Source organism: Cajanus cajan, chromosome 5, assembly GCF_000230855.2.
Source record: "Cajanus cajan strain Asha chromosome 5, NIPB_CcT2T_4, whole genome shotgun sequence".
Classification (NCBI taxonomy): Eukaryota; Viridiplantae; Streptophyta; class Magnoliopsida; order Fabales; family Fabaceae; genus Cajanus; species Cajanus cajan.
In genome coordinates, this window is record NC_138521.1 from 31,604,645 (window position 1) to 31,676,733 (window position 72,089).

General features: G+C 37.1%; 2 protein-coding genes and 1 long non-coding RNA gene across 5 annotated transcripts; 2 read left to right on the forward strand and 1 right to left on the reverse strand.

Annotated features, from left to right (window-relative positions):
• Window positions 1-10,803: 10,803 nt before the first annotated feature.
• LOC145958298 (uncharacterized) lies at window positions 10,804-12,436 on the forward strand (the record flags this gene model as incomplete). Its single annotated transcript, XM_083075208.1, has 3 exons — window positions 10,804-11,065; window positions 11,177-11,340; window positions 12,008-12,436. Coding segments are annotated over 3 exons (678 nt in total), but the record flags the coding sequence as incomplete, so codon positions are not given.
• A 3,155-nt stretch (window positions 12,437-15,591) lies between these two features.
• LOC109794149 (GDSL esterase/lipase At5g55050) lies at window positions 15,592-19,382 on the forward strand. Its single transcript, XM_020353627.3, has 5 exons — window positions 15,592-15,900; window positions 16,025-16,170; window positions 17,443-17,676; window positions 18,213-18,459; window positions 18,573-19,382. The coding sequence occupies exons 1-5, from the start codon at window positions 15,639-15,641 to the stop codon at window positions 18,797-18,799; spliced, it is 1,116 nt and encodes a 371-aa protein (XP_020209216.1). The 5' UTR covers window positions 15,592-15,638; the 3' UTR covers window positions 18,800-19,382.
• Window positions 19,383-22,166: 2,784 nt separating this feature from the next.
• Window positions 22,167-47,925, reverse strand: LOC109794183 (uncharacterized). Of its 3 annotated transcripts, none has more exons than XR_014434046.1 (6): window positions 47,555-47,925; window positions 47,382-47,452; window positions 46,580-46,630; window positions 45,188-45,359; window positions 43,855-44,417; window positions 22,167-25,691 (listed from the first exon to the last, which is right to left on the reverse strand). It is a non-coding gene; the product is annotated as an uncharacterized LOC109794183 (long non-coding RNA). The 3 variants fall into 3 exon arrangements; XR_014434047.1 differs by lacking the exon at window positions 22,167-25,691 and having other exon boundaries at window positions 43,664-44,140; window positions 44,297-44,417; window positions 47,555-47,924; XR_002239431.3 differs by lacking the exon at window positions 22,167-25,691 and having other exon boundaries at window positions 43,664-44,417; window positions 47,555-47,922.
• Between the last annotated feature and the right edge of the window lie 24,164 nt (window positions 47,926-72,089).

A 72,089-nucleotide genomic window follows, 5' to 3' on the forward strand; every position in this document is an offset into this window, starting at 1 on the left:
GAGTTTTTCACTGAAATATGCAATAGGGTGCCCACCCTGTAACAAAACCGCACCTATGCCAACTCCAGAAGCATCACATTCTAACTCAAAAGTTTTTGAAAAATCTGGTAGAGCTAGAAGTGGTGCATGAGTAAGCTTATGCTTTAAAGTTATGAAGGCATTTTCTTGTTTCTCTCCCCATATAAATTCCACATTTTTCTTGACTAAATCATTTAATGGGGAGGCAAGTGTGGAGAAATTAGGGACAAACCTCCTATAGAAGCTTGCCAAACCATGGAAGCTCCTAATATCTCCAACACTTTTTGGAGTGGGCCATTCTTGGATGGCCTTGATTTTCTCGGGGTCCACATGAACCCCTTTTTTACTAATTATAAAACCTAGGAAAACAACACTATCTACACAAAAAGTACATTTTTCTAAATTTCCAAAAAGTTGATTTTTTCTAAGAATATCAAAAACTTGCCTTAAGTGTCCTATGTGATCACTTAGGCTCCTACTATATATGAGGATGTCATCAAAATAAACTACAACAAATCTACCTATACAATCCCTAAGGACATGATTCATGAGACGCATGAATGTACTAGGAGCATTGGTGAGCCCAAAGGGCATCACTAACCACTCATATAATCCAAACTTTGTCTTGAAAGCGGTTTTCCATTCATCTCCTTCTTTGATTCTAATTTGATTGTATCCGCTTTTAAGATCAACTTTAGAAAATATGATGGCTCCATGAAGCTCATCTAACATGTCATCAAGCCTAGGGATGGGGTGTCTATATTTCACAGTGATGTTGTTGATGGCTCTACTATCACAACACATTCTCCACTTGCCATCTTTTTTTGGAACCAACAACACTGGAACAGCACAAGGACTTAAGCTCTTTCGAACCCAGCCCTTCTCCAACAAATCTTGGACCTGAGACTCAATTTCTTTAGTTTCTTGGGGGTTGGTCCTATAGGCAGGCCTATTAGGTAGGCTAGCTCCAGGCACCAAATCAATTTGATGTTCTATTCCTCTAGAAGGAGGAAGGCCCATTGGACCCTCGGGAGGAAATAGATCATCAAATTCTTTTAAAAGTGTTTTTACCCCCTTAGGTAAAGTCTCATGTCCACTAGATGTGGCAGTGCAAGAAAGAGTTCCTTTACAGAGAAGGAAATAAGAGGGTTGTTGAATCAAGAGGGTTTGTTTGGAAATTTTATTCTCTTGATTAACGACCTCTAGGGAGGGAACTCCTTTCTCCCTAGATTCCTCTCTATCCTTAAGTTTCACAGACTTTTTTTTTTTCTCTCTTTTCTTCTTTTTTTATAAATCTCTTTTCACTATCTCTTTTGAGTTTCATTTGTGCTTGATCCTCAGCCACCTGTTGAGGAGAAAGAGGATGAAGCACAAACTTTCTTTCCTTATGAGTAAAGGTAATCTCGTTAGTAAGGCCATTGTGCATGGTTTTCTTATCAAATTGCCATGGCCTTCCTAATAAGATGTGACAAGCTTCCATTGGTACTACATCACATAGCACCTCATCTTCATAGTTCCCAATGGAAATTTTGACCTTTACTTGTTGGTCAACTGCTAAATCACCATCCTCATTAATCCAATGGAGTTGATAAGGTTTAGGATGGGAATTAGTAGTTAAACCCAACTTCTCAACCAGCCTAGTGCTACAACAATTACACCATGAGCCACTATCAACAATGAGAGAACATGCACTGTTTGAAACTTTGCATCTAGTATGAAATATGTTCTCTCTTTGTGATAGAGTATCACTAGGTTGGTTGTTGAGGAGTCTCCTAATCATTAAGAGCTCCCCTTCATAAGGAAAAGTAGACTCTACACCTTTCTCTTAATCACTTGCTTCTTCCTCACTATTACTAGAAGAAGTAGTAGCCTCATCTTGGCTACTATAAATGTCATGCCCCCTCATGATCATTACCTTCTTTGTGGGGCATCGGGAGGCAATGTGGCCTCTCCCTAGACATTTAAAGCACTTAATATCACTAGTCCTAGAACTAGTGTGTGTAGTGTCCTTTCCCTTTCCCTTATCTTTTTCTGTGGCTAGATTTTTGGAGGGTTCAAAAGTTTTCTTCTTTTCAAAATTTTTTCCCTCCTTCTTGGAATCTTTCTTTAGAAATGAAGAGTTGGAGCTATTTTTGTAAGATTTCCTCATTCTTTGTTGTTCTACCCTTACACAAAGTTGGACCAAGTCATTTAGGTCCCTGTAGGGTAGTAGCTCCACTTGGTCTCTTATTTCTAAATTAAGACCACTCAAAAATCTAGCTACAGTAGTAGCTTCCTCTTCCCTAATACAAGCCCTTATCATTAATAGCTCCATTTGTTGCCTGTACTGTTCTACAAACATGTCTCTTTGTTGGAGCCTTTGGAGCTTATTCATAAGCTCCCTCCCATAGTAGGTGGGAATGTGCCTCCTCCTCATTGCACTTTTAAGATCATTCCAATATTGAATTGGAGGATCATTGTGGAGGCGTCTCTCTCTCTCTAGGGCTGTCCACCAATACATGGCATGCCCTTGGAAGCTAAGGGCAGCCAAAGGTACTTTCCTCTCTTCACTTACCCTATGGCAAGCAAAGAGTTGCTCAACCTTCATTTCCCAATCTAAATAAGACTCCACATCATCTTTGCCAAAGAATTGTGGGAGGTCAACCTTGACTTCCCTTGGCCTAGTAATTCTCCTAGGAGTATGTTGGTAGTGATCCCCTTGATTCATGCTTTCATTAGGGGATGTGTATTGGGAATGTGAGCTCCTACTCTTTTTCTTATGTTTCTTCATATCTTCTTTCAATTTTTCCTCCTCTTGTCTTAAAATTCTCAACTCTTCCTCAAGATAAGCAAGTTGTCCTTCTCTTTCAATTCTTTCCTTCTCTCTTTGAATGGACTCTTGCTTTTTCCATAGTTTAAGTGATTTGAGCTCTTTAGTAATGTAAGAAAGACTTTTTGGAGAGCCATCACTTTCACTAGGGGAGGAATCTTGAGACATTTTAATTCAAGAGATATTTTTCACACAAAAATAGTTTTTATGAAAATAAGGTTTTGGAGTGCTTTAGACTTGGCACTTAGAGGTCTAAGAGTACAAATTGAACTTTGGAGGGAGGTGAGCTACTAAAGAGCCACTTAATAACCAAGCCTCTTCAAGTAAAAATCTCTAAACCCCCTTGTACTTTTGTCTTGCACAAAACAATTTTCACAAAAACTTTTCTAAAGAAAATAACAAGCAAGTGCCTATGTGTACAATTTATAAGATGCTTGAAAACATAAAGAGCAAGAAAACTTAAATTGCTTGAAAACTTAAATGACTGAAAACATAAATTGCTTAAAACATAAATTGCTTGAAAACTTAAACTAGACGTTGAAAGCAATTAAACCTAAGTGAGAGCTTTAAAGGCACCAAAGACCTTCAAGGACCACTCTCACAAGTACTACACGTGATTAGCTATTAAAAGTTCTTAAGGAGAGATGGAGATACACCAAAGGCACTCCAAGACACTCCTTAATAAAGGCCTTGTACAAAAATTTAGAAAACAAAAATTACAAGGTAAATGAAATTCAAATTTGCTTCAAATGAAATGTAAATTTACACTCCAAATGAAATGTAAATTCACTCTCAAATGAATTTAGTGGCTGCACCTAATTTCAAGGAAAAACAAATTAGCCACTAATTTAGAACAAATTTAGAGACGGATTTTGTAATGAAAAACTAGGTTTTAGAAACCAAAATTTCCGTCACTAAATTTAGTTCTAAATTTTCACAAAAATTTTCACAATTGGTTTAGTTTCTTGTTGCTCCAAATCAGCCACCAACTGCAGCCTCACAAGGTGTTTCACTCCTCTCTTTAGAAGCAACTTTGATATTAGTCACTTCTAGGTGTTTCCAAGAGCCTAGCCACCAAGAGAGAACAAACTCCCTAAGCAACCACCAAAGCCTTCAAGTGGATGTCCTTTGCCTTGGCCTCCTACACCTTTCAAGAAGCACTCAACCACCTTCAAGACTGAATATTAGTGCTAAAACTGAAAATGAACAATTTAGAATGGCTACACCAAGTGGTAGAAGAAAATGAGACAAAACTAGAAAGAATTCCACAAATTGACAAGCAAAAATTAAGGCAAATTTGGAAGCTAGTACACACAAGAGTAACCTAGGAAAGGCACTAGAATGGATTACAAAATTAAAAGCTAAGATTATGAACAAAAACAAGACACAATGTGTGGCTGGACTAACATAAAAATGTCACACAAAATAGATCAAAACCGAGAGCAATATTTTCTCAAATTTTCACTCCTTTGGCTTTTCTTTTGCTATTTTCTTTCTTTTTCTTTTGCAAATTATTTTTCACTTATTTTTCTTTGTATGTTCAGGAGTTTCAATGCCTTTTAAGCATTTATATGTCTCGGTTTCAATATAGAAAAAACTGCAGCAAAATTATGACACAAAACAAGAGGTGTTCACAAGTATGTTTTCACTAGTGCTTCACTATTTTGTAGTATTTTTTTAGGTCAAATTTTTAAGCACTTTGTTTCTTTGTTTTTCTCAAGCAATTAGGACACTCACACCTCTGTTTTGGTTCTGTTTTAAGGTCCAAAAAATTTCAATAAGTTTCAGCCACAACACAAGACACAAGGAAACCTAATAGGAGAGTGTTTAACAATTTAATTTGACAAAACTTTTAATATGACATAATAGAAACCTAACTCTAGGAAATTTGCTAGAACTAATAGCAAATTAAGAACTCAAACATGTAAAGCAAAAGCACATATAGGAAGGTTCAGATTTAATAAGAAAATACACAACAAATTTCGGACTCAAGAACACAAAACAAAAATTAGGTTAAAACAAGCTAGTCTAGGATTCAATGACATTCAAAGGACTACACATGACTCTAGACAAAACATATGATTCAAAAACAAAATCTAACTCAAAGTATGTTGTCCAATCACGGACACATGTGAATGAATGGAGAAGACTCAAGCAAATACAAAAATGCACAAGTTCAAGAGTACCTAAAAGCACAAAACCGAAAATGATTCATAAGAATAGGAACAAGCAAACATGAATCATTTACTTCATACTTGACATATAGGATCCATCAAAAATTGTATTAGAACTAGATCCATGCAGCAAACACAATTTTAAGACATAGAAAAGGAAGAATAGACAACACGGATTCAAGTAAGAAAAGTTAGAAACAAAAACCTCAAGAGCACTAGGCTCTAGATACCAAAAATGATGGAACTAGGTGAGGAGAATGATGATCCTTCACTTGATTCCATGCAAGGACCGAATGCAACTTGAGGTTAATCCCTTGGATGAATCTTGAATCTCCATTGAAGAAGCTTCAAAGGAGGTGAAGTCTATGGAGGAGGTTCGGTTACTTCTCTTGGATGGAGAAAGTTGATGAACCAAAGCAAGGTTGAAGGAACCTTGATGAAAACCTAGGAGGAATAGGTTCTCACGGATTTTGGTGACTCTTGATGGAGAGAAAATTCAGAAGTTGATTTCTCATATATCTCAAAAGTGAGTACAAGTGTAGGAAAATCAAATATATAGGGAATAGTAGCTTGTAGGAGAAGTTATCCCTAACCATGGTTCATTAAGAACCATGGTAGGATTAACTTAAACTCCTACGGTTTAGCTAGCTTCTAGGAGAAGCTAAACCTTGACCATGGTTCTTTTAGGAACCAAGGTAAGGTTAAGCTAACCTTGCTTGAGTTTAGAAGCTTGCAAGACAAGCTTCAAACTCAAGCAAGAATGCTTGAAAAAAATTCGGCCAAGGAGAAGGAAGTAAGCTAGGCGGCCCATGGTTCAAATTGCCCCTTGATTTAATTTGAAATTCTTTGATTTGGTTTAGTTAGGTTCATCATATGATGATGAAACCTAGCTAAATCAAATCTATGAAAAATTAGGAGCAAAATGAGTCCAATATGTAAAATTTTGCCTAGGCCCAACTCTGGCCCAATTTCTAAGCACACTCCCTAACTTTGCTAAATGTCACCCCCTTTTTCCTACTGAAAAAATAAAGAATGAGTGTGTCAACTAGGGAGGTTAAATGGAGTTAAACTCTCCAAGTAACCTACCTCAAAATCAATATACAAACACTAGAAAAAGCTAGTAAAGTGCCTCACAAATACAAAGGCAAAAATAACCTATACACAAGACTATGTATAAACTGTACAATATAAACAAGTAGAACTAAGGCCTTCTCTTCATGATAGAGCATTCCAAGTGAAGATTATCTTGGGCCTGACAAGCCCATTAGTCTTCTCTAGATCCAGCTCTTCCTGTATCCTCCTAGCCATAGCTCTGGTCACTGGGCCCTTGGCCCATGGTCTATCAGGCCCCCTCCGCGAGCCTCAAAGGAGGCAGAAACCGACGTCCCCTGCTCGGCATCCAGGGAGTCCACAATCGGAACCTCCGACCTCGCCTGCGAAAACCAACCCCATGTCAGAAAATAAACAAGGTGGCATACGGGGAATCACAAAAACAAGTTAACATTGTTTACCTCAGCAGCATGGGTGGCCCGCTCGGTGGCTAGGACCACTTCTTCGACGGCGGGAGCAACTGGCTCAGCGCCGGAGGTCGCCATCCCGGCAGCATTTCCTGCCTGCGAAAAATGACCCCAGGTCAAAAGACAAGAAAGCATAATAAAAGGCAACGAAAAGCCGAAGAAACAATACTCACCACCTCGGCAACTCGAGCAACTCGCTCAGCCGCCCATACTCCTACCTCAGTGACGGCCACCTCGGCCTACAAGAAAACTCATATCACCACAATAAACCAAGCAAAGTCTAACACAGAAGAAATGTATAAGGAAGTACGACACTCACATCGGCGACCTGCGTGGTAGGCTCAGCAGCCTGGGCCGCCTCCCCAGCCCCCACTAGGGGAGCCTCTTTAGACGGTGGACTCTCAGTGAAATCCACCGCATCAGCATCAACGGCCTTGGAGGTCACCTCCTTGGCACCTGGAGGGGCGGAGGTTCCCCCGACCTCTTTTCCCCCCCTCTTTCTCTTCCGGCTAACCTTCAGGGGGGCAACTTCCTCCTCCAGAGGCTCGGGAACCTCGAGCTCAGTAACGTTGTAGTGGTGCTTAAGCTCGCGCCACAAGTTCTTCCCCATAATGCCTGCAGACAAAAACGGAAACACATCAACAAAAGGAAATTACACGAGCCCTAGCAAACCACCAAAACACGAAATACTCACTCTCTAGGCCCCTTTCGCTGTAGGACGAATTCGCAAGCGACAGAACGAGCTTGCAATCCAATGGGCGAGGGAGCGCAGCAAGGTTTTCAATGGTGGCTACCTCCGAGGCCGTCACCTTCAGGTTACCCAAACCGTGAAACCTAGACGGTTTGGGACACCAGTAAAAAGGAAATTTCGGCAAGCCGCCAAAGTGGAACACCTCGTCCTCCAGGGGGTCAATACCCACAAGGGCAACCCGGAAGAACTCCTGTTTGAAGTTTTTATATGATTGGGAGTAGAGAGTAAACAAACCCCCATCCCTACTCCCATTCAAGGACAAAATACCATAAGGCGGAGTGCCCGCCTTCAGTTGATAAAAATGAAGAAAGACGCGAAGGCACACCTCTATCCCCAGAACCGCACACAGGACCTGAAAAGCCCTCAAAAAACCCCAACTGTTGGGATGCAACTGGCAAGGAGCCGCGTTGATAAAATTCAAAAAATTGCACTCGAACTGAGTGAAGGGAAGACAGACACCTAAATCCCTAAAAAAGCTTTGATACATATAGAAATGGGGAGAGTCTGTAGGCTTCCCCATATACACGCCCTCATCGGCCTGACAAGGCTCAAGCCGAATCATATGGGAGATAGAAGGGTCACAAACCCTACATGACCTGGAGATCCTATTGACCTCTAGAAAGGTCTGAAACACGCTTTGGACCCCCGCCATCTCGCTCTTGACCCAGTCGTAGCCAGGAATGCCTGGCTCCGGGCCCCGGGGCAGATCCCTCTTTTCGGCGGTGGCCTTCCCGGTGGCCACCGCCTTGCCACGCGCCTTGCCCCGAGAAGGCGCAGAAGGGCCGACACCACTTCCCCCAGCCATTGAAAAGACAAGAAAAATCGGGAAGAAAAGAAAAGAAGACAGCAAAAAGGAAGTACCTGGTACTCCTCTTCAGAAAATAACCCTAACAACGAAGGGGTTACCGAAAACGGTGACTGAAACGGAGAAAACGGAGACGGAGGGTGGACGAAAACAAGAGAAGCGGCGTACGCAGGAAGTTGAAAGAAGAGTAAAATGAAGAAGGCAAAGAGGCGCGAGTGAGAGAAAAGAAAGTCTTCTCCCAACAATTCAAAACGGCCGCGCCATGTGTCAACTCAAGGGCACGCCTGACAGCATAATTAATTGCAAATTCATCATTGCATAACCGTCATTTCCCGTGGCATGTCACTTGCGCGTTCCTGGGGAATGAACGGCCGCGACACATGTGAAAAGCCACTTCCCCCAACGAGCTCGGTCTTAACACTACAAGAAATTTGCGGATTAGCGAGGGAATTTAGCGAGGGATATAAATCCAAGCTATTTGCTCGCTAATTAGCGAGGGATTGGCGAGGAGCACAATTCCTCTCTAATCCCTCGCTAATTAGCGAGCAAATAGCTTGGATTTATATCCCTCGCTAAATTCTCTCGCTATTTTGAGACCAACCTTTATCTCATCGCAAATCCTTCGCTAAAGTTAGTGCTTCTTTAGCTAGAAACTTAGTCCCTCGCAAATGCCATGCAAATCCCTCTCCAAATTATGAGCCAAAATAAAAAATAAATTTTTCATCTAGCGAGGGAGTTTTCTTGTCGCAAATCCCTCGCTAATGAGTTATAAGTATAGCCCTCGCAAATTCCTCGCAAATCCTTCGCAAATTAGGGAAGGAAATTTTTTTTCGCTAATCCCTCGCAAACACTACAAGAATTTTGCGGATTAGCGAGGAAATAGCTTGGATTTATATCCCTCGCTAAATTCTCTCGCTAAATAGGAACATTTTGCGACCAACCTTTATCTCTTCGCAAATCCTTCGCTAAAGTTAGTGTTTATTTAGCGAGGAACTGAAGCCCTCGCAAATGCCTAGCAAATCCCTCTCCAAATTATGACCCAAAATAAAAAAATAAAATTTTCATCTAGCGAGGGTTTTTCTTGTCGCAAATCCCTCGCTAATGAGTTATAAGTATATCCCTCGCAAATCCCTCGCAAATCCTTCGCAAATTAGCGAGGGAAAAGTATTGTCGCTAATCCCTCGCAAATAAGAGATTACGTTGCTTGCAATACCCTCAAAAATGTCTCACAAATTTAGAGAACAAATGTCTTACAAATTGACTAATATTATCTAATATTTTTTAATTATTGAATATTTAAAAATATTTTTAGAATTATTAAATATTATCTAATATTAATTTTAAAAATTATTAAATATTATCTAATATTAATTTTAAAAATTATTAAATATTATCTAATATTATCTATTAGATAAAATTATTGATTAAAAGATAAAGTATACAAATTTTTAGACTTAATTTATTGAATAAGAAATTCAATATATAACATAATTATATTCATTAAATAACTCGTTTAAGAATTACTTTTGAAGTAACTGGATTTTCACTCATATATATTTTTTAAAACCCACATATATATTATCATAAATGTTAAATATAATTTAGTCCAACTATACTAAGAAATATATTGTAAAGATTTATACTGACTAAACTTTAAAAAAAAATATTATAAAAAATCCAACTATAATAAGAAATATATTGTAAGTATACTACTAATATTTCTCTTAAAACAAAATCAACACATGAGATTGGAAAAAAAGAAAACACAAATTTTGGTGAATTGAAAACAAGATCAAATGTTTATGTTCTTAATTAATTAAAAAATTATCTTAAATAACACTTTTAAAATAATAATTATAATTATTAATAATTTTATCATACATAAATAAAAAAATGTAAAGGTTGTCTACAATATTTATACATTATAATTAATTATTCTTTTAAAATAATTGATAAAATATTAAATACACATTGATTAATATATCATGAATATTTTATGTTTTTTAATATATATTTTAAGGTCAAATGATAAGAGAAAAAGATATTAAGTAACACAACATTTATATAAAACAGAAAAAGTACAACGATTTTATACACGTGACATGATATATCAAATTCATTATAATAAATAATAATTGTGTTAAAATATATATGAATACTAATTAATAAATAATATTATATATATATATATATTAATTATAATGAGATTAAGACACTTCAACATGTTCTTATATTAATTTAAAGATACTTAAAAATTATTAATATATATTGAATTAATTAGTATTACGTTTAATTTTTAAATTTTAATATCTTGAATTTGAGTGTTGAATTTATAATAATAAATAATTAACATTATTCTATATTATTTAATATTTTAAAAATAAAACTCTCTAAAAATTATACATATGAAAATAGAAATCATTTATATATATATTAATAAAAGTGAGACACTCGATGATGAAAAAATAAAATAATAAAAAAAAAGAATATATAATTAATTTCAAATAATTATACAAATTAGTTAAAAGATAAAAATATATTTTAATAAATTAATTTTTTAAGGCAATATTTTAACAAAGAGTATTCAATGCGTTCATTTCGTTTAGAAGCTTAGAAGTTGCGCAGGTTTTCCCCTTCTCTGGTAAGCATATTCATTTCGTTTCTATGCGTTCAATTCACATTCTTTCAAATCCGATTCAATTCTCAACGTTAATGGTTACAAGGAATGAACTGAACCAAACGGTGTCGTTAGCGAGTGTGTGAATGGCAGGGGGAAAGGCGAAGAAGAAAAAGGGGAAGGCCGGCGTCAAATCGACCGTCGTCATCCTCGAGATCGGCCAAAAAACTTATTTATTTGGCGTTGGAATTGCTTTCTCACTCATCGACATTTCCGTTTTCTCCCATTGGCCAATTCAGCCACTCTCTTGTTCACCAAAATCCTCTGCGGTTCCTTCACCAATCCCTCGTTGTCTCGTATCAATCCGTCTCACGGTGAGTTCTCTTCCTTTACGATTCAGTTCCTTCGTAGATCCGTTGCTTCGTTTCGCGCTCCTAACGCTGCCCTTTTGGATCTAAATGAATATTCGCTCTTGGATCTCGCAGGTTCCAGAGATCGGAGGGGAGAGTATGACTATCTCTTCAAGATCATTTTGATCAGAGACTCTGGTGTTGGCAAATCCAACATCCTCTCCAGGTTCACTCGGAACGAGTTCTGTTTGGAGTCCAAATCCACTATCGGAGTTGAGTTCGCCACCAGGACTCTTCAGGTACTTCAACTTTGCTGATTGATTATTTCATTTTTACATGTCTGGATTTTGTCCTGTTATGTTTTCCTTCTGCTTTAATTTTGCATAGATAGATATTTGAATATGTTATTTTATCTTTTTTAATCTCTGTTTCAAAGCATTGATTCATTAGCTTATAGTACCTCGGATTCTCTTCCGAGGAGAGCAACTAGTATGAATAGTTGTCTTGGAGGAATGATTTTAGTTTTTGGTGCTATGATCAAGTGGATGAGGACTCGGATTTATAATTTATAGTATAATTAAAAAATTGATTGAAGTCTTGGCCTGACTTTTGTACTTTCTGATGGATTGCTTCTCAGTTTAAAATTCGGATTATCAGTAACCAAATAATTATCATCTATTAACTTAGGACTAATACCATGCAGTGGATGTTGAGTAAATTTTTTTGGTTATGTTTGGGGGTTTTTTGAATTGGATGATACACATATTTATTTATTTATTTTTAATTACGAACAAGGTATAAATTACAATTACAGTATTGTGGAAATACTTGATAATGCTGGAAATTGCGGACAAATCAATTGAACAAAATCATTGACGCTGTGGCCATGGATCGATTTTTGGAAACCTTAATTAGAAAGCTTTGTTTGTATTACAGCACTACTAAGGGTTGTTTATTTGTGTACAGGTAGAGGGAAAAACTGTGAAAGCACAGATCTGGGACACAACGGGTCAGGAGCGGTACCGTGCCATTACAAGTGCTTATTATAGAGGTGCTGTTGGTGCTTTACTTGTATATGACATCATAAAAAGGCAAACCTTTGATAATGTCCAAAGGTGGCTGCGTGAACTGAGGCACAAATGCAGGCACAAGCAAAAATACAAGCACTTTTGCAATAACAAATGTAGGAACAAATGTAGGCACAAATGCAATTTTTGAGGAAAGAGATATTACGTGCCTTAAAGATACCATCACCATCATCAGTCAAAAAACTTGGGAAGAATCAAGAATGAAAATGTTGAATTCTAGTTTTTATTTATTTATTTACATTAACATTGTTAACTCACTTGAAGAGTTTTATTATATTAGTTGGTATTGAGTATTTTTATTATGTTAGTTGGTTCTGAATATTTTTATTATGTTGGTAATTTAGAATTGTTTTAGTTAGCCTTTAGTATTTTTATTTTATTTGATGCAAGTTGATGACACAATATATTTGATATGCAAATACAGGTACTACAATCTTGACATCACAACTAAACAATTATAATAGTCAGTATGAAAAATGCAGGTAAAGATGAATATATGAATATTAAAAATAAAATTGCGACAAAATAGCGAGGGATTAACGATGATAACCAAAAATATAATAGTAAGGAATCTGTCAGGAAATAGCGAGGCATATCATGTGAAAGACAAAATAGCGAGGGAAAAAAGAGCAAATAGCTAGGGAAATATAGCGAAGGAATAGCGAGACAATTACTAGGGAAATATTGCGAGAGAATAGCGAGATAATTGCTAGGGAAGCATTGCGAGGGAATAGCGAGATAATTGCTAGGGAAGTATTGTAAGGGAATAGCGAGATAATTGCTAGGGAAATATTGCGAGGGAATAGAGAGATAATTGCTACGGAAATATTGCGAGGGAATAGAGAAGGATTTGCGAGGGATATTTAGCGAGGGAATTGCGAGGCCTTAGCTAAGAAATGTAGCAAGGGAATAGAGAGGGGTTTGTGAGGGAACATTAGCGAGGGATTAGCTACCAATTAGAGAGAGATATTTTGCGACCCCTTAGCGAGGGAATAGCGGGGAAGCTTGACTGCAAATTAGCGAACAAATGGTAAGCATCCTTAATATAATTAGCGAGGAACTTAGCGAGGGATTGGCGACGGATTTTGCGAGGGATTGGCAACAGATTAAATCCCTCGCTAATTAGCTACCTGTATTTAGCGAGGGAATGGTCTCTCGCAATTTCATCACTATTCCGTCGCAAATCTGATTAGCGAGAGATTAGAGACGAAATAGCAAGGGAATAGTCCCTCGCTAATATGTAATTTTCTTGTAGTGTAACTCCTCGACCTACGGTCTTTGGAGCTCGGGGGGCTAGTGTACTGACCATACCGCGAAGCTGAGCTCCAAGCTCGGCATCACAGTGCAAGATGATCTCGGGCACGCGTCATACGACGTCAGCTCGGCATCCAGGTGAATCACAACTGATTCCCGAGGATCTCGCCCATACGAGATCCATTATCCAATCACTGATCACCAAAGATCTCGCCCCAGACGAGATCCGCTATCATATCTTATCTCATGCCCAGAGCCCAAAGCAAACCTAATTCACTCCAAGGTACGTGCATTACATATACGAGACTATTACTCATACAAACCCTAACTTTAGCATCGGAGTCTCTTTTGCAGGTACCACCCTCATCTTGGAGCATCAGCGTACCAGTGAAGGAGGCTCACCAATCTTACTTAGAAGATCGTCCCTACGACAAATTCCGGTAAGAACATATAAGTAATGCACGTACCTTTGTGTGAATTAGGGCCTTGGGCCTGAGATCAATTTATGACCTATTTGGACGTCGGTCCTTGTCTTGACCGACGTCGCCTAGCGCGTGTTCGAGGTTGACTTGCGTTGTGATGCCGAGCTAGAGCTCAGTATTGCGGTACGGATAGTACACTTTGGTTAGGTCATTTGAGCTAGGTTCTTAGATTCTGGTGATTGTAGTCACCGTAAGTTGCCATCTTCTATCTAGTGACTTAATTAGGACCTTGACATTTACTTCTTCTTCATCAAAGATATTTCCTAAGCCTTTTAAGTGGTTGATAATGTGTGTAAACCTTTTTTGCATTTCCTTGATGGTTTCTCCTTGTGTCATTTTGAATGTCTCATATTCTTAGATGAGAGTATTATTTCTAGCATGACTAACTTCAGGAGTTCCTTCATGTGTCACTTGAATCAAGTCCCATGCTTCTTTAGCTATTATACAAGCTAAAATTCTAAAAAAATTCATTAGAATTTAATGCATAATATATTATATTTAATGTCTTTGCATCATTCTCAACTCTTTTAATCTCATTTTAATCCCAACTATTAAAAGGTTTCTCTATATCTTTTTTGTTTTCAATTTTAGTAGGAATTTTGTATTCAGTAATCACAGTTTGCCATATGCTTCTACGAATAGATTCCATAAAGATTTTCATTCTAGCTTTCCAAAAGGGGTAATTTATTGGGTAATTAGACTCAATAAATCATGTTATTTGTTGAATTTTAATTATCTAACTTTTAAATTAAAAATTACAAATAAATAATTAGATTAAGTTTACTATTTTTTTAAGTTTAAAATTATTTAATATTTTGTTACATAAATCTAAATTAATTTATTTTTATGCAACAAAAAATCACATAACTTTTAAACTAATTTACAAAAATTTGTAAACTTAATTATTTAATAAAATTTTTAATTTCACAATTGAACCATTAAAATTAATTCTATACGGTAAATTACTGAGTATAGTAACTAACTCTTGATGAGTACCTTAATATTCATTCATTATAATGTATTTATTTTAAAATCTTTGAATGAGTAAGTAATGAATATTCATTTTTAAATCCGACACTAAAGAAAAGTTGATTCTATTATAAGCTTAAAGAGTCAAAAGGTTATTTGAAAGTGTGTGTGTGGGGGGGGGGGGGGGGTGCGGCAGTAGGTCAATTTAAATTAAATAGGGCCATTGGAAATTAGACTCGATCGATGATACCGATGCTGTGAAAGCAAAACAAAGCATTGGCAAGAAAACAACCATGCTTCATAATAAAAAGCAATTTATATACGCCATCATATTCTCCATCATAATAAAAAGCAATTTATATACGCCAATCAAACTCAGGCAGTGTAGTGAGGTACGTCATTAACTTATACTTTTAAACAGTTATCTGCACCAAATAAATTATTTTTACTACACTTTTTTCTATTTAAATATTCGTAACATTAATAAAACAAACAAATAGGTACATATAGCAGTTCGAAAATCGCATTAGCATATACTAATAATTATGCTTTGTACGGTTGTTGCTGATTATAATAACAAGGGCGACAATGGTCGGCCATGTCGATGCCATTGTTTCTATACATAATATTCCTATAATATTTTGTTTGAGACAAATTAAGACCAATAATTTAACTTTGCATTGTGTTATTTTTTACGTGTACACCACTTATATATAACCGCAACGATCTTTTAATTTGCATTTGGTACCAGCAGAGATTAGAAACTACTTACTCTTGTGTGATATTCTCTCACAAGGGTGTAAAATGGCATCATTTGCCAGCAATAATTATGGTTTGGTGCTTTTGTTTGTTCTCTATTCTCTGGCCATGCTTGGCATGCAAGTAGCTAATGGGACTAAGGATGCGCCAACATTATTCATATTTGGAGACTCCACTTTTGATGTTGGAACCAACAATTTTCTTATGTCTAAATCAAAAGCCAACTTCCCCTACAATGGCATTGACTTTTACCATTCGTTTCCCACAGGAAGGTTTAGTAATGGCTTCAACACTGCTGACCAAATTGGTAAAAATATATTAATTTGAAGAATTAAATTTTCACTTAATTATTAATTTTATGGAATTGTACGTTGTTTATAGTACATTTTTATTGAGTATTTGGTTGCATTGTTTTGTTGTTTGGAAACTAGCGAGGCAATTCGGTTATCAGCAGAGTCCACCACCATTTTTGACTTTGGAGAGAAATAGGTACATTTTCCAGAAGAGTATTTTGCAGGGTGTAAATTTTGCGTCAGGGGGATCTGGAATTCTTAGAGACACGGGGTCTTTAGAATGGGTAATTATAATCACTATTAACATGTCTTACTAACAAACATAAAGTATTAAGTGTTAAGATTTTCTTCTTTTGTTTTTTTCTACAATGACAATAAAGTTTAAACCTAAAATCTTATATATATTATTCTAATTTTTTTACTACTAGAATGTGACTCGTATGAAGTGTTGAGATAATATTCGATAATATAATTTTATTAATAAAAAATTAAATCATTAGATATTAAGTATAACATAAACTCAATAAGGTCTGCTCAACGGTGAAAATTTTGAGCAGTTGTTAGAAATATAATATTTTAGTGATTAATCTAAAACAAAAAAAATAGGCTTAATAAAGGGAGAAAAAACTGTTTAAAAATAAATGAGGATTTGAAAACGTGAAAAATGAAGGGTAGAAAAGAAAAGATTTTTACTTAATATAATAAGTTAATAGAGAATTAGGAAATGTGCACATGTGAAGACAGATTTGAATCTAAGCATATTATTAAAAATAAACATGCATGACATATAACATCATTACAAATTTCTCTACGCAATAAGTAATTGTTTTATTCTTTCATCTGACCTAATATTAATTTAACTAGTTAGATTCTACTGTAAAAAAATACTGATTACATGCTGAATGTGAATAAATGTTGCACGTTTAAATCTATAATCCCACACACAATATTTGAATCATTCGTTATTAATTAATTGATCTCATAAAATATATGTTTCACTATATAGAGAAATGTAACAAATTGTGACAATGGCATTATTATTATGTGTATTTTGAATTTTGACATTTGCAGTTATATATTTACTAGTATTTTAGTATACATAATATATTGATAAAATATTTATTATATATAACTAAAATTTATAATAAATTATATATACAAATAGATATTATGTTTAAATGCAAAAATTATATTTTTAAATAGATATTTTTAAATATATAAATTATATTTTAAATTTTTGAAAAATAATTTATATTATAGTACAATATTACTTTTATTTATTGATAATTTAATTTAAAATATTAAAATTTAATTTATAAATAATTATCATAAATAAAAATAAAATTAGATAAGAAATTAAAAGGTTTTTAAAATATTTTTATTGAAGAAAAATTTCTAAAAAATACTTTCGAATAAAATAAAGATTCATAATTAATATATAAAGATCGATACATTTACTATTAATTATAATTTTTTGATAATATAATTACTAGTAAAATTTATGTATGGTTAATTATTTAATAAAAAACTAAATTGGGAATGAATTGTCTTTTTAGGGTGAAGTGATTTTCCTTGGAAATCAAGTGGAACAATTTTCGTCAGTCCGTGACAATCTTACTGAGATATTGGGACCAGTAAAAGCTGCTACATTCGTTTCTAAGGCTTTGTTTCTCATCAGCGTTGGAAGCAACGACTTCTTCGATTTTGCCCGTAACGAGAGTGGCTCCATTCATTTGGGGGCAGAAGAATATTTAGCTGTTGTACAACTCACATATTTCTCTCATATAAAGGTACTTTAGCATTATGCAATTGTAGTATTAAATTTAAACCGAAGTTACTATTTACTTCAACATAAAAGACACATAAAAATAACACGGTCTTAGAACCAATCTATTATTGGGGACTTGATGTAAGCTAGACATACCATGAAACTAATAAATATAAGTAAAAGACAAATCTTTATATTATAGGATTGAATATGACTACAATTAATTTTTTTAAAATAGTATTAAAGTATATTTTAATGTTAGTCTTATCTAACCAGTCACTATTTAGTTGTTATCAAACCATCTATATATACATTATTTTATAAATTTTACATTTGAGATGTTTAATCCTTATTTAAGGTTTAATCCTTATTGTGAGAAGTGTGTTGAAGATCTTTTATTAACTAAAAATATAATTATATATGTATATATAAGGAGAGACAACTATCACTTTATAAACCAATTTTATAAAATTAAGCTAGATTTTTTATCCACTTTTTTAATATCTATCCTATATATGAACTACATTGTTGATTAATTTTGGAGAAAAATTATTTCAGAAACTGTATGAGTTGGGGGCTCGTAAATTTGGCATCGTAAGCATTGCACCCATAGGGTGCTGTCCCGCTGTAAGCTCTTTGAATGGAGGGAAATGTGTGAAAGCCCTTAATGATTTTGCAGTTGCATTCCATTCAACAACTCGAGATCTTCTGCAAAGGTTGAGTTATGAATTGGAAGGGTTCCAGTTCTCACTTGGCAACTCTTTCGTAATGACCACCACCATTTTAAAGAGCCCTTCGTCCTTCGGTAAGAATTAATATTCAACTTCAATCTAGTGATATTATCTAATGGAAAATAAAAGCCACGTATTTAGTGATGTCATATACATGATTTGAATTTGAATCTTGGCAAACATGTAGGATTTAAAGAAACGAGGTCAGCATGTTGCGGGAGTGGATATCTGAATGGGCAAGTTGGATGCATAAAAGCCCAAAACGCTAGTCTGTGCGCAAAACGCAAGGAGTTTTTGTTTTGGGATTGGTTTCATCCTACTGAGATAGCTTCGGAATTGGCTGCTAAGACTCTGTTTGGAGGAGGCATTGAGTTTGTGAGTCCAATCAATTTTAGTCAGTTAGCTTATTCCTAGTGATCAATGTATAAGAGGTAAAAATGTCCACCAACTAAAATTTCAAGTGTATAATAATAACGCAGCTGGCATCTCTCTTTGCTTGTCATGTGCTTTTATATATGTTGAGAAAAATTATAATGCATAAGTATATGCTACAAAAGTCTCTCAATTGTGAGCGCGAAATAAGAGTTATTATGTATAATCAGCATCCACTGGTTTTTATTTTTATTATTTTGTTCAATTTCTATATTATAATTTTGCAAAATTACATCATAGCATCTTGTTTAGGTTTTTTTTTTAACTGTGAATTTTTTTTTTAAAGGTCAAAGAATAAGAAATGCCTTGAACTCCCAAAGTGACGGCAAAGAGTCTTAACTTTGGCACCTTACTAAAATATAAGATAAATTCAAACGTTCACTATAAATGATATCTTGGGGTGGGTAAATGGACCCGGATCCGCGGACCGGTCCGTAAGCCTGCGGATTTCGCGGATAACGGATCCGTTTTTTTCAAATCCGTATGATTATGTTTAACTTTTGAGTTCGGCCTGTGAAGTCTGCCGACTTGGTGGATTTAATCCGCAGATTCACGGGCTAGTCCGCAGACTTCACTAATTAATATTTTTAAATATTATAATTTTAATATTAAGTTGTGTATTTAATTTTTTAAATTATTATGACATTAAAATTATGTTTAGTTGGTATGTATTTGTCATTTAAATTATTTTTATGACATTTTGATGCTTTTATTATTGAAAATTTGGTACTATTATTTAAATATTTGTAATTATTTTTATTTTAATATTTAGTATTTTAACCTATTTTAACTATTAATAAATTTTAGTATGATAAAATTTAGCTTATAAAAAAATATTTTTTTTTCTAATTTTATGTATTTTTATTTTTTAAAAATTTATTTTTTTTGAACCATTATTTAGACCCACAGACCGGTTCGTTATCCGCGGATTTTAGCGAGTCGGATACGGACTTAAGTCCGTTTATTTTACAGGCCGGACATATCCGGTCCGTATAAAACACAGGTTTTACGGACCGAGCCTTAAACAAGCCAGACCGGTCCGTATACCCACCTATTGACAGCAATTCAACCCTTCAAATCATTGAAAAAAAAATGACTTGGCACTTGAAAACATCGAATATTTGTTAAATATTAATGCACCCGCTAAATCAATGTAAATTTCATGCATTAATTAGGGATGTTTCAAAAATGAAAAAAAATGTATGTTTTGATATGCTCCATGTGTCATTGCAGCACCCTATTATTCTTACCTGTTAATATTATGTCAAACTCATAGTCTTCAATATACTTTACACATTATACCTAACAAACCAACCATGTGTTTTATATTAGGTCCCTTTATCAGTTTTCTCCTCACATGAATTTCATGATTACTAACAACAATCCTTCAAATAAAAATATGATTCGAAAATATATAAGATAAATTCTATTTTGGTGGTATTCTATTTTGTTGTAATTTGCACAAAAATATTACCACTTTAAGAGGAATTAACTTGTTCACATTTTTTAGCGTACAAAAAAGATTAGTTCACATTTTTTTCCCAACATACTATCTCTATCAAACCATCATAACTAAAAATAATTTTATAAGTAAATTTCACTGTATAGGCACTATTTAGATTATATGTTGCAATATCTAATAAATACGACAGGTAAATTTAATATAAGAATAACAAAGTGAGTCAACTCATTTAAAGTAAGACATGTTAACTCACCAAAGAAACGGAAGGAAGAATAGTTAACCCACAAAAAAATGTGTTGAAAAATGTAATTTTACGTAACGGTGAATTGGTGAGTTGACAAGTTAGTCTACTTTAATAAATTGGTGGATTAAAAATGGTAGGTTGACAAGTTGATCCACCTTCAACTTATCCAATTTTTCTTTTAAAATCTCAATTGAAATATTTCAATATACATTATTACTTCAAGATTAGAGACGTTATATTTTTTTTTATGAAAATGGACAAAGTAATATATATATATATATATATATATATATATATATATGTGTGTGTGTGTGTGTGTGTGTGTTAAAAAAGATATTATACATAAAAATATACTAGTTAAAAAATGTGATTAAAATATTATATTTTTATTTATATAAAATAAGAATAATTACTTAGAAAAAAGTTAAACTATAAAATAAAAATATTGATCTAACATAAATTCACTACAAATATATAATTTAAAACAAATTAAAAAAAGTGGGTCGACGAATTGAGGCAGTGAGTTAATTAGCAAGTTGAATCTGTCCGATTGGAGAGTTAGCTAGGGTAAGTTAGGTGAGTTAGTCGATTTATTTTTCCAACCCAAGCCACTAAAATTAGGTGAGTTGGTGATATGAACTGCCGAGTTTACATTGTGATCCCTATTGACCTACTACTTGTATTAATTCATTAAGCATATTTATTTATCATCAAAACAAATTTTTATGCCTTTCAATTTCATTCTTTTTTCTCATTTGTTGAGATACAAAAAAAATCTCACATTATTAGAACAAGAAAAGGAGAAATAAGAGTTATAAAAGCACATAATTATATACCCTATTTATAAGAGACATTTTGGATGATCACAAAAAAAAAATGATAAGTCTATAATGGACATATATTATCAATATAGAAATGTGTATACAAATATATCCATAAACAATCCAAGAAATAACCTCCTCTTAATAAATATATATCTCTCATACAAATACAAAAACTCAATAAGTAACGCCATCAACACACCTACGGAGCTTAAAAATTCTATAAAAATTGTGATACTATTTTGAGTGACAAACCATAGTGAAGATGGTAGATCATTTTATTAAGTAGTTTATAGTGTACAATTTTCATTGGTAGATTCATCTAATCTAGTAATTAATCTTATGAGTATTCATACATTATCTCACACAAAGCTTGTCATTACCAATATGGATTATGTTATCTTTTCCTCCTTAAGAGGTGGTAGATCTTGTTCCGTGTTAGACATATAATTGATGTGCTAGCTTCATCTCTTGTCAGCCACAGTGACTCTTTGTCGAAGAGTATATATATATATATATATATATATATATATATATATACCAGATCATAAATATCAGAGTAAAGTATTAAAGTATCTATTCAGAGTATGATGCAGAGATGAATTTTAACAAAACAAGCATAAAAAATCTTCTAAATATTCGTAATTGCTACTTAAAAGAAGAAAAGAACTAATAAAAGTATTAAATTCTTCATCACAATTAATTTCTTGATTATAAATGTATACAGGTATTAAGAATGAAATTTCATAAAAATAAAATTCAATAATCATAAACGATTCAAAGAAATTATAGTTTTCATACATGTGTACATGGGCAAATCCATCAATAAAATACTTAATCATATTTATTTAAACTTACAAATATTTTACAGTCTTTTGCGAGGGTCAGGCTTCTTATCTATGCAGGAGACTCAAAGGGAGGTAGAAGTTTAAGGCTCTCACTGAGCTGTGCTTACTACTCCAAATGAATGTCCTTTTATAGATGAGAAAGTGACTTCGAGACTCAAGGCAACACATCCTATACATACACGTGTTGCAATCTAAAAGAAAATGCTTACAACTGGCAAGCCTTACTTTTGGCTGCCGACACAAACGACAAAATACAAATGGCAAGCCTTTACTTTAGACCGCCGACACAAACTAACAAAATATTAAAGCATCTTTTGGGCGACGTGGGAGACAAGGGACCCACAACTTCTTACTCAGATGCTCTACAATCTTCAAAATTCTTCAAATCTTCAAAGGTACTCCAGAGTTGATCTCCATCTGTTGTCTTTATTAATTTTTTCATGATACGAATTTGAATTTGATCTTCGACTTTAAGAAGGTATTCTTGAATTTTCTTCTTAATTTGAGCAACCTTTTCCGTTGATTGCTACAAATTATAGAAATCAATATTATCATTTTCAGGCGCCTGAGCCATTTGAATAGCATAGCAATCTTCAACTTCTTCTTCTTCATCAGATTCGGAGCCTAAAGAAGATAAAGCATCTAATAATTTCTTTTTCAAAATAGCTTTCTCTTCTTTAGAGGAGGGAAGTGTATCCAGAATATTCTTTGTGAGAGGCTTTTCTATTTTCAGAGTAGCTTGGGCCTTGGTTGAGGTCTGAAGGCCCAAAGTTTTCCATTTTTGAAATCTTTCTTCAACATATTTTACTTCAAATTTTTTCCACCAAAAAACCTTTGTCTTACGACAAATAGTTTTTGGGTAGGTTTCTTCTTTATGCTGATGTATTTCCAAGAGATGGGCTAAAAGCCAACTTATACCCATTGTAGAGCAAAATTTTATAAGGCGAAGGTGAGGAGGTTGGTTTGAGGTAAGCAGTTTATATTTTCGGTAGATATTTAAAACATTTTCAGGAATAATGGATTGGACTGGGCTTATTTGAAAGAACCAATCTACAAACCAATTTGGAATAGGAAGGGGTAATTCATTTTTAAAGCTAATATACCAAGAGTGTTTGGGATTTTCTTCTAGTAATATGTAGGTCCAGGCCTTTTGGTAGTCAAAATATGAATATGAAGGAGGGTCAAAAGGTCTAGAGAAGTTTTTCTCGGTGAAAGGGTGTTGTTTCCAATCAAGATAGGACAACACTTTGATAATTTTCAATTTGGAATAATTTATAATAGAAGGGTTTTTCAGGTCTGCTACGAGAGTTATTTCTACTGAACCGGTATCTATTAAAACAAACTGATAAAATTTTTTAGTTTTCTTCAAATTTTCATTTTTTGGAATCCAACTCCAGTGAGGAGGAGCTAGATTTTTTACAATCTTCCATGGATCTTCATCTTGCCAATGTTCTTCTAAAGTAACCACATGCTGACAGTTTTCAAGAATATGAAATTCTTTTGGGATATTCTTTGTATTAGAAGGAGAGGCTTTTTCTGGTGTTTCAGGAGCATGAGCTAAATAAGTGAATTTATTTTCAAGGGGGTTTTTCAGAGTATTGGGTAATTTTCTAGTTTGGGATGCTTTTGAATATGAAGGAGTGTAGACCCCTAAAATTGTCCGGGTCGGAAATAAGACTCGAAGACTCTCAAAGATCAAAGGAAAGTCAGCCAGAAGGACTCCCAGAAGACCATAGGATGACTATCTGTAGGTTTAGAGGTCTTAGAGTAGTCAAAAATAAGAAAGTAGGAGGTTTGGAGTTCAATACGGCCTCCTTGGAGTTCAGTACGGCCGTACTGCACATTTTGTACTACAATACAGCCGTACTGAAACCAATACGGCCGTATTGAAGTTTCTGTATTTCAATACGGCCGTACTGAATTCAATACGGCCGTATTGAAGTACAAAAATTCAATACGGGCCGTATTGAACCCAGGGGCCGTACTGCGCCTCATCCCTATAAATAGGACGTCATTTGGACGTCATTCCACACTTTTTCACACAGTTTTGACTCCCTCCTTGAGTATTCTGGGGTTTTTGAGCAGTGTTCTGCCCTAGAAATCTCTCTGGGAGTCGATCCGACGAAGTTCTGGAATTCCGAGCATTTAGCTTGGAGATTCGAACTTAGTCGAAGGGAAATCTTTTGGATTTCCATAGTCAAAAATTATTTTTTAGGAAGGAGCGAGCGAGCTTGTAGAGGGAGGGAGTGCCAAAAAGCCTCCTAGACTTCATTGATATATAAAAAGCACGCTTCAAGAGGTTTCTTTTCTAAAAATCCCTTCTTTTACCGCTTTCTGATTGTTGCATATTTAAATTTATCATCATGTAGATATTTAATTTACAATCGCTTATAATAAATAGGGGTAATTTAGTAATTTTGCGCTATTATTTAATAAATAATCCGTCATAGGGAACCCTAATGGGGCGCTGTGGGGGTGCTAACACCTTCCCCACACGTAACCGACTCCCTTACCCAACTCTGGTTGTAATAGCCAAAGTTGATTTATAAAATCAATTGCCTTAAATCTTTTTCCAATGTTTTGAGTAAAATATTGGTGGCGACTCCAAGAACCCTAATTTTTGCGAAAACCACTAATCTATGGAGGGTCCCGCTTGGGATTAACATGGATTGGTGAATCATTTAATAAAATTGTTAGCTCGACAAGGTCTCAGTTTGAGAATAAGTCGTTCTAGCAATCCACCACTTTTCAAAACATTAAAACGAGTCCGACCATCGTCGCGATTGCCAAGGTCCGTTTCGGCGGGTGGCGACAGATGGCGACTTCACTGGGGAAGCCTCGAGAGTCAGTCCCATTTAGTGACAGATTATTTTTAACAAATAATAGTTAAAATTACTTTATTACCCCTTGTTTGTATGATAACATGCTTTATTTATATGGCTTTAATAAACTGTTGTATGTTTAGTTTCTGCAATTGTTTGAAATATAAATTGCACACAAACCTTTGCACACAACAGTTCCCTCTATACCCGGGGGCATGAGTGGTAAGCCATAGGGAGTGGATGTTAGTACGGCCGGTTGTCGAATGGGTCTATAGGTGCCCGTAGACCGTTGTCGGAAAGCATCACTCAAGGTGATAACCATGAACTCGAGTCCGACAGTGCGTTGGAGCTTTCCATCGACTTACGACGAGAGGAATTGGGTCCCTATAATGGGGGCACCTTGGGGGCCTCAGACCGGTGAGAACAGTTAGAACCACCTTGAATATGCACTTTTCTGCAGGATACCCCTACCTCGTGATTTGCTCGTGACTGTTCGTGGATGAGTGAATTGTTTGTGCATTGTTTACGTGAAATTGTTTGAGCATACATTGCATTTCTTTAAACATACAACATTCCTATTCCTTTTTAAATAAGAATAAATAGAAATAAGAATCTTCCATTACATGGTGTTAACATCTACCTTCATCACATTCATATAGGTAGTTTCCCTTTTCACCCTAAAAATACAAAAAAAATATATATTCAAAAAACAAAGAAAAATGATATTTACCCAAAACCAAGCAATATCATGCATCATCTTAGGGACATCCCGAAAACATGATAATGCTTAGTTCAATAAACACAATGCATGCATATTCAACATCATCATCTCATATCATGCATATAGATCATGGAGGGATCTAGGAGTCATTCATTTCATACATCTCTCCTAGTAATTAATAAACATTAATAAAAAGAAAGGATTAATCGATGCGTATGTTCAGAATGGATCGCACGCCATTTGTTATTAAGTGTAAGCCAACAACCGCGCCAAGTGAGCGCACATCAACTCCTTTGTTGGTAATCAAGACGAATAAAGGGGAAGGTCTGACACCGTTAAGGATCCCTGCTCCAAGACCTTTTCCCTACAAATCAAATAAGGCTGTGCCATGGATATACGACATCCATTCTTCTGCCGACAGCGATATCTCTAACATCGCTGGACTTGGGGGCATGACTAGGAGTGGCAGGATCTACACTCCCGAAGATCTTCATGACAAAGCTCCCAAGAATAAAGGGAAAGAAAAAGAAGAGAAAACCGAGGAAAATAAAGAATCCGAGGAGGAGACTGATGAGCTGTTAAAATATATCCGACAGAGCGAGTACTCCATCATGGATCAACTTCATAAGACGCCAGCAAAGATTACTCTGTTGTCGTTGATCCTATGCTCCGAACCGCATCGGCAAGCTCTGTTGAAAGTCTTGAACGAAGCATACGTGTCGCACACTATCTCCCAAGACAAATTTGAGGGGATTGTTAGTCACATCACGGCTAATGATCACCTCACTTTCACCGATGAAGAGATCCCCGCTGAGGGACCAAACCACAATAAGCCCTTGCACATCTCTGTAAAGTGCAAGGAATACCACATCGCTAAAGTCTTGGTGGATAACGGGTCTTCCTTGAACGTGATGCCAAAAAGAACGCTCGATCAAGTGGCAATCAAGGGAGTCCAAATGCGCCCGAGCAACATGATCGTTCGAGCTTTCGACGGATCTAAAAGAGAAGTAGTGGGAGAAATCAATCTTCCAATCCAAATTGGACCCACTATCTTCAACGTCGAATTTCAAGTAATGGACATTACTCCGGCATACAGCTGTCTCCTTGGCCGACCTTGGATTCATGATGCGAAAGCTGTACCCTCTACGCTCCACCAGAAAGTCAAGTTCATAGTGGGTGACAAACTGGTGACTGTACAAGCTGAAGATGACATACTCATCAGCAAGCCATCCAACATACCTTATGTGGATGCAGCAGAGGAAGCTTTAGAAACCGCCTTCCAAGCATTGGAGATCGCCAATGTTGAGACATTTCCCCGAGAAATGAAGAAGGTAGCCCATATGCTCACCAAGAATGGATACTAGCCGGGACAAGGACTTGGCAAGGACTTCCAAGGAATTCCGGAGCTACCCATCATCAAGGATAATCCGGGGAAACAAGGGTTAGGATACAACCCTGTTAAAGATCAAAGAACGAAGAGGAATCAAGATCCTTCTCGACGTTCTTTAAGCCAGATCTTTAGGAAGGCCGGTTCACAAGCATCAAGGCCGGTCGTCGTCATCAAGTGCTCTCCTCCTTCCGATAGGGATGTGTAAAACTGATGACTATTAGAGATTACTCCTCGGGGACAGCCCGACCCCCGAGCCTCGATAGGGCACATGTTTCCACTATGATTATAATAAAATCATTCTTCATTATTTCTTATTGCTTCTTTTCTTGCTTACAATAAAATTCTAGACCGCATTATTTAACCCTGTTTGAATAAACATAAATGAGGTTAAAATCGTCTTAATAAAAATAAACCCGCATCTTTTTTTTATGTGGAAGTGTGTGACAACTTGGAGCACCTTTCCTTGGCCTCAATAAGTGCCGTCATGGATAAAAAGAAATCCATTCAGGACAAAAATCCTAAAAAACAAAAAGCTCGGCAGGAAACCCAAAAAAGGGGACTGCGCAAAAATAAGAGCAAAAGACCCGCTAGGAATCCCACAAAAGGGTGACCTAGGCAAAAATTAGGGTTACAAAATAATGAACAAAAACAAAAGCCCGCTAAAACTCCACAAATGGGTGTTTTAGGCAAAAGTTAGGGCAATCGAAAAACAGAATAAATCCATGATGGTACCACCAACTGAATTCAACAAAGGGGCTCAAGAAAAGCTATCCAAGTTATCAAATCACGAATGTTAATAACCAAGATGTGCTTAACTTCATAAGTGTTTAATCAAACAAGCCTAAACACTTAAGCCTACCATTGGCCAAGCCATTCTTACAAAATCCATTTTTCAAAAAATAAATAATCCCCTCTAAAACACAAACTTTCGAAAAAATATCCTTTCCTTCTTTTCTCTCTTGTCCCAAACGAATTTTGAATAATCTAGTGGAAACATGGAGATATAGTAGTCAATAGGAGGGTTGACACATCTTCTAAAGGAAAGGAAAATCATTTGGTTGATGACACCAAAATCAAATACGCATCATTCCTCGGTTACGGAAATCAGCAGAGCACAGCCCATCTGGAGGAATGGCAAGATCCAAACAAAAAGTGCACCGATTAATTCTTTTGAAAGAAATGAATCAAATAGAATTAGGTGCATCATATTTGCATACATGCATACAGATGATAGGTGTACTGGAAGATCACTTATTCTCTGTTTATCTTAAAAAAAAAAAATAATAATAATAATAATAATAAAATACGCCCGTATTGGTTTCAATACGCCCGTATTGAGACTACCGTTGAAGCAACTGTACCATTTGACTAAGTAAAGGAGTTGACCCAATTGTCCGGGGAATAAGCCATCCTTCCGACTTGTAGTATCTTCAGGTGGGAAAATTGTTGAGTAGCCTCTCCAGGTTGAGTTTGCCCTCTCCAGGGTGAGTATTAGTCGTCGCCTCTCCAGGCTCATGCATACCTCCGTGTTCTTGACAACCTCGGGGTAGCTGAGTACCGCCTCTCCAGGCTATACCAACGTGTTCTTGACAACCTCGTGGTAGTTGCATACCTCCGTGTTCTTGACAACCTCGGGGTAGCCGAGTACCGCCTCTCCAGGCTATACCAACGTGTTCTTGACAACCTCGTGGTAGTTGCATACCTCCGTGTTCTTGACAACCTCGGGGTAGCCGAGTACCCGCCTCTCCAGGCTATACCAACGTGTTCTTGACAACCTCGTGGTAGTTGCATACCTCCGTGTTCTTGACAACCTCGGGGTAGCGTGAGTTTTCCCTCTCCAGGGATTTGTGATGATTTTGTCTCCACAGTCCACGATGCTGCTTCGACGATTGTTTTTGATTTTTGTGCCACTGAGGACTGGATAACGCAGGGATCCGTCTAGGGGATGTGCAGTTACTCATAGGTTCTTGTGTCCCAACTTTCCATTGCGTAGTTGGTGCCCATTGAGGAATTTCTGTTTCCTTGGGTTGTAGACACGAAGATGCTCTTTCTGAGATGAGCGGTGCCTTATGATTTGGCTGACGTCCTTTCGACGTTGGTGGAGTACCCCGGTTATCCTTATTCGGGTGACTCTTTTTGATTTTCTGGTTTTATTGCCTCTGCGTAGGCTGTTATACACTAGGGGATTCTGTCGTTTTGTTGTGATTAGCCTCTTCTGTTAGGCAGATCATCTTGACGCTTGATGTTTGGCTGAGAGCCGGATTCCACTTGGGGAATGATTATTTGTCTTTTGTGATTTTTCTTGAAGGGGTGCCTCTGAGTAGGCGAGTGGGGATTTAAAGTTTATATATCCCAGAGTATTATTTAGAAAGCCTCTTCAGGCTTAGCTTCACTCATCGCTTGAGTTGGAAAGCTATCCTCCACTGAGGAGGTCATAGTCCTTTCGACTCGGATATTCTGTTTAGACGATCAAACCCTCCTTGGGGAATCTTGCTGATCTTGGTTTGATAGCTTTCACTGGGGAATTTGGCCCGTGAGTGGAAGCTGAGATATCTCTGGGGAGTATTATTTCGGCGAGCCTCTCCAGGCTCAATTATTCTGTACAATTTTGTGGATTTTCTATGTTTGCCTTTTATCGATTTTTGGGCTTTTTCCGTATTTTGCCTTTTTATTGATTTTGGCTCTTTCTGTATTTTGCCTTTTTTGTTGATTTTGGCTTTTGTTGTACAGAAATAAAAGTGCTAAAAGATTTAGACTCAAAGAGTGAAAAATTTCATTCATTAAATAAACATGAAATTTTGTACAAGGGAAATGATGGGACGCGCAGCCCATTCAAACAAATACATAAAAATAGGAAAAAGAAAGCCGGTCTTCATTCTTTTGCCGGCGGGTCCTATGGAGGAGCGGGGAACTGGCGGTGCATCCAGACCGAGAGGTTGTCGAACCCCTGCACCAAAGTGTCCAGTCGAGTATCGGTGCTCTGCTGCCATGCGCCGATACTGTGCTGAAAAGCATCGAATCGAGTATCGATGCTTTGCTGTAAAGCGTCAAAGCGGGCATCAAAGTAGGCCTTATCCGACTGTGAGGTGCCGGCCTCTGGCTGTGGGCTGCCGTCGCCCTGAAGATCAACGTCATTGAAGAGCTCGGCGAAGGCATCGGGGCCATCCGCTCGTACATACCCCCCTCCTGACCTCGCTATGATCTTCATACTGATCAAGGTGGAGGCATTAATTGGCTTCGGTGCCAATGGCCCTGGCTCTGCGCCGTCTGGGCATCCCCAAGTCTCCGCAAGCCGTGAGAGGAGTGGGGCAACCAGGATGTATCCCTGCCTAGATCCTCCCTCTCGTGCCCCCAAGTTCTTGACGTGCTCGAGGAAGAAGTATCCGGGGTTGGCCCTCTGACTGGTGGCCATGCAGTATAATGCTAATAAATCCGGCCGTGTCACCGACTCGGGGCTCTTCCACCTGCCATGGATGGTGCTGGTGAGGATCTTGTGACAGATCCAAAGAGCGGTCGGGAGCCGGGTGCCCTTCACCCCGGCATGATAGTCTTCGTGGCCTGTGATCGCTCTCCACATGCCGACCAGGGTCCACTGATCAGGCCACTCGCATATAGCATTTCGATATGCCAGCTGATCAGTCCTGCTGAAAAATCCTGCTTGGACGTTGAACTCGTCCAACGTCAGTGAGCGGTACCCCTGGTTCATCCAGAAGTCAACTGAGCAGACAGCCTCCCCAAAACTGTTTGTCGACTCAGTAACGCCGACAGTGGCCAGAAACTCCTTCGTCGCTGTCAAGTACAGCTGAGAAGGGGGATCAAGGAGGAATCCCCATCCTATACTGTCGAAGTAGCCTCGGACTTCATCCTCCAAGCCCACTGTACGGAGAATGTCAAAGTCGAGTGCCCTCGACGGCTCGAAGGTGAATGACTCTATGAGCTGTAGCCGTTCCTGATGTCGATCTGTCATTACGAGTCGAGCTGGGGCTCTTTGCCTCTTTCTGGATGATTCAGCCATTTTGTATTTGGAGAAGATTTCTGGGTTTCACTCACAAGCAAGGTATGCAGAGGAATGAAGATTGGAATGCAAAAATAAGAAGGGAAAAACCTATTTATAGACAAAATTTCGCCAATACGGCCCGTATTGATTCAATACGGCCGTATTGACGTATCCGTTAGTGGGCAAAATTGGTAACCAATACCGGCTGTATTGAATGCAATACGGCCGTATTGGAGGCTAATACGGGCGTATTGGTTTTAATACACCCGTGTTGAATCTGAAGAGTTGCTTCAACGGTAGTCTCAATACGGGCGTATTGAAACCAATACGCCCGTATTAGCCTCCAATACGGCCGTATTGCATTCAATACAGCCGGTATTGGTTACCAATTTTGCCCACTAACGGATACGTCAATACGGCCGTATTGAATCAATACGGGCCGTATTGGCGAAATTTTGTCTATAAATAGGTTTTTCCCTTCTTATTTTTGCATTCCAATCTTCATTCCTCTGCATACCTTGCTTGTGAGTGAAACCCAGAAATCTTCTCCAAATACAAAATGGCTGAATCATCCAGAAAGAGGCAAAGAGCCCCAGCTCGACTCGTAATGACAGATCGACATCAGGAACGGCTACAGCTCATAGAGTCATTCACCTTCGAGCCGTCGAGGGCACTCGACTTTGACATTCTCCGTACAGTGGGCTTGGAGGATGAAGTCCGAGGCTACTTCGACAGTATAGGATGGGGATTCCTCCTTGATCCCCCTTCTCAGCTGTACTTGACAGCGACGAAGGAGTTTCTGGCCACTGTCGGCGTTACTGAGTCGACAAACAGTTTTGGGGAGGCTGTCTGCTCAGTTGACTTCTAGATGAACCAGGGGTACCGCTCACTGACGTTGGACGAGTTCAACGTCCAAGCAGGATTTTTCAGCAGGACTGATCAGCTGGCATATCGAGATGCTATATGCGAGTGGCCTGATCAGTGGACCCTGGTCGGCATGTGGAGAGCGATCACAGGCCACGAAGATTATCATGCCGGGGTGAAGGGCACCCGGCTCCCGACCGCTCTTCGGATCTGTCACAAGATCCTCACCAGCACCATCCATGGCAGGTGGAAGAGCCCCGAGTCGGTGACACGGCCGGATTTATTAGCATTATACTGCATGGCCACCAGTCAGAGGGCCAACCCCGGATACTTCTTCCTCGAGCACGTCAAGAACTTGGGGGCACGAGAGGGAGGATCTAGGCAGGGATACATCCTGGTTGCCCCACTCCTCTCACGGCTTGCGGAGACTTGGGGATGCCCAGACGGCGCAGAGCCAGGGCCATTGGCACCGAAGCCAATTAATGCCTCCACCTTGATCAGTATGAAGATCATAGCGAGGTCAGGAGGGGGGTATGTACGAGCGGATGGCCCCGATGCCTTCGCCGAGCTCTTCAATGACGTTGATCTTCAGGGCGACGGCAGCCCACAGCCAGAGGCCGGCACCTCACAGTCGGATAAGGCCTACTTTGATGCCCGCTTTGACGCTTTACAGCAAAGCATCGATACTCGATTCGATGCTTTTCAGCACAGTATCGGCGCATGGCAGCAGAGCACCGATACTCGACTGGACACTTTGGTGCAGGGGTTCGACAACCTCTCGGTCTGGATGCACCGCCAGTTCCCCGCTCCTCCACAGGACCCGCCGGCAAAAGAATGAAGACCGGCTTTCTTTTTCCTATTTTTATGTATTTGTTTGAATGGGCTGCGCGTCCCATCATTTCCCTTGTACAAAATTTCATGTTTATTTAATGAATGAAATTTTTCACTCTTTGAGTCTAAATCTTTTAGCACTTTTATTTCTGTACAACAAAAGCCAAAATCAACAAAAAAGGCAAAATAAAGAAAGAGCCAAAATCAATAAAAAGGCAAAATACGGAAAAAGCCCAAAAATCGATAAAAGGCAAACATAGAAAATCCACAAAATTGTACAGAATAATTGAGCCTGGAGAGGCTCGCCGAAATAATACTCCCTAGAGATATCTCAGCTTCCACTCACGGGCCAAATTCCCTAGTGAAAGCTATCAAACCAAGATCAGCAAGATTCCCCAAGGAGGGTTTGATCGTCTAAACAGAATATCCGAGTCGAAAGGACTATGACCTCCTCAGTGGAGGATAGCTTTCCAACTCAAGCGATGAGTGAAGCTAAGCCTGAAGAGGCTTTCTAAATAATACTCTGGGATATATAAACTTTAAATCCCCACTCGCCTACTCAGAGGCACCCCTTCAAGAAAAATCACAAAAGACAAATAATCATTCCCCAAGTGGAATCCGGCTCTCAGCCAAACATCAAGCGTCAAGATGATCTGCCTAACAGAAGAGGCTAATCACAACAAAACGACAGAATCCCCTAGTGGATAACAGCCTACGCAGAGGCAATAAAACCAGAAAATCAAAAAGAGTCACCCGAATAAGGATAACCGGGGTACTCCACCAACGTCGAAAGGACGTCAGCCAAATCATAAGGCACCGCTCATCTCAGAAAGAGCATCTTCGTGTCTACAACCCAAGGAAACAGAAATTCCTCAATGGGCACCAACTACGCAATGGAAAGTTGGGACACAAGAACCTATGAGTAACTGCACATCCCCTAGACGGATCCCTGCGTTATCCAGCCCTCAGTGGCACAAAAATCAAAAACAATCGTCGAAGCAGCATCGTGGACTGTGGAGACAAAATCATCACAAATCCCTGGAGAGGGAAAACTCACGCTACCCCGAGGTTGTAAAGAACACGGAGGTATGCAACTACCACGAGGTTGTCAAGAACACGTTGGTATAGCCTGGAGAGGTGGTACTCGGCTACCCCGAGGTTGTCAAGAACACGGAGGTATGCAACTACCACGAGGTTGTCAAGAACACGTTGGTATAGCCTGGAGAGGCGGTACTCGGCTACCCCGAGGTTGTCAAGAACACGGAGGTATGCAACTACCACGAGGTTGTCAAGAACACGTTGGTATAGCCTGGAGAGGCGGGTACTCAGCTACCCCGAGGTTGTCAAGAATACGGAGGTATGCAACTACCACGAGGTTGTCAAGAACACGTTGGTATAGCCTGGAGAGGCGGTACTCGGCTACCCCGAGGTTGTCAAGAACACGGAGGTATGCAACTCCCACGAGGTTGTCAAGAACACGTTGGTATAGCCTGGAGAGGCGGTACTCGGCTACCCCGAGGTTGTCAAGAACACGGAGGTATGCAACTACCACGAGGTTGTCAAGAACACGTTGGTATAGCCTGGAGAGGCGGTACTCGGCTACCCCGAGGTTGTCAAGAACACGGAGGTATGCAACTACCACGAGGTTGTCAAGAACACGTTGGTATAGCCTGGAGAGGCGGTACTCAGCTACCCCGAGGTTGTCAAGAACACGGAGGTATGCATGAGCCTGGAGAGGCGACGACTAATACTCACCCTGGAGAGGGCAAACTCAACCTGGAGAGGTTACTCAACAATTTTCCCACCTGAAGATACTACAAGTCGGAAGGATGGCTTATTCCCCGGACAATTGGGTCAACTCCTTTACTTATCAAACGGTACACCAAAAGGCCGTTTGACTAAGTAAAGGGGGGGCAGCTGTAGACCTCTAAAATTGTCCGGGTCGGAAATAAGACTCGAAGACTCTCAAAGATCAAAGGAAAGTCAGCCAGAAGGACTCCCAGAAGATCATAGGATGACTATCTGTAGGTTTAGAGGTCTTAAAGTAGCCAAAAATAAGAAAGTGGGAGGTTTGGAGTTCAATACGGCCTCCTTGGAGTTCAGTACGGCCGTACTGCACATTTTGTACTACAATACGACCGTACTGAAACCAATACGGCCGTATTAAAGTTTCTGTATTTCAATACGGCCGTACTGAATTCAATACGGCCGTATTGAAGTACAAAAATTCAATACGGGCCGTATTGAACCCAGGGGTCGTACTGCGCCTCATCCCTATAAATAGGACGTCATTTGGACGTCATTCCACACTTTTTCACACAGTTTTGACTCCCTCCTTGAGTATTCTGGGGTTTTTGAGCAGTGTTCTGCCCTAGAAATCTCTCTGGGAGTCGATCCGACGAAGTTCTGGAATTCCGAGCATTTAGCTTGGAGATTCGAACTTAGTCGAAGGGAAATCTTTTGGATTTCCATAGTCAAAAATTATTTTTTAGGAAGGAGCGAGCGAGCTTGTAGAGGGAGGGAGTGCCAAAAAGCCTCCTAGACTTCATTGATATATAAAAAGCACGCTTCAAGAGGTTTCTTTTCTAAAAATCCCTTCTTTTACCGCTTTCTGATTGTTGCATATTTAAATTTATCATCATGTAGATATTTAATTTACAATCGCTTATAATAAATAGGGGTAATTTAGTAATTTTGCGCTATTATTTAATAAATAATCCGTCATAGGGAACCCTAATGGGGCGCTGTGGGGGTGCTAACACCTTCCCCACACGTAACCGACTCCCTTACCCAACTCTGGTTGTAATAGCCAAAGTTGATTTATAAAATCAATTGCCTTAAATCTTTTTCCAATGTTTTGAGTAAAATATTGGTGGCGACTCCAAGAACCCTAATTTTTGCGAAAACCACTAATCTATGGAGGGTCCCGCTTGGGATTAACATGGATTGGTGAATCATTTAATAAAATTGTTAGCTCGACAAGGTCTCAGTTTGAGAATAAGTCGTTCTAGCAATCCACCACTTTTCAAAACATTAAAACGAGTCCGACCATCGTCGCGATTGCCAAGGTCCGTTTCGGCGGGTGGCGACAAGGAGAAAAGTCATCTAGTGAGAGACTAGATGGCCCAGTTTTTTCAGGAGGTTTGGGCTGGGAACCCATTTGTTTGGTTTGGGTGGCTATAAGGGAATCCCTGCAAGAATTCTCGTGTTAAAAAATCTGGTATTGAATTATTCTTTCCTTTAATAAATTCTATTTGAAAATCAAAGCAAGATATTAAACTTTGCCATCTAGCGAAAATTTGTTTTGAAACTAAATTTTTTACATCTTTTTCCAAAACTTCTTTTGCAGATTTACAATCTATTCTTAAAAGAAATGGTTTATTAATTAGTTCATGTTGAAACTTTTGAAGACATAAAACTATGCTCAAAATTTCTTTTTTAATTGTACTATACTTGGATTGGGCTGGGTTCCAAATACCCGAATGATATTTTACTATTTGTTCAGGATGGTTTTCTATTTTTTGTTTAAGAATCCCACCATACCCTTGTTCTGAGGCATCAATTTCTACTATTAATTGGGCTTCAAGGTTTGGTATTCCTAAACAAGGTAAAGTTTTAACTTGGGCCTTTACTTCTTGAACTATTTTGGTTAGCTCAGGGGTCCATGGTTTAGGATTTTTTCTAAGCCTATTATAAAGAGGTTTACATATTATTCTAATCTTAGGAATAAAATCTGCTACATAATTCACACATCCTAAAAATCTTTGTAGTTGATTTTTATCTCTTATTTCATTCGGAAATTTTTCAGAAAATTCAATACTTCTTTTTATTGGAGTTATTGTTCCTTGATATATATCATGACCCAAAAATCTTATTTTGGTTTGAGCCATTTTTATTTTCTTTTGAGATACTACCATCCCATTTTTCTTGATTAGATGTTTAAATATTCTTAAATGTTTTAAATGTTGTTCAATAGATTCTGAAAATATTAATACATCATCTATATAAACTAATGCAAATTTTGAATAAGGGTTTAAAATAGTATTCATGATATTCTGAAATTCTGAGGGAGCATTTTTAAGTCCCATAGGCATTACATTCCACTCGTATTGCCCAAAGGGTACTAGAAATGCAGTTTTATATTTATCTTCTTCTTTTACTTTTATTTGATAATAACCACTTTTCATATCAAATTTAGAAAATATTACTGCATTATATATTCTGCTAATTAATTCTGTTTTATTAGGTAAGGGATATCTTATCCATTTTAAGGCTTTATTCAAAGGTTTATAATTAATAACCATTCTAGGTTCTCCCCTTTCTATTTCTGAAGCATTTTGAACATAAAATGCCGCACAGCTCCAGGGAGATTTACTAGGTCTAATTAGTTTTTTATCCAAAAATTGTTTTATTTCTTTTCTACAATATTCGAGAGTTTCTTTATTCAATTGTACAGGTTTAGCTTTTGTAGGTATATCCTTTTCTGAGAAACCTTCTTCATATGGTAATTCTATTTCGAAAGAATTCCTATCCCAAAAAGCGTTGGGAACCTCTGAACAAATTTCTTTTATTATTTCTTATTCTATTTCTTTAAATTTTTCTATTACTTTGGGTTCTTGTATCTTTTCTTCAATGTGTTTGTGTTTTATTTCATTTTTTAAAAATTTTATTTGATCAGATTTAGCTTTTATTCTAGTTATAAAATTGTCTTCATTTATATCTTTTACATTATTAATTTCTTTAATTTTCTTTGGATTTATGAATTCAAATAATATTTCTTTAAATTGTATTCCTTCTGTGGTTACAGTAAAAGGATATATTTGAGTTAGAAAAGGAGTTCCTAAAATCATTTCTTCACTTATATCTGGGGTTAATATAAAGGTATTTTTGAAACATTGACCTTGATTACAAATATAGGCTTTAGAAAGTTTATATTTTACTTTTAATTTATTCGAATTCGCTGCTCTTAATGTTTGTACAGTTTTTTCATAATATTGAGTAGGTATTAATCCTTCTCTTATACAATTTAAATCTGCACCAGAATCTACTAATGCAGTAAAAGTTTTATGAAAAATTTTACCAATTTTTAAAGTAGCTTTTATTAACCATTTTTGTTGTATTATTTTTATTTGACTTATTACAATGTTTTCATTATTAGAGGTAGAGGGTTGTTCTTTTTCTAATATTTCTTTTATTAAATTATTTTTTTGAGAATTTTCAGCTTTTATTTCAGTCAATTGAATTTTAATTATATTTATTTCTCTTTTTAATTCATTTATTTCTCGTTGTAAATCTAGTATATTTACAGGTTTTTCTCTAATTGATGCTTTCTTTATAATTTGAGAAAAATCATATCCACTAAATTCAAGAGTAGAAGTTGATTCTTCTATGTGATTATTTTGTAATATTAAATTTTTTAATTTCATCAAATAATCTAGTTTTTCATCTTCATTATGTAATTTATCTACCATTTCTAACATTAATTTTTCACTAGCAGATATTACATTAATATTAAAAGAACATGAACAAGGATTTTCTTCACATTCACATTCACAATCACTAGTTTCTTCAGTAGAGGTTTCTATATTTTCTAGATAATTTTCGTCTTCACTAAAATCTTCTTCACTTTCGGATTCGTATAATAATATTTTAGCAATTTGATCTTTTAATTGTTCAGACATATCTAGATTATTAATTTTTTCTTTAACTCTGCAATCTTTTTTCATATGGCCATATCTTCCACATTTAAAGCAAACTATTCCTTTGTTCTGATTTGTTTAAAATTTATTTTTATTAAGAGGTGTAAATTTTCTTTTCTTATAACGAAAACTTTTAAAAGGTTTATTTCTTTTAAAGGATTTTTGAATTTTTTGTTTATTTTTTCTAGAAGGAGGAGTTAATCTTCATATCCGTATTGTGCACAAAAGTTTCCTAATTCTTTTATTCCACTTTCTTTTTGTTTTTTAATCTGTCTTTCTAATTTCATATTATTACAAATTTCTAAAGCAGTATTTTTTATTACCGATATTATTCTTCCATAAGTTAGTTCTTGCAGATTTTCATTGTATAACGTTGTTAACTTTTCTCTAACTTTAGTGGCAAAGACTGGAGGTAATCCTGCAATAAATCTTTCTTTCCAAAAATTTTCTTTACAGTCTGCTCTAGTCATTACCATCATTATAAAATTGTCTACATACCATCTAAAGTCTCCTAAGGTTGGACACCTTATGTTATGTAGAAGGATATTGGTTTTAGTATCAAAAATATTCGAATCTCCCATAAAACTTTGAATTATAGTTATTATTAAAGTTTCTACCATTAATGGTGTTCCATCTTCAGGTTTTACTATGGTTAAAATATAATTTCTTTGTTCTAAGGAGAGATAATTATCCCACCAACCTTTTAAAGATCCTGTAAATCCTGCTATTAATAATTTTACAGTTTGTTGTTCACTATGTTTTGCTCTATAGGCCGAAGCAGCCATAGACATTTCATGAGTTTTTCTTAAAATTTGATGTTCTGTCATTCCATCTATATTCCATTCAGTAATTCCTTCACCATTGAAGGAAGATGGACTTTCTAAATTCCATTCTTCAAATTGAATATCAGGAAGGGTTGGTCTTTGATAATAATTTCTAGTAGTAGGCATATTATTCGTATTTGGATTTTGATTAAATTTTCTTTGTATTTTAAATATATTATCTTCTAAATCTTCTAAATTTATGTTCCCTATTTCTTCTTCAGGAATTTCTAATATATTAATATTTTTTATGTTCAAATTTTCTAATTTTTTATTTATTTCATTTAAAAGATTATCAGTATTATTTCCTAATTTGAATTCTTTATATTCTTTATCTGTAAATCTAGTAGGGGTAATTAAAGATCTTTCTAAAGGTTTTATTCCTAAAGGATTTTGAGTCTTATTATCTAATTTATCTTCGTAAATTTTTATTGCTACTTGGTGTAATATTTGATTTGTATAATTTAATTGACTATGAACATTTTGTATATCCATAACTGTTATGTTTTCTTCTAATTTTCTTTTTCCTATCATTTTAAATGGTGATGCTACTACTTCTTTATTTTCTATATTTGGAAATCTAACTTCTTCTAAAGGAGGTATTTCACTTATTTTTTCTCCTGATTTAGTTTTCCATATTTTTTCAGCATTTTTTAAAACATTTATAGATAAATTTTTAAAACAATTTTCTTCAAACCAAGAAAAATAAGGAATATTTTCTTGAGTTTCTTCTAAATAATCATAATATTTTTCTCTAAAATTTTTTAATTCTTCTTGGGTAAAAGTATCAAAAAACCATTGTCTTTTCTCTTTATTTTCTTCTGCTAAAAATTTTTGTTTTAATAACTCTTTATTTATTTCAAATTTTTTAATTACATTTATAGAGGAATCTATTTGTTCTTCTTCAGCTAATTCTGTATTTGAAGGAGAATTATGAGTTTTAGGTTTTTCCCATTCATATTCTGGAAATGGTATTGTAGGATTTGGTCTTATTCCTTTTAGATTCATAGTTTTATGATAAGTAAAACTAGGCCTATCTAATGATCTTCTTGCTGTATGAAAAGTTTGCGGGGATGCTCTTGAACTTTCCCCTATCTTTAAAGAATTTATTCTTCTTAATGGAGTGAAAGAAACTTCTACTGCTCCTGATTTATATTCAATTATTTCTTCTATTTCTACAGGATCGGGAGGATCTGGTTTTAATATATCTTCTATTCTCCATTTTAATCCAGTGGTTATCTCATTATGCTTTAAAGTTTTAGGAACTACTGCACTTATTTTTTCAGGATTTATTAGAAGCATAGTAGCTTCATCTTTAGGAGACATTAATAAAGCTCTAGGAGCTAAATGTGTTTTCATGACTTTATAATATATTCTATATATAACTGTTACTGGATATGAGTTTTTATTCCATTTATTTTCAAGTATTTTAACATCTAATATTAAATTATTTTCAATATTATGAAAACTTTTAAGAGCTACTGAATAATTTGGATAATTATTAATATACACTGGTCCTTGATGTAGATTAGTTTCAAACATAGCCAAAATCTGATTTTCAAGTTCAGTTGGCCTATTATCTCTTAAAGCTACGAACATCGGGGTATCCATTCCTAGCCTAAACAAAGGTTTAATTGCAATTTGAATGGAACCTATATGCATGTATTTATAATTTTTTATGTGTTTGGCTATTAATGATTTGGTTATTAATGGGATTTGTTCATGGCTCGTTTTAAGTTCAATTTCTTTATCTACTGTTTTTATTACATATTCAGAGGTAAATTTTGAAGTCCATTCTTTTTCATATATAGTAGATATTTTTAACTTTGGAAGAGTCCACTTATTCAACTGGTTTTCTATTTCTGGGATTATTAATTCGTGTTGTAATAATTGATTCATATTATTTTCTTCATCATTTTTCATATCGTCTTCTAACTTATCTTTTCCTTTGAATATTTTTATTACTCTTTCCATCCTATCACACAAGTAGTCTAACGGGAACACCTCGGGTTTTACTGCCTTTCACTAGGACTTACTACCTATTTCCGGCTTACCAACGCTACCACTACCCACAATGAACTAGGCAAGCCTGAGATAATAAATTTATTCTTAGGAAATTCTATGTTTGAAAACGATATTCAAATGGTTTAGAAAATAATAATATTCAATGTTCCAACAGAATTAATATTCTCAGAACTTATAATTCCCAGTAATGGTGGCAGAGCCTCCAAGTTAGGTTCATATAACTTCTTCAAATATTAATACTATATCTGACAAAAATTTTCAAGAGTTTGGCTCTGATACCATTTCGGTACCAGATCATAAATATCAGAGTAAAGTATTAAAGTATCTATTCAGAGTATGATGCAGAGATGAATTTTAACAAAACAAGCATAAAAAATCTTCTAAATATTATATATATATATATATATATATATATATATATATATATATATATATATATATATATATATATATATATATCAATCTATTGTTATCGGTGTCGAGATCCAATAAGGAGTTTATGATAGAGTTATGACCCCATTCATTTTTATTAGTTTTAATAGAACTAAAACAAACATATGTATCATCATGGAAGTTTTAATATTTCTACTAACTTAATGTACATAAATATAAATCAATACATATATTTTGACATTAACAAACAGGTTATGTTAATTTTTCTCATTATTTTAAGATTAATTATATTTTTATATTACAATTGTACGATTTTGATATTTAAAATTCTAATCAAGGAATTTTAGTCTCTGAATTTTTAATTAAATAATATTAAATTCTCAAGTATCATAACTATACGATTTTAATCCTTAAAATATTACAATTATATAATTTTTGACCTATTTAAGTTATATATATATATATATATATATATATATATATATATATATCATCTATGCATTAAATGATATTTATTTTTTTTAACTAAAATTACTAATATATATAATTTAAATAAATAAAAATTTGTATAATCGTAATACTTGAGAAATAAAAATCAGATAATTACAAAACTTAAAAGATAAAAGTTGCTCAATTTAAGAAAATAAAATTATACAAATACAATATTCAAAGAATTAAAATTGTTTAATTAAAATTTGAGAAACTAAAATTAAATAATTCTTATATGTCAAAGACAAAAAAACATTTAAGCCTTAATAATATATAACACTCTTATAAAAAAAATTGTTTTTATCAAAGTATATTAATTGAGATTTAAAAACTTCAACAAATATAACTTATAGTATTTTAATATTTTAAGCAATATTTTTTTAGATTCATTTTATAAATTAAATAGAAATATCATATTAATAATAAGAATGGGTCATCGAAAGGAGAAGAAATTGAAAGTTGACAAATATTTTTTTTTATGTTTTTTTAACGGGAGAAAGTACAGAATTATTGAAAGAATAAATTAGAGATGTAGAATAATGCAATAAAAAGAATGAATTATAAATAGAAGAGAAGGATTATAGGAGGTAGAAAAAATCATAGGTAGAAAAATTCGAGAAATAAAAACTATATTAAGAGTGTGAATTACATACATAGTTTTCCCATAACCCTTGAGTCTTCCATGTGAGTGTAATCACAAAACAAATGTAAGCTTTTACGTATGTACAATAAATGTGTAATGATTAAAAGATTTTTAAGATAGTTATTTGTCAGAATGCATATAATCACTTCTTGTAATTTGTAACATTCTATTTTTTTAGAAACTAATAATATTATTAATATAAATTTTTTATTATATTATTTTTGGGTTAGAAATATTTGATTATTATTATTATTAAAAGAAAAATATTTTTGTATTATTATTTATATGTATTTTATTAAATTATTTTAAGAAAAAAGAGAGACAGGTCGAGAAGTGAATTGAGTTAGATTCACTACTACAGAATGTATTATTTACATCGGTTCTGCAAGGTAATTTACATCGGTTCTAAAACCGATGTAGAATAGGGCGACATAGAAATACATACACTTTTACATCGGTTTTGAAACCGATATAAATTTGTACAAAATTTACATCGATTTTGCTGACAACCGATGTAAATTTGTGCTAAAATCTACATCTACATCGGTTCTACTAACAACCGATGTAGATTGCATTTTAAAAAAAAAAATCATTTATTTTTTAGATTCTTTCTGATTACCTATAATAAACATATATATATATATATATATATATATATATATATATATATATCTCAAACAAAAATTGTATGGTACACTATTCAACTCAATTGTGTTGCTTAAGTAGAGTGGATATACAATTTAACTTGTTTAAGGGATCAAAATGAATCTAATAAATAAGATAAAGAACCAAAAATATAATTTACATCTATAATAATACATACAACCTTCCAACTGTATTATATAATAGTAGTGCATGCTATATTTGGTAATGTAAATGCCATACATAGAACATGCAGTGCTATATACCATTAAAAACATAAATCACATCAGAGCTAAAAAAAAAGGTTATAGGTAGATTATCTTACTTGTTAAATATGCACCTCGATGCAGAAGTCAGCTTCTGAATATCACTTACCATCAAAAAACTTCTTACAACGTTTTTCCACTGTTTTCTCTCTTTCAAGGCATAACCATTTTTATGCCTAAATTCAGAACCACATTTGTCAGATGAATAGTTGAGAGAATGAGTACCAATCTTATTGTTCAGCTTGTCAAAATTGGCTTCTAGAAGCTCATATACGTCTGCAGACTTAGCTACCTCATGTTCTTGATAAAAGCAAATGTTAGATATTATAAATGACAGTGTAAAGCCTGTAAGGTACAAGATAAATTTGCTCCGTATCAACCCTCAAACTTTTCTAGTCTATCATTTATCAAACCAATGCAAAAATTGACAAAATGCAACGTGATATGAAGACAAAAGAAGATCTGAAAACTGTGGCATTAGGCACATCCAAGATAAACTACCTTGACCCCAGGATTACGGTTGCCTGGTGCAAGCGGCACGAGGTTCCTATTGAAATGATTTTCAACAAATCTCTTCTGGCGAAATTCTGTTGCGCAATGGATGTGATCTTGATTTCAGATTCTGAGATACATAGAATGGAGCCATGTTCATGATGGGGAGAAACATTTCTTTTTTACTTATTTCTTTTCTATAAAATTATTTTTTTTCTGTACGTTGTCAATTTTAGCGGAAATTGATGTTGTAAGTCCATCTAATCTAATTATGGGGTGAGTTGCCCCTTCTTCATTGACAAGTTTTTATACTTGAACTGTTAACCATTCATAGTCATGATTTTAATGTGATAAACAAAAGCCTCTTTTGGAACAGAAAATGCCCATTGATGTTAAGTAGGAACCAAAATCTATTGAACATTCTGCTAAAGGAGGAATCAAAATTGAAGTTTCACTTCAATAACTTAAAGTTAATCCTTAATGCAAAATACTTGTTAAGCGGATTACTTAGATGAAATTTCAATTTTGATTAAAATACAATATCAAAAGTACTTGAACAACCACATCTAAATTTTGTCTATATATAGTCAACCTACATAGCATAGGCCGTATAACTAAAAATGCACATATTAATCAGTTGAATAAATGTGTATTGACAAGCGCTACCAACACTTTCTTTCTAAGAATCTCTCTACCATTAATGGGAATTTAGCAAAAATTATAAATTTTGACAAGTCTCACTTTCAAATTAAGGGATACACTCGTTAAATAAGAATTGTGACCCTCCTTTTGGCTAGCCAGCTACAGAAGCTTCAAGCAATTGCATTGCAGCCACAAAAAAAACACAGCAGAAAAGAAAGAAAACAACAAAGTAGAGGGGAAAAAATTGAGACAAAGTACCTATGCACAGCAGTCTATGTTAGTTGAAAGTCTCGCAGGCCTCTGGCTCTATTTAATTGTGCTACTGATCATGCTGAGGAGTTTCTCTAAGGTGAGAGTTCTGAGTTTATTTAGCTGTGAGTTCCAACAACATTAAATCTCACTCTTCATCTTAAAAGCTTAACCAAACAACCTGAGACGTGAGAACATAATGATAATGATGTAACTAAAGACAATAAAAAGAAAGAAATTCTGAGCTTAGTAAATTATGGTATATTGGTAATCCTTTTTTATCCTCAATTTACCAATTAATATTATTTTTAAAACAACACCAGTTGCTAACATTCCCGGATTATCATTTGTAGAAAAATTGTAATAATTTAGAAATATTTTTATGAGCAAATGTCTAATCTCAACATTTGGGCTCTATGTTGGAATTCTTGAATATCTAAATCTCCACTTGGCAAACGTATGCTATATTTGCATGAATTCAGTAAAACAATTGATGTTTGGTTACTTTCAAAGTTCATACAGCATAAATAATTGTTGCATGTTGCAACATCCTCAAACTGATTAAAGGCATTCCTTGTAGTTCATTCCATCCATGTCTCAATTTTTATGCTAGTTGCTGCTACTATTTTACTCTGTTTGTGCCTATAATGCAAAGTTGTCATCATAAAATATCATGTATATTTTTCTGTGAGAATGCAGTCAATGAGTGCTTACAATCATTGTTACAATTGTAATTAAATCCTAAACTCGCTCCCTAGTCAACTAATGTAATATACCTTGCGTGGTCTGTGTTATTATATATACAATTACTATATACTCTCTTTACTTTCTAGTATTAGAATCAAGTTAGTAGCATAGTGAATTTCAACCCAACTCTCTTCTAATCCTAATTCCTTTCTTAGAATGTTGTAAGTTTAAATAATACAATTTGGAAAGCTCCTTCAGCTTGGGTAGTGCAGCGAAATTGTTTGCTATTATATCTAGCCTTTCTAACCATCTCATTTTTCTATCAGCATAAATGATTTTTACTAAATGGCAGAAACTTAGATCAAGTCTATAGACACTAAATGGTCCATGCATTCAGAAAACGAAAGATATAGACACTATATGGTCCATGCATATTCCAGCATTTATTAACCATCTCACAATTAATGCTAACAATAACAATAGATTCAACAGTCAGGTACTACAGCAACACATCCGTGAACAAAAAAAAAAGACATTTGAGATTGGGGAGACAAAGATAGGTTTATATCACAGTCTGCAGTTTGGATTCTGGCTGGCCAAAGTTTCAACTAAATATCATTTGAATCCAAATAAACAGACTAAATTCCTTACAAAGTGAATACATTTTTTGCTTCTCTACTGGTAAGGTATGATGGATAAGTTAGAGAACATCACCTCTCGAAACCTTCTGTTTTGATCCTTCTGAATCTACTCTCAATGTACCATCTATTTGAAAAAGGAAATGAAATAATGCTACTTATTAACCAACCCCCAGAGCAGCTTCAACAATAAGCAGGTTTGTAAAAAAAGTAATATGATAAACAATTATGATATTTGCTACATAATCAGTAATATGATAAACAGCAACCTAACTGAGTAACACAAGTTTAACAATTGTAGTATACAATTCCAAAAAATTCATATAGACCCTGCACACTTAAAGTGTGAAACTTTATTGCATATTCAACAACATAGACCCTGCACACTTATATTATGATTTAACTTCATTCTTCATATTTTTCTTTCAATCAACACAGCAAAATTTTGACCATTAAATATTTCAGTGTTCTTTTATAAGCAGTTAAATTTAAACACTCAATTAAATTTTTAAACACAACAAATATATTCCAACTTACTATCCCAATGAAAATGGTCAAGAAATATTGATTTTCAAATAACACCACCCTTTCCCTATGTAAATTAACTAAGCCTCTTCGTTACAATCTTCTTAGATGATATATATGCTATTTCTAGCTTTCTTCAGCACCCAAAATCATATGGAACAAGTGCTTTTAGCTCGGGACCACTAAACATGTTGTTTTCAAAACTTAAACAAGAGAAGGAGAAATATTTAGTAAATATAACAACATTAACTCATTCAAATCTAAATTAATCCTCTTTAAAATTTAAAATGTCAAGATTTTGTGCCATCATAGATTGGTTTTGAATCAAACTGTTATAGTCAACAACGACTTGCCTGTTCCTCTTGATGATGTGAACTCGATTAATTTGTACCAGTTATCTTCCAAGGGGGTCTTCAATTGGAACCTAGACGGATGTGGAAAAAATTTGCAAAAAGAAATTAGGGCAAATGTGAGCACCTTGAGAAATTATAAAAAAAATCCCAAAATAGTTTGCAAGTTAACTTACAAATCTTCTACTTTTCCCTTTGGCGAAGAACTCGCGCAAGAGAACCACTCGAGACAGCTCCTCGAAGAGTGTTTGTGGATTTGGAGCACCACTCGAGAGAGCTCCTCGAGGAGAGTTTGTGGATTTGGAGCACCACTTGAGAGAGCTCCTCCGAGAATATTTGTCGATTTGGATCACTAGAAGAGGCCGCGAGAGTAATAGGACACTATTGCGTGTGTGTTGAATCCGCGAGAGACGTTGTGTCAAGAGTGCCCGCGAGGGTTCAATTTTGTGAGTTGAAGAAGCTGCACCAGAGACCGCGAGAGTGCCCCACCAGTGTTGTGTCGAGAGGGTTTAGAGCTCGCAAAAATTTGGCTTCAGTTTTACATCGGTCAAATGAAATACCAATACTAATTTTTACATCGGTCAGAAAGAGAACCGATGTAGAATTGTTTACATCTTCTTTTTATTTATAAAACTGCCATCACTTTTCTTATTTACATCATTTCTAAAGAAATTGATTTTCTAGTAGTGATTGACCTATTCTGAGGGAATGTAAAGGAAGAAGTTAGCAACTTAACCCTCATTAGTCTCATTTCATTTCTCAAAGAGTAAGAGAAAGAGAAAGGAAAAGCAAGAGCTTTGAGGAGGGGTGCCTAGGAAGAGATTAGGAACGACTTCCACTACAAAGGGAGTATTCCGATTAGTGCAACCAGGTACAGGGGAAAAATGATCTTTACATGCAAAGTCACATGAGGCAATAGGTAGAGCGAGAAATCCCTACGATTTTTAGTAATTTTATATGTGTTATGTTTGATAATTTCAATATGTTCCATGTGGGTTTCTATTTGTATTTTTGATATTGATTGTTGGAAATGGATGCATGGGATGTGAGACGAAATTGTTTTCAAATGTTCCTATAGGTTAGGGTTCAAAGAAATTGAGATCTGGGTGATTGATGCATGATTTTGGGTAATCGTTGTATGCTAATGCATTTTCGAGTAAGTATGATGACTTTTGACTGATTGAAATGTGAAAAGAGTGATTGTATGATGAATGAAGAATTTGTATGTGTGTTGTTCGTGTATATGGGTTGTAGAAATTCACGTTGGCATCGAGCCTAGTTCTTAGCGTCGGGCACACATTCAAGGGATGAATGTGAATTTTTAGAATATTTACGCTAGGAAAAATTATAATTTCACCGGACATGAGTTTGTGGAATGGCCTACCATCGGGAAAAATTAGAATTTCACCAGGCGCAATTCCTAAAGGAGGTATTTGCCAGACCTCAACGCCGAGTGTGACCCCTTAGCATTAAGTGAGTGTGGCAGTAGAGCTCTTGGGTTGCATCTTGCCGGGAAAAATTAGAATTTCGTCGGGCATAAGCGAGAGTAGGAGTTCTTGGGTTGAGTCACGTTGGGTGAAATTATAATTTCGTCGAGCGTGAGTCTGAATCAATATTGTGTAAATTATGAAGTGGTTATTGATTATAAGTTGCTATACATACATACATACATACATATACATATATATATATATATGTATATGTATATGTATGTATGTATGTATGTATGTATGTATGTATGTATGTATGTATTGGTGAGTGTTGGATCTGATGTAAGTCAACTCTGAATTGCAAGATATGTGTATGACCTATTGGTTTATGTGGAAATGTTGGTTGTGTATTGTAGACACCTAATTTCGTCTAGAGGACAATGGCAAGGAAATGGACATCAAGTATGAAGAAAGGGAGTCCTCGAAAGCCCAGAAGCGACATGACAAGACATTAGGAGGTCCAAAGCCCAATAAGGTTAAATTAGGAGCCCAGAATGGGTCATTCCTAAACTAGAACTGGTCGTTCCAACCTTCTCAAAAGGCCTAGAAACCCTAGGTTAGAATGGGTTATTCCCAATCTAGAACGGGTCATTCTGACATAGGCTATTACAAGTAAAATTCAAATTAAAAATGGGTCATTCTGATTCCAGAACGGCCCGTTCTAGATTCAAATTTTACTTATAACAAAATGACCCATAATGGGCCGTTCTGGAACCAGAACAGGCCGTTTCGGTCAGTTCTATTGTCTATAAAGTAGTCACGTCAGGCATTGTTCAAGGGATCAAAAAATTATCGAAGAAAGTCACCTAGAGCTAAAAAATTCTCTCTCTCCCCCTCGTTTTGTATTTCTTGAGATTTTGTTAGGCACTTTTTAGTCTGAAGGATAACCAAAAAGCACTTGAAAGTCTCCATACTTGAAGATTCAATAAAGCTCAAGCAAGAGGTATTTCATTCAACATCTTTCTCTTTTTCTTACTGCATCATCCTTAAGAAATATTCTTTTAAATCAAGGAAGTAATCATGTAGACATCTTAGGATAAGTTGTGTAATTTAAAATTCATGTATGTAAATAATCATCAATAAAAGGGGAACTAATATTTAAACTATTATATATTATTATGCTAACTTCATCATAGGGTACTGATTTAGGGTGTTGTGGGGGTGCTTAATACCTTTCCTGCACGTAACTGACCCCCGAACCCAATTCTGGCTATGAAGGCCTTTATTGGAATTTTAAAAGATCTTTTCTTTCTCCAATGTTTTGAGTAAAACATTGGTGGCGACTCCAAGAACCTATCTTCAAAATCATTAATTAAGGATTAGTTTGGTCTCTAGGCATTCTTTGATTAATGAGATGTTTCAAAAAGGCAGTTTGAACCATAGGTCGTAAGCTCAAAAGTTTTTGGGTTACGATAGATGGCGACTCCACTAGGGAAGTTTAAAGAAGGTCAGACCCAAATAAATGATAAAGTTAGCAAAATAGGAATAATAGTTTAAATATCTTTTCCCCTTTACTTTGTTTGTTTTACTTGTTTGGCTTTGATATGTGTTTGTCTGTTTAAATTTTGCACCTATTTGAAATAACAATTTTACACAAACCCTTGCACACAATAGTTTCCTCTATACCCGAGGGCATGATAGCATAAACATAGGGAGTGGTTGACGTACGACCGGCCCACATATGACTTTCGAGCCGGCAAGCCTTGTCAGAAATCACAGTCAAGGTGATAACCAGTTACTCTAGCCTAAAATATTGCGACGAACCTTAAAGTTTTCTAGGTGACGGCGTTAGAGATACTAGGTCCCTATAATGGGGGCACCTTGGGAACCTTTAAAGACTAGTGAGGTATTTAGAACTGATGGCAAAGCTAGGTGAAGAAGATTGATGATCTTTCCTTGGCTTTGCTCTGGCCTTGGCACTCTTCCTTGATCAAAATTTTGGACATTCAAATCCAACAAAGTGATGAGAAGAAGAACGTAATTGAAGTGGAAGGAAGCACCAAAGCAAAGTGAGCAATGGATTGCTCACAAATGGAACTAGACCTAGAAGCTCTCAAGGAACTATTCTAGGCATGAAAAGGAGACTTTGTGATGGAAATGGTAAGGAGGAGTGATGAATGTTCTTCTCCTTAGCTCTCCTTATGCACGAATCTTCTTCAAGGAAATAGAAACCAACGTGATGAACACTAGATGGAGGATGATTCACGGATTGGAAGAAGGCTTAAGCCTTGGATGGAAGCATCCAAGCTTAAGGTTCAAGGGAAAGCTCACTTCAAAGAGGAGGAAACCTAAAAGGGTTCCTAAAAGTGTAGCTCTCTAAATTCGGTGACTCTTGAAGAAATTTGGCTGAATAAGCTCTCAAATTTCATTATTCTCAAAAGTGAATACAAAAATGTGAAGGGAGGACTTAAGTATGCACGGAAATGAAGCACATAGGCACCTAAACCAAAGCTACAAATTGGCGCCTAAAGTTTGAATTCAAATTTGAAATTTGAATTCAAACTTTGGTGCACATGTGTAAGTCCGAAAATTTAGGTACCAAGGTGCATTTAGGTCTGATTTGAGAGTCATTTAGGGTTAATTTGAGTGTCACATGTTCAGCCACCAATGGTGCAAAACATGTGACTCAAATGTAACTTAAATGGCTTCCAAATTAAACCTAGTTTAACCTAATTAGCATACTTTAGTATTCCTTGTATTTTCCTATTCTAATGACCTAATTACATTGGTCAAACAATTACAATGGAAAGGAAAAATTACAAGAATGAAAATGAGCCCAATATTGGGTACCAAAAGCCCAAAGGCCCATGAAGCCCAAAACTAGGCCCAACAAGCCTAAAACCTAAAATGCTACTCTATGTGGTCCAAAATACAAGACCAAAATATATGATACCTATACTAACATGATGTATACAAAACATATGAAAATAGCCATAACAAAATATGGCCCATGAAAAGTTCAACTTGGGCCTTCCTAGGCCCATCAGGCCCATTGGGCCCTGACTGGCCCAAACCTTCATGTCTAGCCAACTCCTCTTGGCTCCTTCAATATGTCACCTCTTGCCTTCCTAGGCATGATTCCATCATCCCCTCCCTCTTGATGGAAATGGTAAGGAGGAGTGATGAATGTTCTTCTCCTTAGCTCTCCTTATGCACGGATCTTCTTCAAGGAAATAGAAACCAACGTGATGAACACTAGATGGAGGATGATTCACGGATTGGAAGAAGGCTTAAGCCTTGGATGGAAGCATCCAAGCTTAAGGTTCAAGGGAAAGCTCACTTCAAAGAGGAGGAAACCTAAAAGGGTTCCTAAAAGTGTAGCTCTCTAAATTCGGTGACTCTTGAAGAAATTTGGCTGAATAAGCTCTCAAATTTCATTATTCTCAAAAGTGAATACAAAAATGTGAAGGGAGGACTTAAGTATGCACGGAAATGAAGCACATAGGCACCTAAACCAAAGCTACACAAATTGGCGCCTAAAGTTTGAATTCAAATTTGAAATTTGAATTCAAACTTTGGTGCACATGTGTAAGTCCGAAAATTTAGGTACCAAGGTGCATTTAGGTCTGATTTGAGAGTCATTTAGGGTTAATTTGAGTGTCACATGTTCAGCCACCAATGGTGCAAAACATGTGACTCAAATGTAACTTAAATGGCTTCCAAATTAAACCTAGTTTAACCTAATTAGCATACTTTAGTATTCCTTGTATTTTCCTATTCTAATGACCTAATTACATTGGTCAAACAATTACAATGGAAAGGAAAAATTACAAGAATGAAAATGAGCCCAATATTGGGTACCAAAAGCCCAAAGGCCCATGAAGCCCAAAACTAGGCCCAACAAGCCTAAAACCTAAAATGCTACTCTATGTGGTCCAAAATACAAGACCAAAATATATGATACCTATACTAACATGATGTATACAAAACATATGAAAATAGCTATAACAAAATATGGCCCATGAAAAGTTCAACTTGGGCCTTCCTAGGCCCATCAGGCTCATTGGGCCCTGACTGGCCCAAACCTTCATGTCTAGCCAACTCCTCTTGGCTCCTTCAATATGTCACCTCTTGCCTTCCTTGGCATGATTCCATCATCCCCTCCCTCTTGAAAAGGATTTGTCCTCAAATCACGAGGATGCATGGAATAAGAAACATCACCTACATACACAACAAACCATGTATAAGAGGTGACATGTGTATGATGAGAAAATGGATTATGGATCCTAAGAGGAGTCCTTATATCTAGCCTAAAAAATAAACTATCAAAATTAGACTCCCTAAAAGTAGAAATAGGCTCCTCTCCTAAGCATAACCTAGAAGTAAAACCTAAGAATGTAATAACACTATGACTAAGACAATGAAAAGAATGATTTTTAAACACTACAATATCTTGCCTAAAATACCCTAAATGGGAGCCTAGGCTTTTCCTAAAATATAAAGAAAAGAATACTAGAAAACGTCCTAAACAATTTTGAATCATATTGTTTGGTAGATAAAATGTCTTGGAAAATCTTGAAAACTCATATAAACTATTTTTGTCTTTTAGGGAAGGGTGCAAATTAAGTTCAAATAAAGATGAACTTTCCATAAGATCAAAAATAGAATATGAAATATGACAAGATGTATCTATCAAACAATATATTCCAAAATTTTGGTGCTATATTAGAACAACTATGGTAGAAGGATTCCTAAAGAGAGGAAGGCTATCTTCCTTGGGCACCTCCAAGGAAGTAGCACAAGAAGTGGAACTAAATGTAGTCCACTCCTTCTTCACTACATCTTGAAGTTGAGATTCATTTTTCTTTAGAATGATTTGTTCTTGAATCTCTACTTCATGACTAGTGGTAAGATTAGGGTAAGAGTTAAGGTTTTTATTTATGAAGAGAGTATTTTGTAAATGATTTTTAGTGGTAGAACAACTTTCTTCACTCACAAGTCCTATAGAGTGTCGCCACCCACCGAAACGGATCTTGGCATTCGTGACGATGGTCGGACTCTTTTTTTAGTTTTGAAAAATGATGGATTGTTAGAATGACTTATTCTCAAACTGAGACCTCATCGAGCTAACAATTTTGTTTAAATGATTCTCACCAATCCATGTTAATCCCAAGCGGGACCCTCCATGGATTAGTGGTTTTCGCAAAAGGGGGTTCTTGGAGTCGCCACCAATGTTTTACTCAAAACATTGGAAAAAGATATAAGGCAATTGATTTTCACAAATCAACTTGGCCATTACAACCAGAGTTGGGTAAGGGAGTTGATTACGTGCGGGGAAGGTGTTAGCACCCCACAACGCCCCTTTCGGGTTCCCTATGACGGATTATTTCATGAATAATAGCGTAAAATTACTAAACTACCCCTATTTATTAGAAAGATTATAAGTAAACTATCTACATGTTGAAAGCGTGCAATGCAACAATCAAAAAGCGATAAATGAAAGCGGTAAAAGAAAGGACTTGGAAAGAAACCTTTGAAGCGTGCTTTTATATATTCAAAAAGAGTTAGGAAGCTTTTTGGCGCTCCTTCCCACTACACGCTCGCTCGCTCCTTTCCCTAGAACAAATATTCACTATGGAAATCAAAGAGATTTCCCTTCGACTTGTTCAAGTCTCAAGCTTCAAGGCTCATGACTCAAGAACTTAGTCGGGTTGGCTCTCAGAGAGGTTCCTAGGGCAGAGAATAGCTCAAAAACCCAAGAATCCTCAACAAGAGGGTCCAAACGTCTGGAAAAAGTCTGGGAGGACGTGCCAATGACGTCTTATTTATAGGATTGAGGCGCAATACGGCCTGGGAGGTCAATACGGCCCGTACTGGGTTTTTGAACTACAGTACGACCGTATTGAATTTGGTACGGCCCGTACTGAGCCATTTTGAACTACAGTACGGCCGTATTGCATTTGGTACGGCCGTACTGAAGTTCAAAAACTTCAGTATGGCCGTATTGAGTTCACTACGGCCGTATTGCAGTTCAAATGGCTCAGTACGGTCGTACTGAACCTCTGGGAGGATGTATTGAGCTCCAATCCTCGCACACCCTTATTCTAAGCTACTCTAAGACTTCTAGACCTACAAAGAATCATCCTAGGGTCTTCTAGAAGTCCTTCCGGCTGACTTTCCTTCGGTCTTTGAGAGTCTTTGAGCTTTATTTCCGACCCGGACAATTTTAGGGGTCTACAGCTGCCCCCCCTTTACTTAGTCGAACAGCTTTTTGGTGTACCGGTTGACAAGTAAAGGAGTTGACCCAATTGTCCGGGGAGTAAGCCATCCTTCCGACTTGTAGTGTCTTCCGGTGGGAAAATTGTTGAGTGGCCTCTCCAGGTAGAGTATTAGTCGTCGCCTCTCCAGGCTCGTGCATACCTCGGTGTTTCTGACAACCTCGGTAGCTGCATACCTCCGTGTTTCTGACGACGGGGTAGCTGAGTACCACCTCTCCAGGCTCGTGCATACCTCGGTGTTTCTGACAACCTCGGTAGCTGCATACCTCCGTGTTTCTGACGATGGGGTAGCTGAGTACCGCCTCTCCAGGCTCGTGCATACCTCGGTGTTTCTGACAACCTCAGTAGTTGCATACCTCCGTGTTTCTGACGACGGGGTAGCTGAGTATTAGTCGTCGCCTCTCCAGGCTCGTGCATACCTCGGTGTTTCTGACAACCTCGGTAGCTGCATACCTCCGTGTTTCTGACGACGGGGTAGCTGAGTACCGCCTCTCCAGGCTCGTGCATACCTCGGTGTTTCTGACAACCTCGGTAGCTGCATACCTCCGTGTTTCTGACGACGGGGTAGCTGAGTACCGCCTCTCCAGGCTCGTGCATACCTCGGTGTTTCTGACAACCTCGGTAGCTGCATACCTCCGTGTTTCTGACGACGGGGTAGCTGAGTACCGCCTCTCCAGGCTCGTGCATACCTCGGTGTTTCTGACAACCTTGGTAGCGTGAGTTTGCCCTCTCCAGGGTCTGCGGTTTGCCCTCCCCAGGGTTGCATACCTCCGTGCTTCTGGTCACTTTGGTAGCGTGAGTTTGCCCTCTCCAGGGATTTGTGATGATTTTGTCTCCACAGTCCACGATGCTGCTTCGACGGTTGTTTTTGATTTTGGTGCCGCTGAGGGCTGGATAGCGCAGGGATCCGTCTAGGGGATGTGCAGTTACTCATAGGTTCTTGTGTCCCAACTTTCCATTGCGTAGTTGGTGCCCACTGGGGAAATTCTGATTCCTTGGGGATGTAGACACAAAGATGCTCTTTATGATGTGAGCGGTGCCTTATGGTTGGCTGACGTCCTTTCGACGGTGGTGGAGTATCCCGGTTATCCTTATTCGGGTGACTCTTTTTGATTTTCTGGTTTTATTGCCTCTGCGTAGGCTGTTATCCGCTGGGGGATTCTATTGTGATGATTTTGTCTCCACAGTCCACGATGCTGCTTCGACGGTTGTTTTTGATTTTGATGCCGCTGAGGGCTGGATAACGCAGGGATCCGTCTAAGGGATGTGCAGTTACTCATAGGTTCTTGTGTCCCAACTCTCCATTGCGTAGTTGGTGCCCACTGGGGAAATTCTGATTCCTTGGGGATGTAGACACAAAGATGCTCTTTCTGATGTGAGCGGTGCCTTATGGTTGGCTGACGTCCTTTCGACGGTGGTGGAGTATCCCGGTTATCCTTATTCGGGTGACTCTTTTTGATTTTCTGGTTTTATTGCCTCTGTGTAGGCTATTATCCGCTGGGGGATTCTATTGTGATGATCTTGATTGGCCTCTTCTGTTAGGCGGATTATCTTGACGTTCGGTGTTTGGTTGAATACCGAATTTTGCTTGGGGAATGGGTATTGATCTTTTTGGATTTTCCTTTTTTGGAGGAGTGCCTCTGAGTAGGCGAATGGGAATTGAGGATCTTGTGTATCCCAGAGTATTATTTAGAAAGCCTCTTCAGGCTTAGCTTCACTCGTCGCTCGAGTTGGAAAGCTATCTTCCACTGAGGAAGTCTGAGCCCTTTGACTCGGATATTTTGTTTGGACGATCATGCTTCCATTGGGGAATCTTGCTGATCTTGCTCTGATAGCTTTCACTGGGAATTCGGCCCAAGAGTGCAAGCTGAGATGTCTCTGGGGAGTATTATTTCGGCAAGCCTCTCCAGGCTCAGTTATTCTGTATGATTGTTGGATTTTCTCTTTTTGAAGGAGTGCCTCTGAGTAGGCGAATGGGGATTGAGGATCTTATGTATCCCAGAGTATTATTTAGAAAGCCTCTTCAGGCTTAGCTTCACTCGTCGCTCGAGTTGGAAAGCTATCTTCCACTGAGGAAGTCTAAGTCCTTTGACTCTGATATTTTGTTTGGATGATCATGCTTCCATTGGGGAATCTTGCTGATCTTGCTCTGATAGCTTTCACTGGGAATTCAGCCCAAGAGTGCAAGCTGAGATGTCTCTGGGGAGTATTATTTCGGCAAGCCTCTCCAGGCTCAGGTATTCTGTCCGATTGTTGGATTTTCTGAATTTTTGCCTTTTTTGTCGATTTTCGGCTTTTTCTGTACAGAGGGATCTCAAACACACTCACAAATAAAGTATGCAGAGTGATGGAATCATGCTTTGGAGTGCAAGAGGTGACATACTCAAAGATCCAAGAGGAGTTGGCTAGACATGAAGGTTTGGGCCTGTCAGGGCCCATCGGGCCCATTGGGCCTAGGAAGGCCCAAGTTGAACTTTTCATGGGCCATATTTTGTTATAGCTATTTTCATATGTTTTGTATACATCATGTTAGTATAGGTATCATATATTTTGGTCTTGTATTTTGGACCACATAGAGTAGCATTTTAGGTTTTAGGCTTGTTGGGCCTAGTTTTGGGCTTCATGGGCCTTTGGGCTTTTGGTACCCAATATTGGGCTCATTTTCATTCTTGTAATTTTTCCTTTCCATTGTATTTATTTGACCATTGTATTTAGGTCATTAGATTAGGAAAATACAAGAAATACTAAAGTAGGTTAACTAGGTTAAATTAGGTTTAATTTGGAAGCCATTTAAGTTACATTTGAGTCACATGTTTTGCACCAATTGGTGGCTGAACATGTGACACTCAAATTAACCCTAAATGACTCTCAAATCAGACCTAGATGCACATTAGATACCTAAACTCACGGCCACACCCATGTGCACCAAAATTTGAATTCAAATTTCCAATTTGAATTCAAATTTTAGGCGCCAACTTGTGTAGTTTAGTCTAGGTGCCAAAACCGTCCCTACTTAAAGTGTTTCTCCTACACATTGTAATCACTTTTGAATATATGAAAATCTGAGTTGCTTCAGCCATTTTCAAGAGTCACCGAATCATTCAAGAGAGAACCTTAGAGAGTGCCTTCAAAATTCACTTAGGAAAACCTAGTTTCCTTCCCTTTGAAGTGTGCAATCCTTTGATGTTCTTGAGCTTGGATGCTTCCTTCAAGGCTTAGGCCTTCATTCCGCAAGCTTCTTACCTTCCTAAGGTGTTCATTCATTCGGTAGTATCTCCTTTGAAGTGGATCCGTGCCTAGAAGGAGCTTGGAGGAGTTCAATCATCACTTCTCCCACTCACTTCCATCATTTTTGGTATCAAGAGCAAGGTCTTCAAGGAGATAAGTTCTCTTGTTTTTGTGTCCATTTGTTTTGTTGTTTGTGTACTCTTGTTTGTCCTCTTGAGTTTTCAATTCGGATCTATTTGTTTTGAAGAAAATTGTTCCATAGATCCATTGTTTGATTGTTCTTGATTTCTTCCACAATCAACATGTTTAGGACCTATTAGCTTGTGCTTGTTTTGAGTTAATTTGAGTCTCTTCATTCCTTGTATGTGTCCGTGATTGGACCTCATGCATTGCATTTAGATTTTGGTTTTGAATCTATGTTTTGTCTTAGAAGTTTGTGTTTAATCCTTACATGTTGCCAATTCCTTGAATAGCATGTTTAACCTAGTTTTATTTTGATTTTTGTGTCTACATATTGGTCTCGGTCATTGCTCATTTGTGCCTACCTATATGTGCTTTTTCTTTTGCCTTATTGTGTTCATAACTTGCTATTAGTTCTAGTAAGTTTCTTTAGAGTTAGGTTTCTATTGTGTTCTTAAGTTTTCAAATCACATTCCATTGAAAAATCTTCTAAAAAATTTTTTGTGACTCAAAATTTCAAGTGTATTCCTAATTCTAGTGCACCCTTTTTGTGGATTCAAATTTAAAAAAAAAAAGTGAGTTAAGAGGCTAGAAAACAGAGTTCAAAACAGAGCCTAAAGACCTAAAAGCTCCAAAGAAAAGAGTTCAAAAGGAATCCAAACCAAAACCTAAAGATTAGTGCACTAGTTTCTCATTTTCACTTGAAATTTGACCTAATTTTTGGCTGATTTGTATTCTCGGTTTCTATAGCTTGGAATCATTGAAAAAATTTGAAACAAAAGGCAAATATACTCTCTGGACTCTTAATTTGATACTGGAAAAAGAAAGAATTAAAAAAAAAATAGAGAAAAAAATTTATAAAGAAAAAGCCGAGAGGTGTACAAGCTGAAAAATCCACTTGATTCCTTGTTATTGTTTTTGCTACTACTTGTGCTATACTTATCCAATTGATTTCAAATTTTTTTTTGTTTTATTCATCTACTCTAGTACCTATCTAGGAACATTCCTAACTGAGTGCTAGCTTTATTTTGAGTCTTAATTTTCAGTTTTATTTGTTGAACCTCTTTGTGTCTTGTCATATACACCTATTACTCTTGTTTTTGGTATAAGCTTTTTAAATTGTGCTTTTGTTGCTTGTCTTGTTTTCTTTCTTTAAATTCCCTGTGCTGGAAGTGGCCTCAAATCCTTGTTCAAGGATCAAGCATTGCTCAACAAAGAGTAGGAAAAGTTTGGACACTAAGACCTAAAAATTTGACCTAAATTAGTGACCAAAATTTCTCCTAAACTTCCTTCACTTGAGTGACCAATCCCTTCACCTTGTGAGGCAGCCACATTAACCTCTTTGTTGTGTTTCTTTTGCAGGTCCAGGAGCATTATTTTGAAGGATTAGTGGCGGATTAAACACTTGATTAAGTGTTGGAAAATTTGGACAACAATCCGTCACTAATTGGTTGCCAAAGCCGCCACTTTATTGTTTTCCTAGGCTAGTTTACATTTTTGCCAAATCTTTTGTATTTTAAACCAATTTGTAAAGCTTGGAGGGAGTATTAAGAAGCTGGTCAGGTATATCTAACCCTTGATAGCCTTCTCACGTGTAGTACTAGTGGAAGTGGCTCGGAAATTTCATATGTTTCAAGCTTCCACTTAGGGTTATCCGACTAGCTACTTGTTTTTGCTTCCTTTAAAGTTTCTTGTCTATAATTGTGTTTACTTAGTTGCTTAATTTCGTCTAGACTTGTGTATATTTGATTGTTCACGTTTAGTTTAGTCTTAAATACAAACAAATTGTGAAAAAAAAGCATTCAAAATTTTTGTGAAAAATTTTGGGGAATTGAAAGTACCACAAAGGAGTTTAGTGATTTCCACTTGAAAAGGCTTGGTTATTAAGTGGCTCTTTGTAGCTCACCTCCCTTGATAGTGCAACTTGTACACTTAGACTTCCAAGTGCTATTTTCATTCCTATAAAATCTCAAAAATATTTTATAACTTTTTGCATAGCATATAAAATCTTATTGCTTAATCATGAGTCAACATTCTCAAAGTAGTAGTAGTGACTTTGAATCTCCTAAAAGTTCTAAAAGAATTGTCAAGGAGGTTGAGGCACTAAAACTTTGGAAGCATGATGAAATACTTCAAAAACAAAAAGAAAAACTTGAAAAGGAAGTACAAATCATGGCTTTAGAACAAGAGATTCAAAAGATTAAGCAACGAGAAGAAAAACTTTTGAAAAGATTGAATAAAAATAAAAGTCCAAAAGGTTCTTCTAGGAGCTCAACCAAGAGCTCCCATGATTCTCAAAGTCAAGAAAATGATGGTAGTTTGAATTTGGATGCATACTATCAACCAACACCTAGGAGAGTCATTAAAGAACACAAAGTGAGGGAATCAAGGGTTGATCTCCCTTACTTTTATGGAAAGGAGGATGCGGATGCCTACTTGGACTGGGAGATGAAAGTGGAGCAAATCTTCACTTGTCATCAAGTAGGTGAGGAAAGAAAAGTTCCTCTAGCCACCCTAGCTTTTCAAGGACAAGCCATGTATTGGTGGACATCCTTGGAAAGAGAGAGAAGACTTCACAATGATCCTCCCATCACTTATTGGAATGAGTTGAGGAGTGCTATGAGAAGAAGGCACATACCTTCTTATTATAGTAGGGAGCTTATGGATAAGCTCCAAAGACTCCAACAAAAGAGTATGAGTGTTGAGGAGTATAGACAAAAAATGGAGTTATATCTCATGAGGGCTGGGATAAGAGAGGAAGAAAGATTGACCATTGCTAGATTTCTAAGTGGTCTTAATTTTGATATAAGAGATAGAGTTGAGTTACTCCCTCATAGGGACCTTGATGATTTGGTCCAACTTTGTATAAGGGTGGAACAACAAAATTTGAGAAAAGGAAAAACTCAAACTAACTCTTATATCAAGAAAGACTACAAGAGGGAGGGGCAAGATAACTCTTCCACAAACTCTGGTAAGGGTCAAGAAAAAGAAAAAGAAATTGATAAAAATAAAAATGTTGTCACTTCTAGTAGTAAAACTAGTGACATCAAATGCTTTAAATGTCTTGGGAGAGGCCATATAGCTTCTCAATGTCCAACTAAAAAGGTCATGATTTTGAGAGGACAAGACATTTATAGTAGCCTTGATGAATCTAGTTCTACCACTTCAAGTGATAGTGAGACTAGTAAGGAAGATCCTCAAATTGAAAAGCTATATCCTGTTGATGGTGATCTTCTTATGGTCAAAAGGCTTCTTGGAAGTCAACCTTGTCCCACTTCACTATCACAAAGAGAGAACATCTTTCACACAAGATGTTTAGTTTCCAAAAGAACTTGTTCTCTCATTGTTGATAGTGGATCATGTTCAAATTGTTGTAGTACAAGGTTGGTTAACAAGTTAGCCCTTACCACCATTCCTCACCCTCACCCTTATAAACTTCATTGGCTCAATGAAGGTGAGGAATTGGAGGTGAATCAACAAGTGAAGGTCAAGTTTTCTATAGGAGATTATAAAGACAAAGTTGTATGTGATGTGATCCCTATGGAAGCTTGTCATATTTTGCTTGGTAGGCCATGGCAATTTGATAAACAAACTATACATGATGGCCTTACTAACAAAATAACCTTCACTCATAAAAATAAGGAAATTGTTTTTAATCCTTTAACACCACCCCAAGTGTTTGAGGATCAAAAGCAAATGAAAAGAAAAAGAAATAAAGAAAGAAAAGAAGGAAAGAGTGTGGAAGAAGGGGATTCCACTAAAACCTTTGTGACCAAGGAGAGTTATTTTATGACCAAGCAAGATTTGAAAAGAACTCTCTTTATTCATAAAAGTCTTGACTCTTATCCTAATGCTGCCACTTATCTTAAAGTTGAGAATGAAGAACAAAATGAATTTCAAGTAAAGAATTCTTCTCAACTTCGAGATATAGTGAAGAAGGAGTGGACTATACCTAGTGTTACTCCTTATACTACTTCCTTGAAGGTGCACAAGGAAGGAAGTATTTCTTTGGATTTCATAAAGCACCCAATTTTTGGTTTACATTGTTTAGTAGATATAACTTGTAATAATATATATTCTATGCTTGATCTTATGGGAAGTTCTTATTTTTTTGAACTTAATATGTTTCCTTCCCTACAAGACAAAAATAGAATATATGACTATGAGTATCTAATAAACAATCAAATCCAAAATTGTTTAGGACGTTTTTTAGTAGTATTTTCTTTATATTTTAGGAAAAGCCTAGGATACCATTTAGGGTACTTTAGGCAAGATATTGTAGTGTTTAAAAATCAGTCTTTCCATTGTCTTAGTCATAGTGTTCTTACATTTTTAGGTTTTACTTCTAGGTTATGCTTAGAAGAGGAGCCTATTTTTAGAGAGTCTAATATTTTATCTTTCTTTGTTAGGTTAGATACTAGGACTCCTCTTAGGATCCATGATCTTTTCTCTTACCATGTTACTTCTTATTCCTTGCATGTTTTATATGTAGGTGTTAATTTTTCTTCTTCCATTCATCCTCGAGATTTGAGGACAAATCCTTTTCAAGAGGGAGGGGATGATGGAATCATGCTTTGGAGTGCAAGAGGTGACATACTCAAAGATCCAAGAAGAGTTGGCTAGACATGAAGGTTTGGGCCTGTCAGGGCCCATCGGGCCCATCGGGCCTAGGAAGGCCCAAGTTGAACTTTTCATGGGCCATATTTTGTTATAGCTATTTTCATATGTTTTGTATACATCATGTTAGTATAGGTATCATATATTTTGGTCTTGTATTTTGGACCACATAGAGTAGCATTTTAGGTTTTAGGCTTGTTGGGCCTAGTTTTGGGCTTCATGGGCCTTTGGGCTTTTGGTACCCAATATTGGGCTCATTTTCATTCTTGTAATTTTTCCTTTCCATTGTATTTGTTTGACCATTGTATTTAGGTCATTAGATTAGGAAAATACAAGAAATACTAAAGTAGGTTAACTAGGTTAAATTAGGTTTAATTTGGAAGCCATTTAAGTTACATTTGAGTCACATGTTTTGCACCAATTGGTGGCTGAACATGTGACACTCAAATTAACCCTAAATGACTCTCAAATCAGACCTAGATGCACATTAGATACCTAAACTCACGGCCACACCCATGTGCACCAAAATTTGAATTCAAATTTCCAATTTGAATTCAAATTTTAGGCGCCAACTTGTGTAGTTTAGTCTAGGTGCCAAAACCGTCCCTACTTAAAGTGTTTCTCCTACACATTGTAATCACTTTTGAATATATGAAAATCTGAGTTGCTTCAGCCATTTTCAAGAGTCACTGAATCATTCAAGAGAGAACCTTAGAGAGTGCCTTCAAAATTCACTTAGGAAAACCTAGTTTCCTTCCCTTTGAAGTGTGCAATCCTTTGATGTTCTTGAGCTTGGATGCTTCCTTCAAGGCTTAGGCCTTCATTCCGCAAGCTTCTTACCTTCCTAAGGTGTTCATTCATTCGGTAGTATCTCCTTTGAAGTGGATCCGTGCCTAGAAGGAGCTTGGAGGAGTTCAATCATCACTTCTCCCACTCACTTCCATCACAGAGGAATGAAGATGTTGTGATGAATGAGAGGAGGAGGGACGTATTTATAGAAAAAAGTACGGCCCATACTGAATTCAGTACGGCCGTACTGATCTTATTGTTGATGTACAAAAGAATGGGCCAATACGGGCCGTATTGAATTCAATACGCCCGTATTGGTGTGGACGTTATGGCCGATGCTGCCGTATTCATTTCAATACGCCCGTATTGAGTTGAAAATTTGTTCATAACCCTAATTTTAGTACGGGTGTACTGAACATGGTACGGGCGCTTTGTTTTTTCTGAAGTTTATATGTTTTTTTGCTTTTTTTGTTTTTTTGTTTTTTGTTTGTTTTTTCAATAAACAGAGAATAAGTGATCTTCCAGTACACCTATCATCTGTATGCATGTATGCGGTATGATGCACCTAATTCTATTTGATTTATTTTTCAAAAGAATTAACCGATGCGTTTCTTTGTTTGGATTTTGCCATTCCTCTAGACGGGCTGTGCGCTGCCGATTTCTGTAACCGAGGAATGATGCGTGTTATATCGAGATTGGTGTCATCAACCCAGTGATCCTTCCCTTCCTTTAGAAGATGTATTAACCTTCCTATTGACCACTATATCTCCATGTTTCCACTAGATTATTCTAAAATCGTTTGGGACAAGAGAAAAGAAAGGAAAGATATTTTTGTTCAAAAGTTTGTGTTTTAGAGGGGATTATTATTGTTTTGAAAATGGTTTTTGTAAGAATGGCTGGCCAAGGTAGGCTCGTGTGTTTAGGCTTTGTTTGATTAAACACTTATGAAGTTAAGAAAGTCCTGTTATTGACGTTGTGATTTGACAACTTAGATAGCTTCCCTTGAACCTTTCTTTTTGAATTCGGCTCATGGTACCATCATGGGTTTCTTTTGCTTTTTGATAGTCCTTATTTTTGCCTAAAACACCCTTTTGTGGCGTCTTAGCGGACCTTTGTTTTTGTTCATTTTTGCAACCCTAATTTTTGCCTAGGTCACCCTTTCGTGGGATTCCTAGCGGGTTCTTTGCTCTTATTTTTGCGCAGCCCCCTTTTTGGGTTTCCTGCCGAGCTTTTTTGTTTTTATGATTTTTGCTTTTAAAGGATTTCTTTTTTTATCCATGATGGCACTTGTCGAGGCCAAGGAATGGTGCTCCAAGTTGTCATACACACTTCCACATAAAAATGATGCGGGTTTATTGTTATTAAGACAATTTTAACCTCATTCATGCTTATTCAAACAGGGTTAAAATAATGTGGTCTAGAAATTTATTGCAAGCAAGAAAAGAAGCAATAAGAAATAATAAAGAATGATTTTATTATAATTCTAGCGGAAACATGTGCCCTATCGAGGCTCGGGGGTCGGGTTGTCCCCGTGGAGTAATCTCTAACAATCATCAGGTCTATACATCCCTATCGGAAGGAGAAGAGCACTTGATGACGACAACCGGCCTTGACGCTTGTGAACCGGCCTTCCTGAAGATCTGACTTAAAGAACGTCGAGAAGGATCTTGGTTCCTCTTCGTCCTTTGATCTTTATCCTCGGATTCTTTATTTTCCTTGGTTTTTTCCTTTTTCTTTTTCTTTTCCTTTTATTCTTGGGAACTTTATCATGAAGATCTTCGGGAGTGAAGATCCTGCCACTCCTAGTCATGCCCCCAAGTCCAGCGATGTTAGAGATATCGCTGTCGGCAGAAGAATGGATGTCGTATATCCATGGCACAACCTTATTCGATTCGTAGGGAAAAGGTCTTGGAGCAGTGATCCTTAACGGTGTCGGACCTTCCCCTTTATTTGTCTTGATTACCAACAACGGAGTTGATGTGTGTTCGCTTGGCGTGGTTGTTGGTTTGCATTTAATAACAAACGGCTGTAGACCCCTAAAATTGTCCGGGTCGGAAATAAAGCTTGAAGACTCTCGAAGACTGAAGGATAATCAACCAGAAGGACTCCTCGAAGGCCCTAGGAGGGTTCTCTGTAGGTCCAGAGGTCTTAGAATAGCTCAAAATAAAGAAGTGGAGGGAAAAAGCCCAATACGGCCGTACTGAACTCAATACGGCCGTATTGAAGCTTCAATACGGCCATACTGAAGTCAGTACGACCGTATTGACACTTCAATACGACCGCTGCGAACTCAATACGGGCGTATTGAAATTTCTGACTTTCAATACGACCGTATTGAACCCCAATACGACCGTATTGAAGTTCAAAAATTTCAATACGGCCGTATTGGCCCTGTAGGCCGTACTGCGCCTATTCCCTATAAATATGACGTCAATTGGACGTCATTCCACACTTTTCAACATAGTTTGAACCCTCTCCTTGAGTATTCTGGGGTTTTTGAGCAGTGTTCTGCCCTAGAAATCACTCGGAGAGTTGATCCGACGAAGTTCTTGAGCCCCGAGCCATTTTGCTTGAGGATCGAACCTAGTCGAGGGGAAATCTTTTGGATTCCCTTAGTTAAAATTTTGTTCTAGGAGAGCGAGGAGCGGGCTTGTAGAGCGAGGGAACGCCAAAACGCTTCCCAGTTCATTTTTTATAAAAAGCACGCTTCAAGAGGTTTCCCTTCAATCCTTCCTTTTACTGCTTTCTGTGTGCATATTTAAACTGTCATCATGTAGATAGTCAAATCATAATTGTTTAGAATAAATAGGGGTAATTTAGTAATTTTACGCTGTTATTTTAGAAAATAATCTGTCATAGGGAACCCGAAAGGGGCGCTGTGGGGTGCTAATACCTTCCCCACGCGTAACCGACTCCCTTACCCAACTCTGGTTGTAGTGGCCAAAGTTGATTTTTAAATCAATTGCCTTATCCCTTTTTCCAATGTTTTGAGTAAAACATTGGTGGCGACTCCACGAACCCTCCTTTTATGAAAACCACTAATCCATGGAGGGTCCCGCTTGGGATTAATATGGATTAGTGAGCCTTTTAATAAAATTGCTCGTTTGACGAGGTCTCAGTTTGAGAATAAGTCATTCTAGCAATCCACTATTTTTAAACAAAATAAACGAGTCCAACCATCCTTCGCGAATGCCGAAAGCCCGTTTCGGGCCGGTGGCGACAGATGGCGACTCCACTGGGGAAGCCTTGAGAGTCAGTCCCATTTAGTGACAGATTATTTTTAACAAATAATAGTTAAAATTACTTCATTACCCCTTGCTTGTATTATAATATGTTTTATTATATGGCTTTAAATAACTGTTGTATGCTTAAATTCCGCAATTGTTTGAAATAAAAACTGCACACAAACCTTTGCACACAACAGTTCCCTCTATACCCGGGGGCATGAGTGGTAATCCATAGGGAGTGGATGTTAGTACGGCCGGTTGATGGGTTTATAGGAGCCTATGAGACCGTTGTCGAAAAGCATCACTCAAGGTGATAACCATGAACTTGAGTCCGACGGTGCGTTGGAGCTTTCCATCGACCTACGACGAGAGGAATTGGGTCCCTATAATGGGGGCACCTTGGGGGCCTTTGACCAAGTGAGAACAGTTAGATCCTCCTTGAATATGCACTTTTCTGCAGGAGACCCCTACCTCGTAATTCGCTCGTGACTGTTCGTGGATGAGTGAATTGTTTGTGCATTCGTTATGTGACATTGTTTGTGCATTAATAAATAACCTCGTGATAAGGTCTAAAAATAATCCCCATGCATAAAAAACCATGACATGAGAGGAAAGACCATGTGTGAAAATATAATAAAAGTGAGGAGCATGTACATCATTACCAATAAGACATCATGCATCCTCATGAAAACATACATTTTAGGATCACCAATACCTCTTGACATGAGTGAAAGAGACCCATGACTATAGAGATTCTCCGTTGGGGAGAAATCATAGATAAAGAAGGGTGGTAAACTTCCGTCTTAAAAAGGCAGCGCCTTAAAGATGGAGGTTTATCAAGCTCGTGTTAAAGAGTGTATTCATTCCATAAAATAAACTAACTAAACATTCATTTTAGAAAGTGGCTGGTCATCTCTCTATCCTTACGCGCGCACGGAAAATCAAGAAAATGGAAGCATTGGAGGAGCAAAACAAGAAGCTCACAACCGAGCTTTCACAGCTTAAAGAGCAGATGGCGCAAATGATGGAACTCATGCGTCATCACAACATCCATGATTCTCATCATAGTGATCATGGGTCCCATCATGAGGGAGAGGAGGAAGAGCATGAAAAAGATCCTCCAAACGCCGTACCCCTTGGGGCAGGAATTATAATAAAAGAGCCCGAGGTCTCAAAGGAACAATTCCATGCCCTCGAGGATCGGCTAAGGGCTATGGAGGGGCATGACTTTGACATTAAGGATGCCGCCGACATGTGTTTGGTGAGGGACATTCAATTCCCTCCTAAATTTAAAGTGCCAGATTTCCCAAAGTACGTGGGATCGACTTGCCCTAAAAGTCATCTCACCATGTACTGTCGCAAGATGGCTGCATATGCCACAAATGAAAAGCTCTTGATCCACTGCTTTCAAGAGAGCTTAGCTGAAACTGCACTCAACTGGTATATGCAGCTAGATGGAAATCTAGTACACACATGGAGGCAGTTGGCCGACGCCTTCCTCAAGCGCTACAAATACAACATCGACCTAACACCCGATAGGTCTGATCTTCAAGCCTTGAGTAAAAAGAACGATGAATCCTTCAAGGCGTACGCCCAACGTTGGAGGGAGTTGGCGGCACAGATAGAGCCCCCGCTGTCGGATAAGGAGACGGTGTCCTTATTCATCAACTCGTTGACTGGTCCCTATTACGATAAAATGATAGGGAACACAACGACACTCTTCTCGGACATCATCACCATAGGAGAAAGGGTGGAACAAGGACTTAAAAGTGGGAAGCTGGCTAAGCCTTCCCAATCATATGAAGCTAAGAAGGCCTTTGGGAAGAAGAAAGAAGGAGGAGTCAACGCTGTAACCATTGCTCCGTCTTCTTCCGCTTCGAAGTCAGGCAAATCGCAAAACAACTCTGTGAAGAAGTTTGATAGACTTCCGACCACTTACAGCGATCTCCTGCCGAAGCTAGTGGAGGCGCGCCTTATAGCTTACATTCCACCAAAGAAGGTGAATCCACCCTACCCCGATTGGTACAATCCACAAGACAAATGTCTATACCATTCGGGGGCACAGGGGCACTCAACGGAGAACTGCCGAGCTCTCAAGTACAAGGTCCAAGACCTTATCGACGCTGGGTGGGTCACTTTCGATTCGACGGCGCCCGACGTGAGCAAGAATCCTCTACCGCAGCAGGAGTAGAGAGAAGGGCAAGCCATGATAGGGCCCCTCCACATTTTTCTTTTAGGGACTCATGATCAGTACCCGAGATCATGAGGACCTTTTCATGTAAATAAAGGGTTTTGTACAGTTTTACACTCATATATCAATAAAAAGGCATTTTTCACACATTATTCTCTCATTTTGTTCTATTCTCTCTCTCTCATTAATATTAATAAATTCTAAACCTAAACAGAACCAATAAATAATTATGTCTGTGATTGTTCGCTCTGACCGGGATCCGAAAGCCGAGGGTGAATGGGTTGAGTTGGACAGTGATGAGGAGACCATCTCTCCGGATCTGCAAAGACTGCTAGATCAAGAAGCTCGTCTACTCCAACCGAATCAAGAAGAATTGGAGACCGTGAATTTGGGGCAGGGTCAAGAATTGAAAGAGGTCAACATTGGGACCCGTATCAGTGATGGAATAAAAACGCAATTAATTCAATTATTGAGGGAATACAAGGACGTATTTGCATGGTCGTACCATGATATGCCCGGGTTGGACTCCAACATCGTCGAACACAAGTTGCCCTTAAAAGAGGGGTTTCGACCTATTAAGCAAAAGCTTCGACGAATCAAGCCCGAATGGTCCTTAAAGATTAAGGAGGAGGTGGAAAAACAATTGGACGCGGGATTCTTGGTTGTATCCCAGTATCCCGAATGGCTGGCTAACATTGTGCCAGTCGTCAAAAAGAATGGGAAGGTTAGAGTGTGTGTTGATTATAGGGATTTGAATCGTGCCAGTCCAAAGGACGATTTTCCCTTGCCCCACATCGATACACTTGTGGATCACACCGCCACAAACACACTCTATTCCTTTATGGATGGATACTCGGGGTATAATCAAATCAAGATGAATATAGAAGACCGCGAGAAAACTTCTTTCATTACACCCTGGGGAACTTTCTGCTACAGGGTGATGCCTTTCGGACTTAAAAATGCGGGGGCCACCTACCAACGAGCGATGGTGACTCTATTCCACGATATGATCCACAAAGAAATTGAAGTATACGTGGATGACATGATCGCAAAGTCAAAAGACGAAATGGACCACATCCAATATTTGAGAAAATTATTCAATCGGCTTCGTAAGTATCAGCTTAAGCTAAACCCGGCTAAGTGTACTTTCGGAGTTCGGTCGGGTAAGCTTCTTGGGTTCATCGTCAGTGAAAAAGGCATAGAGGTGGACCCCGATAAAATAAAGGCAATAATGGAAATGCCTCCTCCTAAAACTGAGAAAGAAATTAGAGGATTCCTCGGCAGGGTGAACTACGTCGCAAGGTTCATCGCACAGTTGACTGACACGTGCAAACCAATTGCGCAAGAATCATTCCGAAACTTGGGACGAGAATTGTCAACGAGCTTTTGACAAAATCAAACAGTGCTTGGCCAATCCACCAGTATTGGTGCCACCTGTCGAGGGAAGGCCATTAATCCTCTATCTAACAGTGCTTGATGAGTCCATGGGAGCCGTGCTAGGGCAACAGGACGAAACTGGAAAGAAAGAACAAGCCATCTACTACCTGAGCAAAAAGTTCCTTGATTATGAAACCCGCTACACGCCATTAGAAAAGACTTGCTGTGCGTTAGCGTGGGCAACACAAAGGCTCAGGCAGTACATGATAAGGCATACTACTTGGTTGGTTTCCAAAATGGACCCAATTAAGTACGTGTTCGACAAACCAATAATCACTGGGAAGATTGCCCGATGGCAAGTGCAATTATCAGAATTTGACATCATACATGTCACACAAAAGGCCATCAAGGGTAGTACCTTAGCTGATTACCTAGCACACGGGCCGACCAATGACTATCAATCCCTTCAGGACGATTTCCCCGATGAACATATAATGAGTATACAACATGAAGATCCTAAGGACGATGCGTGGACCATGTATTTTGATGGAGCCTCCAACATGCTTGGACAGGGGATTGGGACAGTGTTAATCTCCCCACAAGGAAAGCATATCCCTCTAACAGCAAGACTCAATTTCGACTGTACAAATAATATGGCCGAATACGAGGCTTGCGCGTTAGGAATCCAAGCGGCTATCAACAATGGTATCCTCAAACTCAAAGTATTTGGAGATTCGGCTTTAGTCATCCATCAGCTACGAGGAGACTGGGAAGTCCGAAATCCTAAACTGATACCATATGTTGAGCATATCAAAGATTTGACACAATTCTTCCAAAGTGTCATCTTTGAATACATTCCAAGGGAGGAGAATCAGTTCGCTGACGCCCTTGCTACACTATCATCGATGTTCGCCTTGGATAAGGAGCATGAAATGCCCATCATCAATATCCGGCGGCACGATAAGCAAGCGTTCTGCTTACTGATAGATGAAGCTGTTGACGATCATCCATGGTTCCATGACATCAAACAATATCTGTCAAAAGGGGAATATCCTGATATGGCCAACAATAATGATAAAAAGCATATCCGAAGAAGGGCCATGGGATTTCTGCTAATAGGAGAAACCCTCTACAAAAAGAATTATGACTCGGTCTTGTTGAGGTGTATAGACCAAGTCGAAGCTCAAAACGTGATCAAAGAAATACATGAGGGGGTTTTTGGTACCCATATTCCCGGGCCTGCAATGGCTAAGAAAATCCTTAGAGCAGGATATTATTGGTCGACCATTGAAAGGGATTGTTACCAATACGTCCGGAAATGCCACAAGTGTCAAGCATATGCCGACAACATTCATGTCCCACCAACGCCACTCAATGTTCTGGCTTCACCATGG

Bases quoted from the DNA above. Each gene is read 5' to 3' on its own strand.
- LOC109794149 (XM_020353627.3), top strand. From the start codon at position 15,639: ATGGCATCATTTGCCAGCAATAATTATGGTTTGGTGCTTTTGTTTGTT. The intron at 16,171-17,442 runs GTAATTATAATC...TTGTCTTTTTAG, and splicing joins ACACGGGGTCTTTAGAATGG to GGTGAAGTGATTTTCCTTGG. The intron at 18,460-18,572 runs GTAAGAATTAAT...GCAAACATGTAG, and splicing joins AAAGAGCCCTTCGTCCTTCG to GATTTAAAGAAACGAGGTCA.